General features: G+C 33.9%; 9 protein-coding genes across 10 annotated transcripts in view; 5 read left to right on the forward strand and 4 right to left on the reverse strand.

Annotated features, from left to right (window-relative positions):
- Positions 1–6,282: 6,282 nt before the first annotated feature.
- On the reverse strand, positions 6,283–7,927 carry LOC130956589 (uncharacterized). Its single transcript, XM_057883630.1, has 3 exons — positions 7,139–7,927; positions 6,448–6,603; positions 6,283–6,369 (listed from the first exon to the last, which is right to left on the reverse strand). Exons 1-3 carry the CDS (start codon positions 7,925–7,927, stop codon positions 6,283–6,285), a joined length of 1,032 nt encoding a protein of 343 aa, XP_057739613.1.
- An 8,558-nt stretch (positions 7,928–16,485) lies between these two features.
- LOC130955334 (uncharacterized) lies at positions 16,486–18,549 on the forward strand. Its single transcript, XM_057882174.1, has one exon. The coding sequence runs from the start codon at positions 16,587–16,589 to the stop codon at positions 18,327–18,329; it is 1,743 nt and encodes a 580-aa protein (XP_057738157.1). The 5' UTR covers positions 16,486–16,586; the 3' UTR covers positions 18,330–18,549.
- A 648-nt stretch (positions 18,550–19,197) lies between these two features.
- Positions 19,198–21,738, reverse strand: LOC130955335 (vesicle-associated protein 4-2-like). Its single transcript, XM_057882175.1, has 7 exons — positions 21,132–21,738; positions 20,540–20,610; positions 20,234–20,315; positions 20,018–20,130; positions 19,843–19,920; positions 19,599–19,718; positions 19,198–19,523 (listed from the first exon to the last, which is right to left on the reverse strand). Exons 1-7 carry the CDS (start codon positions 21,274–21,276, stop codon positions 19,458–19,460), a joined length of 675 nt encoding a protein of 224 aa, XP_057738158.1. The 5' UTR covers positions 21,277–21,738; the 3' UTR covers positions 19,198–19,457.
- A 529-nt stretch (positions 21,739–22,267) lies between these two features.
- On the reverse strand, positions 22,268–23,176 carry LOC130955336 (uncharacterized). The gene is made up of 2 exons (XM_057882176.1): positions 22,756–23,176; positions 22,268–22,664 (listed from the first exon to the last, which is right to left on the reverse strand). Exons 1-2 carry the CDS (start codon positions 23,020–23,022, stop codon positions 22,497–22,499), a joined length of 435 nt encoding a protein of 144 aa, XP_057738159.1. The 5' UTR covers positions 23,023–23,176; the 3' UTR covers positions 22,268–22,496.
- Positions 23,177–24,743: 1,567 nt separating this feature from the next.
- Positions 24,744–27,509, forward strand: LOC130956149 (putative PAP-specific phosphatase, mitochondrial). The gene is given in 8 exon segments (XM_057883189.1): positions 24,744–24,891; positions 24,964–25,065; positions 25,135–25,237; positions 25,491–25,704; positions 25,907–26,371; positions 26,481–26,559; positions 26,641–26,691; positions 26,877–27,509. Coding segments are annotated over 8 exon segments (1,260 nt in total). The 5' UTR covers positions 24,744–24,798; the 3' UTR covers positions 27,030–27,509.
- Positions 27,510–33,559: 6,050 nt separating this feature from the next.
- LOC130954696 (transcription factor MYB102-like) lies at positions 33,560–35,083 on the forward strand. The gene is made up of 3 exons (XM_057881454.1): positions 33,560–33,739; positions 33,885–34,014; positions 34,103–35,083. The coding sequence occupies exons 1-3, from the start codon at positions 33,607–33,609 to the stop codon at positions 34,869–34,871; spliced, it is 1,032 nt and encodes a 343-aa protein (XP_057737437.1). The 5' UTR covers positions 33,560–33,606; the 3' UTR covers positions 34,872–35,083.
- An 8,580-nt stretch (positions 35,084–43,663) lies between these two features.
- LOC130958018 (protein MOTHER of FT and TFL1-like) lies at positions 43,664–45,617 on the forward strand. The gene is made up of 4 exons (XM_057884893.1): positions 43,664–43,901; positions 44,078–44,139; positions 44,780–44,820; positions 45,145–45,617. The coding sequence occupies exons 1-4, from the start codon at positions 43,698–43,700 to the stop codon at positions 45,372–45,374; spliced, it is 537 nt and encodes a 178-aa protein (XP_057740876.1). The 5' UTR covers positions 43,664–43,697; the 3' UTR covers positions 45,375–45,617.
- Positions 45,618–46,960: 1,343 nt separating this feature from the next.
- Positions 46,961–51,179, forward strand: LOC130955682 (uncharacterized). The gene is made up of 5 exons (XM_057882604.1): positions 46,961–47,213; positions 47,784–49,125; positions 49,891–50,157; positions 50,465–50,620; positions 50,807–51,179. The coding sequence occupies exons 2-5, from the start codon at positions 47,791–47,793 to the stop codon at positions 50,924–50,926; spliced, it is 1,878 nt and encodes a 625-aa protein (XP_057738587.1). The 5' UTR covers positions 46,961–47,213; positions 47,784–47,790; the 3' UTR covers positions 50,927–51,179.
- Positions 51,180–51,786: 607 nt separating this feature from the next.
- Positions 51,787–54,028, reverse strand: part of LOC130958001 (lysine-specific demethylase JMJ28) — a 6,082-nt gene continuing 3,840 nt past the window's right edge. Inside the window, exons 8-13 of one of the 2 annotated variants that reach the window (XM_057884874.1) lie at positions 52,999–53,529; positions 52,845–52,917; positions 52,680–52,765; positions 52,472–52,591; positions 52,258–52,365; positions 51,787–52,038 (exon numbers count right to left, since the gene is read on the reverse strand). In XM_057884874.1, coding sequence (XP_057740857.1) covers positions 52,294–52,365; positions 52,472–52,591; positions 52,680–52,765; positions 52,845–52,917; positions 52,999–53,529 — 882 coding nt within the window. In that variant the 3' untranslated portion in view covers positions 51,787–52,038; positions 52,258–52,293. Of the gene's footprint in view, positions 52,366–52,471; positions 52,592–52,679; positions 52,766–52,844; positions 52,918–52,998; positions 53,530–54,028 lie in introns of both variants that reach the window. The other variant, XM_057884873.1, reaches the window with a different exon arrangement.

Below are 54,028 nucleotides of genomic sequence, written 5' to 3' on the forward strand. Positions count from 1 at the left end.
TCCGTCTTCTTTGCGCCACGGGTTTGGCTAGGGGTCTACTGCCAGATGGTGAGACATTAGATCGGGACTTATTCCCGGCATGTCGGCTGGTGTGAATGCGAATAGGTCTCTGTTTTGTTTCAAAAGTTGAGAGAGTTCTTCTTTGAGGTCGTGTGGGAGGTTTCTGTTGATGAACGTGTATTCATCTTTGGTTGGCCCTATTTGTAGTTTTTCCATGTCCCCTTCTGGTTCCGGTCTAGGTTGGCCGTCAAGCCGTGCGTCTAGGTCGGCAAGGAATATTCCGGCCGCGTCCCGGGATTTTTTCCTTAGAGCTAAGCTATTGTTGTCGCATTCGGCTGCAACTTCTCGGTCTCCGTGAATGGTTCCGATGGTGCTGTCATCGGCTTTGAATTTCATGAGGAGGTATTTGGTGAAGATGACTGCCGAGAAGTCGTTAATTGTTTTTCTCCCGAGAATGACGTTATAGGCTGTGGAGTCTTTTAGGACGACGAATTCGGATAGGATCGTCTTTCTCTGATTGCTTGTTCCTATGGTGATGGGGAGGGTGACCGAGCCGTCTGGTTTGAGAAAGTTATCTCCGAGGCCCGTGACGCGGTGGCGATGCGTTTGGAGGTTGTCGTTGCGGAGCCCGAGTTTGTCGAAGGCTCCTCGGAAGAGGATATTGGAGTCGGCACCCGTGTCCACGAGTATTCTTCTTACTAGTCCTGTTCCGATTCGGGCTGATATGACGAAGGGGGCATCTCCTGCCGAGGTGCCGTGCTGGCAGTCCTCGGGTAAGAAGGTTATCGTGCTGTCGGCAATGGTTACTGGGTCGTGGTTTTTGACGGCCATTATCTTGAGGTCTTTTTTCATTGTTAGTTTTGATTTATTTGGTACGTCTTTGCCCGTGATGACGTTCACTATGATGGTCGGATCTTCTTCGGTGTTTTCCCTGGGTGGTTTTTGGGTTCTTGGGTTGCGTCCTTCTCTTTCTGGTGATTTGTCTCTGTCGGCGCGCCTTGGTTCTCTGATGATTTTGACGAACTCGGGGAGTTTGCCGTCTCGTATAGCTTGCTCAAGAGCGTCTTTGAGATCGTAACAATCTTGTGTTTTGTGGCCGTATCCGCGGTGATAGTCGCAGTAGAGGGTTTTGTTTCCTCCTGTCCTTTCCTTGAGTGGTCGGGCTCTGGGGATGATGCCTCGGTCTGCTATTTGGTGGTATACCTCAGTAATTGATGTTGTTAGGGGAGTGTAGTTGGAAAATTTTCCTATTCTTGGTGGTCTGTGGGTCGGTTTAAGGTGGTCTCGTTGGTTCTCTTTGGGTGGTGCGTTATGACGGGGAGTCGGGTTGCCGTGTTGGGTGGCGGCGTGCTGCCGTTTGTTGGCGGCGACGACCTGGCTGACTTCCTCGTCGTTGATGTAATCTTTGGCGACGTTCTGGATTTCGTGCATGGTCCACACTGGTTTGGTGGTGAGATGTTTGCGAAATTCTTCATTCATGATTCCGTTAGTTAGGCAGAGGCTGGCAACGGAGTTCGTGAGTCCGTCGACCGTTAGGCATTCGTCGTTGAAGCGGTCGAGGTATTTTCTTGTGGATTCTTCTTGCCTTTGTGTGACCCCTAACAGGCTGATAGGGTGTTTGGCTTTGGTGATTCGGGTTGTGAACTGGGCCATGAATTTTCTTGTGATGTCGTGGAAGCTAGTTATGGATCCGTTTGGGAGGGCGTTGAACCATTTGATCGCTGGCCCGGCCAGGGTTACTGGGAAGGCTCTGCATCGGACTGCGTCGGATGCTCCTTCTAAGTTCATTCTGGCCTCAAAGGCCGTTAGGTGCTCTTGAGGGTCTTTGGTTCCGTCGTACTTCATGTCGGTGGGTTTGTCGAAACCTTTGGGGAGTTTTGCTCTTAAGATTCCTTCCGTGAAGGGCGTAGCTCCCATTATAGTATGGTCGCTTCTCGTGCGTTTGGTGCTTCGGTATCTCCGGTCTTCGTCTGAATCATGCTGACGGTTTACATCCCGAGAATCGCTGCGATGGTGTTTCTTGTCGTATCGTCGTTCGGGCGACTTCTCGCGTCGGCGGTTGCGTGAGGTGCTGCGACCATCTCTCCTATTGTGCTGCCGGATTGGCGACCTTCCGTGGTGGGATCTTGACCTGGAAGTTGCCTGGCTTCCATGCTCGTTATTGTGTTTTTCCCGGTCGCTTAGCTTGCCTTCAAGTTCTTGGACTCGGAGACAGAGATCCTGGATGATTTGTGCCGCTTTGTCCCTGGCTTTCTCGGGATGTTGTGGGTCCGTCGTGACGTCCTCGTTTGCGTGGTGGATGGTGCTTGCTATTTTTGCTTGGTTTGTGGCTTCATGGTGTTCTGAGATTGGACGACGCGGTTGGGAGTCGTCCTGGCTTGATGGGTTATCCTCCAGGATGCCCTCCATCCGGTCCGATTGTTGCAGGTCCCCACAGACGGCGTCAATGTACAGAATGCTTCTGATACGGGTTGAGAGGAGGATCGGGAACCTGCGGGTCGGATCGGATGTAGGACGGCCCTGATGGAGCGGGGGGGTACCTGCAAAGACACTCCGACGCTCAAGTCAGAATAGATCTAAGAGGTATAAGGTGTGTGGAATGAATGAATACCTGGAGGGACCTGGGTCCTCTATTTATAGGTGATGGTGATAATCTTATCTTATCTTATTTGCTTAAGATAAGGGAGATGTTTGAATTCGAAAGTTAGTTAGAGGATCTAGAGGGCCGATTCGGTGCCTTGTAGAAAGTCGGGATGGGTTGACCCGGTAAGCCGGGTTCGGGTTTTGGTCATGGGTCCGGGGTCCGTGGGCCGGATCCGTAACAATATTTATTCAAATAAAAATATAGAATTTTTAATGAATCTTTATCACACCATGTATATAGTAGTAGATTCATAATATAATTCATAAACGAGCAATAGTCAGACACAAGTGGAAAAATAATTAATTTTTATAATGCTTAAAAAGATAATTGTTATCTTTTTGTGTGGTGTGTGTCATGTATGTGTGTGAGAGAAAAATTAGTAGCAAATGAATTATATTTGAGGTAATTTTGATTTTTCACAATTTGATAGGTTAATGACTAATTCGTCATAGATTAGAGTTTTATTTAAAAATTTATGACTGATTAATAATTTCATGCATATACAAGGAGATTCAAAAGTTTAAATCTGGCATTTATTTAAATGGAATAATGAACTAATCACTAAACCAACACCAACCTAACTTAGTCTATTTTAAGTAATTGAGTACTGTCTTGTTTTATTTGGGCCCAACTTAGCTTGCTTATGAGATAAATGAAAGATCATATATCTTGTTGCAAAAATTTAGAAGCCCAAATCCAAGCCAAAACCCAAATATAATGATTTGGAATTTGCATGCTTGAGTGTAGAAGATGAGAAAGCAACAACTGTCGATGACTTTTGGCGCTTGTTTCTTCGTTGCAGTGTGAGTATGAGAGTAAGAGACTTGGAATGTAACCCTTGTACTTTTGGTTTTTGGCACTTATTTCTAAAAAGATTTCAACCCTTATACCTTCGAATTTTTTTTTATTTATAGAAATTTTCACCAAATCAAATTGAAATGTAACCCTCCATGTACATTAATTCGTGAGTAACCGTTTCCGCTTCCTTTGCTTGATATGGGTAACGTCTAGAAGCCACTTTTGATGACTAAATCCCCATAGTGGTCCCCCAAATTCAGCCCGTGCACCAATTTAGCCCCTGAAATTTCAATTGCACTGTTTATGTCCCCCAGATTGCGATTTCGGCACCATAATGTTCCTTCGAAGAATTTTCGGCGTGACTCAGCGACGGCATTGCTTATGTGGCACAGCCACTGCCACGTTGGACACCGTAGTGTACAGATGATGTGGATTGTGTGGTTAAATTTCCCAATGTAGTCCCTTTCTTCATGTTTAAACCCTAAAATTTCGTTGGCCTCCCCTCAATGTGGTTCTCTCGATCAACGTCTTCTTCTGCCTCTCTTCTGCACACCAGTAGCTGTCCCCCATGAGAGGAAGTGGGAGCCATGTTGCAGGAAGTTCCAACCGGTCATCGTCGACGGAGAACTGGAGAAGAAGCACGACGCGAAGCAGGCAGGGACGGGTTCCGGACTGGTGCGGCTGTGGTTGTCGCCCGATGCTAAGGTGGTATGGGACGGAGTCGCATCCTAACAAGCCCTTCTTTGGTTGCCCCAACTATAATGTGAGTAAAGTTTAATAATTTGTAGCTGATTGAAAATTTTTTTTTTTGGTTGATTATTTTGGTTGGTTGCAGACAAGTGGAAAAACATGGTGTGGGTTATTCGTCTGGGCTGATTCTGTGCAAGAGGAGTTGTCTGAAGAAGCTGTTGCAGGAGATGATGATGGTGACAGGAAGATGAACTTTGCATGGCGGATGGGCAAGATGGAGGCAGACATTAGGAATCTGAAATTCATAACTCATGTTCTTGGATTTGGGTTCTTAGTAATTGTTGTTTTTGTAGGATTGGTGCTATTAAAGGATTGAGAACATGTCAATGTAATGTAGTTCCCAAATTAATGAATGAAACTGTTATGTGGTAACATAACAAGGTTTGTGTAAATCATCTTATTTTGATATAATATAATATCCTGTTGGATGAAGTAAAAGAACTTGTAAATAAGAAACAGCAAGATTGATCCAAACCATGGACAGTATTAATTGATCGATACCAAAATATGGCAAACCATTCATAGTTTTAACACATTACAACCATAAGTAATTGAACAAGTAGCATGACATACTTGATTAGTAATCAAGAAAATGAACCATTGTTTAGAGTGAGCGCAGTCACTGTATCTTTTAACAAAAAACAAACACTTGACAAGCAAAATGTCCTAATATCCTAATATGAAAGTTCACTTCTTTCGGGGGTGCTTAAATCCAGGAGTCGGCACAAACTTCAGAAAATTTGTGAATCGTGAAGCAGTCGCAGAACTCGCACCCTTCATTGGGTCCAGTGCTGTAGAAGGGGTTGTTGGAGGTGACCTTCTTCTAGTAGGCAGTTTGGCAGGTCTTGTGGCTGGTTCCCCGGTTACTTCAGTGAACTACACAAATTTCAAACCAGAAATAAATACCAAACATTGTCACTCACTAAACCTTTTTCGGAGTTTTTACTCCATGAATTACAAAGGCTTATTATAGAATTAAAATTGTACCTTTTGAGAGTCTTCTGGTTCAGAACAAATTGGCTGTGACAGATCAATTTTTGAACCTTGACCAATAGGAGCAGAACTGATGGTAATATTAGCATTAGCCGTAGCTGTAGCAGTAGTAGTTGCAGTTGCAGTAGCAGTTGCAGTGGCATTGGCAGATGCAGAGGCAGTTGCAGTGTCAGTTGTGGTGGCCTGGGCAGTTGCAGTTGCTTGTGCACTAGCATTTTTAGGGTCTTTAGCAGCCTCTGCTGCCTTTGCAGCAGCCGCAGCATCAGCTGCAGCTTGAGCAGCATCAGCTGCTCTTTTCTTTTCACATCCTCTCTTGGTGTGACCTTTTTGCAAGCAGTACTTACATGTGAAAGGCCGAAGTTGTCTTTTCAAGGCTGTTACTGGCTTAGATTTCTTGCTAGAACTTGTGCCTTCATAGGAGTCCTTCCTCCTCTTTGTTTGAAGATTCCCTGGCTTCCTCTTGATTGGTGGTGCCAATGGCTTGTTAAACTGACTTTGTTCCCAAAAGGCTTGGCCAGGTATAGGATTGATGTGGTACTTGTATGTTTCTTTTTGTAAGACTCCATGGTTATCAACTTATGGCAGAAATCCTTTGTGTGCTTGTTGACTCTGGCCAGTGCTGCACAAGCATGAATGCATGGAATCCCTACAAGTCCAGTTTACTTCCAGCTTAGGTTAAATCAAAAAATTATTTATAACACTAGTGTAAAATTAAATGAGCAAAGGTAAGTGGGTGGGAGAAAATAACCTGTTAACATCCAGAACTGGCAGGTATATAATCTTTTCCCCAGGTCTACCACATGGTTTGTTGGACGCCCATGGACCTCAAACTTCTCATATCCAGTATCTCCAGACCATATAGCATGCCAATGTCTGGACTCTTTCCTCACCTTTTCTAACCTACTTTTGATTACGGGTGGTAACAGCCCCAGGTGATTGTCCAATTTAACCTTGTTCTTAGCCATAGTCCTCATGACAAATATTCTCACCTCTTCTAGAAGAGTAAGTATAGGCTTGCCCCTTGCTTCTTTGATCTTTGAGTTGAAAACCTCACATGCGTTGTTGTAAATCGAGTCCAATTTCGGGTTATGCCTGAACTATGACCTCGTCCATGCCTCCCTTGGCCACTTGTCAAGATACTTCCATGCGTCCTCGTTCAGCCGCTTTATCCTATCCATGTATTCCTGAAATTCAACAGTTAATAGTTGGGAAAGAAGTTCATGTAAGCTAACTCCAGTTTCAAAAAAAGTGGCTTTATGTACCTTAAACTCTTGAAATGTTGTAGCTCTAGTACACTCCCATAACAGTCCCCTAAGTTCCAGGTTCTTCCACTGCTTATTGAAATTTCGCCACAAGTGCCAGACACAGAATCGGTGTCCCACATTAGGCATCACGGCTTTCATAGCAGGCAGTAATCCCTGAAGATATCAAGCATTATGTTACCATAATAGTCCCTAACTTTGAAAAACGATTACCATACTAGTCCCTAACTTTGCATAACGATAACCATAATAGTCCCTAACTTTGCAAATCCTTCACCATAATAGTCCCTAACTTTGAAAATCGATCACCATAATAGTACCTAACAGCACACCATAGAGGTATAGTATGTAATCAAACAATTAGATCAGAGCAGTATTGACAGTATAGCAGCAGACCCTAACAGCACACCACAGAGGTATAATATACTGCACTTTATGCACTAAACAATTATATCAAACAATTATACCAAACAATAGTATAAAACAAAGGTATCATCACAATTATATCAAGCAATTATATCAAACAATAGTATACCACAAAGGTATCATCACAATTGTATCAAACAATTATATCTTAGGTATCATCACAATATGGCAGTATACTGCACTATATGCACTACATCAAGCTAACACAGTTTTACACATTTAAACTTATGTGAGAGTAAGGATTAAGGTTTCAGTAAGAAATTACCTTTTGCATATCAGAGATGAAGTTCCACCCATGGGTCTTGTAGTCTCCAAGATCCTCATGTAGCAACTCTAGAAACCACTTCCAATTCTCAAAGTTCTCCACTTCCACAACTGCCCAGGCAATAACATAGACATGATGATTAGCATCTTGTCCAACAGCCGATAGAATTTTCCCCCCGAAAATAGTTTTTAGAAAAGCCCCATCAAGTCCAATTAACGGACGACAGCCAGCCTTGAAACCTGACTTGCAGCCACTCAAGCAGACATACATCCTCTCAAATATGACCTCACCACTAGGCTGTGGCTTTGTGCAAATCTGAACAGTTGATCCCGGGTTTGTTTTCAATAGTGTTTCACCATAGTCCCTAAGCATAGCATATTGCTCCTTGGCATCCCCATAGACTATATTTCTAGCATCACACAGTGCCCGTGATATAGAGTTCCTATTGAGCGACAAGTCATATTTTGTCTTGAAATATGTTGTAGCCTCACAGTTCCTGAAATTGGGATATTTCCTTAGTTTTTTTACCAACTTACCTGCAACCCAATTTCTATTTGCTGCCCTGTTTTTATCCTCTCGTGGACAAGTGTGGTTATTGAAGAAAGTCTTAACTTGCCAGCAACTGTCTTCGTGGTCCCTTGATGCGTAGATAACCCACTTGCAATCCTTCACCTTACATACTGCCCTCACCCTTTTACCATCGTTCTTCCTAAACCTCATCCGTCTCCCTTCTTGGATAGTGAACTCCCTCACTGCCTCCTTGAACTCCCACTTAGTATTGAACTTCATCCCGACTTCTAAATGTAGTTCCCCGAACCTAGCACCCTGTCTAAACACCGGAAATACCTCCTCTGAACTTTCTTCTCAAACTAGCTCATTCTCTGAATTAGGTGGTGTTTTCATCTCCAAAGAGTGCCACGAATTGCCACCATCCGATTCTGACCCCGGATCAAAAGCGTCATGGTTATCCCCCTTTAGACCTCCCCCCACAAATCCGATGTCCACATCTTCATCAGAAACGTCTTCCACAAATCCATCATCATCAACACAGACCTTGGCCTTCCCTTTTTCCTTTCCACTCTCAGCCTGGACCTTCTTCCTTGCATTGGGTTTCTTGACTTTATTCTTCTATGAAGGAACAGTATATCCAATGCCCGATTCATCTGAGCTATCATCCGGCTCTTGTGGCTTATAGGCCTCGTCCTCAGCACTCTCGTAGCTGTCATGAGAGTCTGAATCAGAGGATAAAAGAACATGATCACTAGCATTTTTCTTTGCTTTTGAAATACCTTTCCCTACAGACCTTAGACAATATCTCCTAGTCCTAGTTACATTATTCTGTCTGGCCATTGGTTTGGGTTTAGGAACTGTCTTAGGCTTAGACTTTGACTTAGCCTTAGGCTGGGACTCCATGTTAGAATTCACATTGCTCTTCTTTAGTAACGCCTCTTTAGCTTGGGGCTTGTATGTTACCATGCTTAAACTCATAGGAGGGTCCTTCTCGGTGGTAGGTTTGACAGGGGAGTCTTTCACCATCCTGGCATTTGACTTGGCTTGCTCTCCAAGATCCCTCACCTGGTCATCAACATGCACAACAACATCCTCTCCTTGTACTATTTCAGGTTCTGAAATGCCATGTTCAATGTAAACATCCACTACCCCATTGTTCTTTCCACCATGAGAACACAGCTCTCTCAACTCATTATCAGATTCTAAACGCCTCAAACATACTTCCAGGCTCATCCCAGGGACCTGCCACCAAACCTCCTTCATGGTCTCATAGCCTAGCTCTTTGAAGTAATTTCCCAGGTAAAATACATTCAACCTGTCCACATCCAGATCACCTAAACAATGCTTATTGTCAGGTGTGTATGTCCATCTCCCATCCTTACCCCTCTCAAAATTTACCCCATGATGAAACATTATGTCTAACAATTCGGCGTTCATCTGCAACATAACAGAGGAAATGCTTAAAATTTACCACGCATGCAACACAAAAACAACAAATAACTTAGATATTACACACCACCAGAGATTTCCCCTGTTCTTTTCACAAGAAACAAAACATGCATTACTGGTTTGAAGAAGGAAAACACTAAAACCCTAACAAGCAGTGGATTCTAACACAAACTACATGCATCATGTTCAAGTAACTTTAACAATCGGCCATATCAGGAATAAAACATGATCCAGAAAATTAAAAAAAATAATATAAAATTTGTACCTTGAAGCTAGCTTAAACGGTTCTTTAGTCGTTGCTTCAATGGTGAACCACGAACCTTCCCCCAAGTTCAGTACAGCAATGTTAAGAAGCCAGGCAGCAGTGCTCTTGCCCGTCACTGCTGATTATGGAGGAGGAGACCAAGCGTTGAGAGAGGTGGGAAAATATGGAGGAGAAGACATAACGAATGCCAAACCCCACATCCAAGTTACTACTACACTCACTGTGATCAAAACGGCGACGTGTTGGCTTTCAATCGTTTTGCCCCATGAAACGACGTCGTTCCGAATGTCCAACGTGGCAGTGGCTCTGCCACATAAGCAACGCCGTCGCTGACTCACGCCGGAAATTCTCCGAAGGACCATTATGGTGACGAAATCGCAATCTGGGGACATAAACAGTGCAATTGGAATCTCAGGGGCTAAATTGGTGCACGGACTGAATTTGGGAGACCACTATGGGGATTTAGTCCACTTTTGATACTTGAATTTTTCGATTAGTCAAATCAAACACCTTGTTGACTCTTTTTTCCGATGTCGGCCTTTTTTTGAAAACACGTGCTTTCTAGCCCTCGAATACACCCTTTTTTCAAAATAAATTATTTTCGGCTAACAAGATGTTACCATTAGATATTTTAGAAATAGCCTTCTAGAGCAAACCAATAAGAAAGCTACTGGAGTTAGTGCTACATATCTGCTAATGCAGATATGCAGGATATGAACAACACAGAAGTATCTGAGATAGGAGGTGGAAAGAAGGCAAAAAAAGGAAAAAAGGTTAGCCCTACAGCTTTTTGGGATTCAATGTTGTAAGTAATAGGACTATAATGGGTGAGATTCAGACAGTAAAAGATTAGGAGATTAATGGAGGAGGACTCCTAATTTTATACTAGATGTAAATACATTTTGTTCGAACTTTGTAATTTCATTTTTCGAGTTAGGATTCTCTTTCTTTTCTTTCTTTTCTTTCTTTCTAACACAAATGGTTGCAGCATTTATTTAATCTACTTTAACCAATTTTGCCACTTTGTAGAAATTGGTTTGACTTTTGATCATGTCTTAGATGATATACTATTTAAGTATTTCTGTTCACTTTAATTCAATTAATTTCGCTTCCTTAACTTTTATAAGATATGTTGGCATGTTGCTCGCCAAATTAGGTAGCGCTGACTTGTGACCTAAGTGGGGGCATGAAGGTGATGGAAACAGTCCTACGGTTGGGTTGGGCTTGACCTCCTACTCCCAATGGTGAGCCTTCCTACTTGAACCATCATATTTTTTCCATTTATTTTAAAATTGTTAGTGTTTTTTCAATTATTTTAAAATTTTCCTCTTCGCCAAGTTCGAGTTACTAGCAGCGACAATCGTTGGCGCCTCCTCGGTTTCCCTTGCCGTCGTCGTTCCACTCGCCAAAGGTTAGTGACTGTTACTTAGATTATTTTTTTTATTAATATTAGATGTAGAATTATTTGTTATAATTTTTTTATAATAATAAAACGAATTTTACCAAAAAAAATGTATTTTAAATGAATGTATAACTTCAAGTTGAGCTGGTGTTAATATAGGGAAAAAGCGATACCCATATATATCAAATAAAATATGTTTTGAGATTTACGAAAAAAATCTTATACCCTAAAATTGCGATGTTGATGGTTTGATGAATCAAAATAGATTAAGAGAAGAAGAAAAATAAGTTATTCTCATTGTTGAAGAGAATGAAAAATTCCCTTAAAAATATCTGTTGAGTTATTACCCTTTATATAATGGGAGTCATTTTTTAAGATGTTTTTAAGTAATTAAAATTCAATACATATAATTGATTAAACTATGTTATTTTTTTAAATATTTTTATCAGAGTGTTTCCTTTATATAATATGTACTCTTTATGTACTCTACTAAAAAATTTATAACAAATAAACTTACATCTATTATTAATAAAAAAAATCTAAATAACAGTAACAGTCAGATTCTTTATTTTAATTTTTTGATTTTAGTTTACTTTATTCACCTCTAGAATCTTTTTTATTGAGTTCAAAACCACAAATGACCGAAAAATGTACATACGGAGTTATGACTTGAATGAAACTTTCTATGTGGTATTTTCTAATACTGTTCTATCACATGTGAGATTCATCATATTAGAAAAAGCAGTGGTAGTGGTAGCTCGATTGGGTGCAGAATGTAACAGGAAATGTTCTCTTAATGCCAGATGATGATTATGTGCTGTGAGTTGATGCTATATTCGAGCATCAACTACACTTCTAACATCTTAACCCTCACCCCACTGATCAATGATGATGGTATTCTCCCATTTCAGATTAATCCTGTGAGTATCCTTTTGTTTCAGTTCAATAATGATAATTCTTAAAAAAATATCATGTTTTTAAGTTATAATGTTGATGGTTTGATGAATCAGAAAAAATTAAAAAATAAAAAAAATAAGTTATTCTCATTGTTGAAGAGAATGAAAAATTTCTTTAAAGATATTTGAGTTATTATACTTTATATATGATGTACTCTTTATGTACTCTCTCAAAAAAAATTATAACAAATAAGTTTATATCTATTAATAAAAAAAATAATTTAAATAACAGTCACAATCAGAATTATATTGTAACATACTTCTTTTCTACTAAAATTGGAAAAGATTAGGTTTATATTGTAATTCTATTTTGGTATATTATTTGAATTTAATTTAATTTAAAACCCACTTATGATTAATTGTCATGATTACTTAAAACCTCTACTAAACAAAGTCCACTCACAAGTAGAAAAAGCCATAATAAGCATCTCTAAAACTTGATGAAGAGTGGTTTTAATTATTTGAACATCATGTCGTAGTAGATCAGGATCAACAAAATTTAAGAGAAAATAAAATAGAGATATGGATTTAAAATACAGGGAATTAAATGTTTGAAAAATATTTTTCTGAAGCTGAATTATACCTTGTAAGGTACATAGATTCTTTTAGCATGATGTAGTAAGCAACTTAAGTGCTTGGACCAAAAAGCCCCGGCCCACTTAGGTTCTACATGTTAGAAATACATAAATTGTTACCATTTAGATTAAGTTTAACATTTTATAGCCTTTTAGACTTTTAGTTGATTTATTTAGCTTTAGAATTATGTTTAGATTTATGTTTATTATTTTGTTATTTAAATTAAGAGGAGTGTTAAAGGTCAGCAACTTTTGTGACTTGTAGCCATCAAATAGCTATCAATTATGATTTTAATGGTGTGAGATTTCATTCAATAACTTACTTTTCTTTGCTGGTTACATGTTTGTCAGAATTTAATAAAGTTGTTACCCCTCTAGACTTTTTCTTAAATTAATATATCATAGCTTAATCTTATATTGATATATCGAAAATGTTTACTAACAAAAAATAATTAGTAAAAAAAAATTAGAACTTATCTTATTTAACATTTATTAAGTTCTTTCTTTTTTTTTTTGTCTTTCTAGCATTATCATATTGATATATATTAATCATATATAAATTTATAACGATAATACTATAGAGATAGAAAAACAATTATTTTATTTAATATTCATTAATCATTATAACAATTAATAGATGTGAAATAACATAAATTTCTGTTGTGAAATAAAAGATATATAAAATAAAGATGTATTAATATGACTCTAGCATTAAAATAATTAGCTCAATAATGATGTGTATATATATAATAATATTATATGTTGTAATGTGTATATATATATAAAGATAGAAAAGAGTATAAAAAGTAAAGAAAGAGAGAATTGCATAAATATATATATAAAGATAGAAAGAAGTATTAAAAGTAAAAAGAGAGAAAATTGTATTTGTTTATAGTAAGAGAAAGAAAGAAAATATTATTATATTACTGTGTGTATTCCCTTACCTCAGATCATATTTTTATAGACAAAAAAAAGTTTACTTTTCAAACTACATTTATTTTCTTCATCCTAAGAACTTGTTCTCTTTAACGTAAAAAAAATGGGTTGCCCATTAAATGGACATCCATTCTTATCCTTTCCTAGTCACAACAATTTCGACTTTTTTTTAATAATTCTTCTTTGTTACTAAACATTTTTTAATTCTTAATTGCATTTCTTCTCGTCATGTGATCTCTGCTCTGAATCCACCATAACAGATTATTCAATGATGAGTTGCCACAATCAAAACCCTTCAAGCTTTTAATTAATCTTCTTCAATGCAATATCATTCTCATAAATTCATTCAAGTACATAGACAAACCCCTTCCACCCATCTCTAGCACCATATCTATACTGTATTCATTCCGCAGGCTCCTTAAGACCTTAACAAAGCCAACATTGGAGAACAAGCACTAGGTGCTTTTTTTGTTATTCAAAATATATATGTACCATTGATAATAGTAACTAAAACGAGCATTTTTAGAAGAGTATAAGTGCTAATTAATCAGAAACTTAAACTTTTTTTTTGTAAAATTTAAACTCTAACTATATGCTTAAATAATTCTTGATATTTTAGTTCAGAATTTAAGTAGGAACTAATTTTTTCAACTAAAATCAGTTAATTTTTAAAATTAAAAAATAAATTTGCAATAAAAAATTAACCATTATTATTAATTAAAAGTTAGTTTTTTACATATACATTTCCTTGAGTGAGCGCCATAACTTGTTGAAAAGTCGATGCATAGTGTTATATATGTTAAGGGTGGTGGGGGAATGGGGATGAGGTTGGTCAATAGGGTGATAGATGCTGCTTTTTTTGGGCAGCTTTATTAGCCTTTTGCTTTGAGCATATTGCTCTCTCTATCTATCTGGATTGTATCCTTTTGGAGCTTTCTCTTCTACTTCGTGAACCACAATTTGTCTCTTAAAAAACATGCACACTTTTTGAAGATATATGCATCATTTTATTGAGAGATTTTGTAGCAAACTTAATCATACTTGTTAGAATAATATATAGTGAATAAAAGGGGTTGTTTGTAGCGTATTCAAAGCAGAGAAAATCGAGATTTTACGTGAAATCAAAAAAGCAAATTAAATAAGTAGGTAAAATCTTAATAAGATTTAAATCATAAAATCGTTAGATCTAGTATAAATTTTGTAAAATCGATTGACTTATTTAAAATCGTAATATTAGAAGATTTTAAGAATGAGAAAGTTTAGGAAGTCAACAATTTTTGTATTTTGTGGCCAGCACTTAACTATCAAAAGAAAAATGAGTGATCTTCAACCGTTGGTTGTAATCTCACATCATTAAAAACACTATTGATGGTCAATTGATAGTTACAAAACACAAAAATTATTAACCCCTAGCACTCCTCTTTTAAAAATTAAATCGAGATTTTAGCTACTACGAATGTATTGTATTGTATACGTTAGTTTACATTTACAACTCAATCAATAAATTAAAAAAAAGGGTAAGGAAAAGATTGCAACTTTTTTTTTTGTGAATAGAAAAGGTGAGTGGTGGCTGAAGGCGAATAGAAAGATAATTCACATGGGTGGGGTTTGTGTCATTCTTGCCTGAATTGAAAGCTGCATGCTGCATGCCCTTTTCTTAGCTTCTTTCTATTCTATGCAAGGTTGCATTGGTGTGGTCCATTTATCTATCTACTACTCTCTGATCATCAAGGTACGTATATTACTACTCATTCACACAGTTCTGTCTCTCTTTTTTGTTCTTACTTCGCTTTCATAGCTAAATACCACTCTCATGATCATATCCTTTATTTATTGTAACCTCTAATTCATCTCATTTCACCAGTTTTGCTTCCTTGCATTAAAAGCACAGCAAAATAACTACTTCAACGAATTAATGCAACAAGGTACTTTTAACATGCATACATATTTATTACTTGTACTATTATTACTCTGCATCCTTATTCATTATTTAATTATCATCACCCAAATATTGTAAATTAAAAGAAAAACACCAAATCATTTGCTTACTTCCATGCAAGATGAACTAAGGCTAAATGCTTTTTATTACCATTTGATAAAACTGTGAAAGAATAGAAAAAGAATAGAAAAGATGAAAAAAATTTATTGATTGTTGATTGATTGAATTGTATTGTATTATGAAGGTAAAACTAAATATATATAGAACATTGGCCTAAGAAAGATAAAAGCAAATAAAGATAAGATAAAAACAACTAAAGATAAGATAAGATAAAATAATAAATACTAAAATTATAACTGAACTGAATTTGTGGGACACGAGATTTCTTTATTATTATCATGGATTAAGGTAGAAGAGTAGTTTAATACCATTGTTTTAGAAAAATCAACAATCATAGACTCAAACAGAGCTAGCTCATTGGACAAGACAAGAATGCAACATTTTCTTTGTCATTATATTCCAAAATTAAAAATGCAGGGGAAAAAAATCCTGTTGAGTTGGATCCAGTCAACTGATTTAATTTCAGATTTGACATAGTATGTAACTATGTATGGAACTTAGTAAATGGCAGCATATATATGCTGCTCATATACGGCAAAAATGTATGTATGTAAATGTAACTATGCAGCATATATATTACTCTTACTTTTCCTTGGTATTCTTTTTACTTGTAATGAATCAACGTTGTCACCACATTATTAGGACGGGTAGATTAATTTAACCTAAACACATACTTAAAAAGTTGCTGAAGCTAACTAGAGTGAGAGTAAGGTTAACTAGGTAGCTGACAGCTTGGTGTAATGTAATGGGATTAACCGCAAAGTATGACCCTGCTATTTAATATTTTAAACAAAAAGCAACCCTTAACAAATCTATTTTTCCTCTGAAATAAGTCAATAACTGTTAACTGCCATCAGTATCACATTAAAAAATTTCCATAAAGTCACATTTTGCAACAATACATGCATTGCTTGCCAGTTGCTTATTTTGCTGACTTGTCCTTTTTGTTACAAGATTCATAATTCACTTCCCCTAAATTAAGTTGTGTTTAAAATAATCAATCAAAATTAGTGACTAATAACTCACCATAAAAAAAACATCCTCTAAATGGGGACTGTGTCTTCAGTGAGTTGCCCTATTCATATGACAATGACCAAACTGTCCTCACCAGGCGAAGCAGGAATTCAATGCGAGTGAGGGTAAATAAGTAAATGGAGAGAGTAGAATCCAACTGCAATGTAAGGATAAGTATAGATCTGCTCTCACAAACTACGTTCTCTCTCAGATTCCACAACCACCGTCGTTTCGCCGGAAAATGGCTTTGTTGCACCAGAACCACTGACAACTCCAGCTATTATGGGCTACGATGAACAACTCAAACCGTGCCGGAATAACTTGCCGGAATCCTCCAATCCCCGGCGAGTCGTCAACCTTATTTCATCCCTAATCTCCCTCTCCCTCTCGATTAGGGTCTTCGCCGGAAAATGGCAACTGATTCGCAACAAGCTTGAGGAGCTGTACTCCGGTCTAGTCGGAGCCGACGACGACCCTTCACTCTCCGGCGTTCTCCCTGCGATCCTCTCCACCGCGGAGGAGTGTTCCGACCTAGCTCGCCGCTGCACCGATCTGACATACAGCGGGAAGCTTCTTATGCAGAGCGACTTAGAGGTGGTTTTCGCGAAGCTCCATTGCCATGTGAAGAAGCTGTCTGAGATGTACACGAAGGGTGTTCTCACACACAGCTACGCTCTGGTGGTCTCGAAGCCTGGACTTGGAGCTTCCAAAGAGGACATGAGGTTCTTCGTGAGGGACCTACTCACCAGAATGAAGGTTGGCGATGTTGGTATGAAGAAGCAGGCATTGATCAACCTCCACGAAGTTGCTTCCGAAGACGACAAGTACGTGAAGGTGATTGTTGAAGTCGGTGACGTTGTTCATTTTCTGGTTGATTTTCTAGGGTCCTCTGAGTTGGAGATTCAACAAGAGTCTGCAAAGGTAGTTTCTTTGATTGCGGGGTTTGATTCTTATAAAGGAGTTCTTGTTGGCGCTGGTGTTGTTGCGCCTTTGGTTAAGGTTTTGGAGTGTTCAAGTGAGACTGGCAAAGTTGCTGCTGCCTTGTGTCTGCAGAGTTTGACTGAGAATTCCGATAATGCTTGGTCGGTTTCCGCTCACGGCGGCGTCACGGCGTTGTTGAAGATTTGTGGCGGTGTAGATTGCAGAGCAGAATTGGTTTGTCCTGCTTGTGGAGTTCTGAGGAATCTGGTTGGTGTTGAAGAGATTAAGAGGTTCATGGTTGATGAAGGTGCGGTTTCAAGCTTCATTAAGCTTATGAGGTCAAGGGACGAAGCGATTCAGGTGAGTTCCATTGAGTTTCTTCAGAGTATTGCATCCGGAGATGAGTCATTGGTTAAGCAGATTGTTGTTAGAGAAGGCGGGGTTCGTGTTTTGCTGCGACTTTTGGATCCTAAATGGCCTTGTTCTTCCAAAACAAGAGAGGTAGTGATGAGGGCTATTGAGAATTTGTTCTTCTCTTGGTCTAGTTGTGTCACTATTTTGATGAGCTATGGTTTTGTGGATCAATTGATGTACTATATTCGAAACGGCGACGTTTCTGTTCAAGAATTGGCTCTCAAAGTTGCGTTTAGATTGTGTGGAACATGTGAAGATGCTAAGAAAGCTCTAGGTGATGCTGGATTCATGGCAGAGCTTGTTAAGTTTCTAAATGTGAAATCATTCGAGGTTCGAGAAATGGCGGCCGAGGCACTCTCCGGGATGGTTATGGTTGCCAAGAACAGGAAGAGGTTTGTGCAAGATGATGAAAGCATTGCTCTTCTTCTGCAGTTGTTGGATCCAGAGGAGGGGAATTCAGGTAACAACAAGTTCTTGATCTCTGTATTGATGTCATTGACGCATTGCAACAGTGGGAGGAAGAAGATTGTGAGTTCTGGGTATGCTAAGAACATAGAGAGGCTTGCATCAGAATCTCAAGTTTCTTCTGCTGAAGCAAAGAGACTTGTCAGGAAGCTATCCACCAATACATTCCGCACCATGCTCAGTGGAATCTGGCACCACCACCACCACCACCACCACCACTCTTGAATGTAATTCTTTTGAATCTTTAACTGATTATTTTTTACATCATGTCATTCTAAGCTGTGCTAATTTTCTGTTTCCACTTTTTTTCAAATTTTATTTGCCTGGCACATGACAAGAGTAGTACAGGCTCTCTGTTGAGATTGTAACAAGAATTAGTGAAGAAAAAAGAAGTTATATTGTTAATTATATGATGATATAAAAGAATGTAATTACTATTTACTAATGGCAGTTATACATACAGATTAGTTGTGTTTTGGAAGTGTTCCAAATATATTATTTGGTTGTTTGTGTATGCATACGTGTGTGATCACATGGAGAAGACATGAATGCTTCAGGGGCATGTGAGATGTGTCAATCTTACTTTTTCTCTGTCCAACATCTAATCCAACGTTATATACAAAGAAGATAGCGATGGATGAGTTTTCCTTGTCTATATTGCTTTGTCTCTTAGCTAGGTTTGCCTAATCTTTTACAATATCAAATTTCTTTTTTGTCAATTCAATCAATAAATGTACAATACGACCAAGCAAGCATGCTTGTTGCCCGGCAAACTTCAGATAAGACAAGAAAATTGAACCAAAACAATTCAATATTGATTAAATGGTTTAAGTAATAGAAGTTGTATTTGGATTAAGATATGTTTTTTATCTAGTAATAAGCGCTTGATCTAACAATCTGTGTGATAATGTTTGGTTGTTATGGGGCATGTATGGAACCAATGAATGGGAAACATGTGATGGAGTAAAGTAGGTTGGGAATGGGAGCTGAGTTGTTAAAGGAACGAGGAGGAAGGCACAGTGAATTCGTGTCGTGCAATTTCCAACCTCTCATCTCAAATGGATGATTTCATTCATTGTGTTCATTGAAGCCATGAAGGAAGCACTTTCTTGTGCTATACTATACTATTACTAACCATATATGCTAGCTCCAAGGGTCTTGAATTTGATGGAAAAAATAAATACATGGAAATATAGTATATATTTATTTATTAAAAAAATTCCTAACAACCAATGAATGGAGAATTGTGCATTGTGGGGTAGGTCTCAACGAACTTGAATAGTAGTTTAGTAATTTGTAGATGCATTAAAATGCAACCAAGTTCAGTGTGCATGTTGAGGCTAATGTTCAATTCTAACATTCGCTATACAGAGTCCCCTGCTGCTCCTGCTTTGCTAGGTACCTTTCCCTTCTCTCTTTCTACAAACCCAATCAGAATGAATATGAATAAATACATATATAGCTCAATTGAAACTTGAAAGTAAGCATACTCACCCATTCATCTATGACAAGCCCTTCACTCATAATCCTAGGACCAGCATCTTCCGGAGGCTTCCTACGCGCCTCCATAGCAGCGTCGGCCTCAGCTAGCTGCCGATTCAGTTTCGCCAGAGCCTTCTCAATGACATAATTACAACCTCAATTAGTAGACTGAGATAATAACAGTGTGTCTCAATTACATTAAGCAAGATATGCTTAAATGAACAAGTGCAGTGTAAGAGTAATAATCAGCACTTACAGAACTAGGACGCTCTGGATCCAGAAAAACAACCTGCAAAATCTGCTCTACGATCACTTTGTCTATCTGTTCATCGAACTGTGTATAGAGAGAATCAAAACCATTGATTCAGAGTCAGAACAACACTCAGGAATTCGCAAAAATATAAGCTCATAAACAAGATTAATTAACTAACCAGCTCAGGGATGTAGTCCATTGGTCCTTTGACCTTCAAGCTCATGATTTTAAATTTGAGTGCAGGTTTTTGTGGTTTTTCATTGTTTTCTGGAGGCTCTACAAACTTGAACACTAGCAAACCAATAACAAATTGGTGTTTATGACAATGTCAAGTTCTGCACAAAAAGTGCAAAGAAATATAGATAAATGAAGACAGAAATTCATTGATTATTACCGGTTGCAATTAGACTCTCGCCTGGCGAAAGAATAGCCCCAGGTGGACGCATGAAACAACTTTTGGGTGCAGTAGTTTGAAACTAAATAAGAAGAACAAATAAATATTGTTAAAATATAGTACATGTTTGAGGGTATAGAACACAAAAATCATTAATTCATATAGTAATAAATGGATTACAACATTTTGTAGAGCTGTGACAATTTTAAGACTTTCTGAAAGTTCGTTGTAACTCAAAATTGCAAATCAGGAATACAAGATTTAAAAACCAGGTGCATAGATAAACAGACACATGTTTCATTATACCTTGAAAGCTACATGGGATTTGCTGGTGTTTTTAATTTTGATGGCACTTCTAACCTGCTTTCCCGGCGCATCTACACATAATACGAAAATTAGAAAGATGAACAGCATAACATAAATCATATGAAGCACTAGAATAGAGTTAAATCTGTGCATGAATAGGAGAATAGCGAACACAAACAGGAAATCATGCACAAGGTTAAAAGTTTATACACACAGAAATTCAAAGAGAATCCAAGAAATAAGCAATTGTAGGATGACTCATCACCAACACTAAGAAACCAATATATCTTTTTACAATTTTTTCACAATTCAAAGCAACCCCATTTTATCTCAGATTTATTATGGCTATCATTCAAAATTAACTACTCATCACATGGGAATAGAAACTACCAATTGGAATTGAAAAGGGGAGGTTGTGTAGGAAAATTGAGTAAATAAAATAACCCTCTATTTCTTTCAAAGGATATGAAAACAGGGGAATTGAATTAACCCATAAAAATGGAAGAAATCCTTTCATGAAAAGTGCTTATCAAGCATGTACATGCAGCGGGTAAAGTCAGAATTATGTGATCAGTGATGGTATGATGCATACAATGTAAGAAGAGCTTGTTGGAAGGATCAAGCTTGAGACGACGAGGGGTTGGGAGAAGCAACTTGGCAAGTGAGGAAAGTGAACTGAACTTGGTGAAGAAGTTGCAGGTGCTGCTGCCTTGTACAGATTCTTGAGGTGTGGCCATGATGATATACTGAACCCAACACAGTCACAACACACATACATAAAATTAAAGCAGAGGAATGCTATATGGAAGCAAGAAAGCAAGGAAGAGAATATAATAAGAATATGGTGGTAAACGTCGTCGTTGACCGTTGACCCTTCTCTGTCTCTCTCTCTATATCTCAAGTGTGAACTAGTTAAGAGAGAAAGAGGGGGTTAATGGGTTATGCTTATGGGTCCCATTTCTCATTTTCCATTTCTTAGAACCACTTAGCTTGCTGAAGGAGGGAGAAGAAGATTGCCATGCATGCATCAAAAGTGGTAATTTAGAACGAGATTTCATCTATCTATAAAAAGAGAGAAAATTAATAGACTCTAGTTATTAGCGAGGTTGGTAACGTGATTGGGACGATGGACATCATCCTATACTTTGTGTGGGAAACCGCGTTTTTACTCCTCAGTCCAACAACAAGAATCAGAATGGCACAAGGTGCTATCTAACTTGGTCCTGAATTTTATAGTGTCTATAACTTGTCTAATCTTTACTTAATTTATTTCTTTATATTTTTCAAATTAAATATTAGTTTTTAATCGTTTTTAATAAGTTAGACAAATACTTGTCAATTTTTAACTTGACTTGTTGGCAGCTTCGGTAATTTCACGGTTGCAGCCATGATCACTTTAGTGTAGTAACCATTAGCACAACTTTTTGGGTCTTCTTATGAAATACTGAAAGGAACAATTATTATAAGAAGAATTTTTTAAACGTTCATGTTTCAATAATTTTAGTTGTTGATTTTAATTATAAAAAAATATATATAATATATATTAATTGAGATTAATTGTTAAAATTAAAATTTGAAAAACTTTCATGTCTTTTGGTACATGAGTCAAAATTCTTATCTATGAAGTTAGAATTTAAAAGATTCCTGAGTGACGAAGGAATAATGGTGAACCAATATATTCCTATAAGAAAATTATACGAATCATTTCCATATGAGTTAAGCAATGATACTGCTACCAGCAACACTTGAAAGACAAAGGAGAAGCATTCCATACCAGAAAACGTGTAATCGCGAATCCGAAAATATTGAGTAACAAAGAAGCGACACTCTTGGCACATTTTACCAGGCCACTAGAATCCAATGCCAAAAAAGAGTGACACCAGTTCCACACACTCTCTCTCTCTTTAACATAATAATAATTATTATCCCTTAAAAAAGCAAAAGAAAATGAAGGGGGTTACAACATGAACTCGGAATCATCCCACTGAAGAACCGCAGAGGCAACGTTCTGCTCCCTTTTGAGTTTGTCTTTAAGGAACCAATCACACACTTTCCCAGCATTCAGCTCTTCAATTGTACACCCTTCTTGCTCTGATATCACTCTCAATAAATTTAGAGACGATATCTATCACCATATAACAACATGAAACAATAAGAGTCAAATTTAGTATATATTGATAGGTGAAATTGTGCAAGGTGAGATAGCTAATAGGTACCGTTAAACGGCATAGAAAACGCTCATGTGAGCTCAAACCAGACATCTCCACCAAACCAGCTTCTTCGAGTGTCAAGAAGGTTCTCTTGTCGGGGTTCTTGTCTCCTTGTTGTCCGCCACTACTGCTGCATTTAACTTGTCTTGTATTTGGTCTTGGTGATGATACCTTCCTTGGCCTTGCTTTGTAACTCCTAATAAGCTTTGAAGGGTTTAAGAGACATGTTGATTGAATTTGAACACAGGCTTTATAGGGATATAGTGAAATCATTAGCTTTACTTCTTGAGAACAGAGACACAGTGGTATTCACCTTCTTCAGATTGTGGTTGTTGCATGAGTCGTTAGGGACTTATCTTTTTCGAGGATTATCCATTTTTCTTAATTTTAGTGGAGGAGAGAGATGCAAATATTTCGCATTGGGCCATTCTTTTTGGTCCAATAATAGTGGGCCTAATGTTCAAACACTTGAAGAAAATAAAAAAGTCTACCTTGTATTGTGTGTTTGAAACAGAAAATAAAACAACATACAATGGAACCACTGAGTTGTTCTAGTAGTTAGTTCACTAGTTCGCTAAAATAAGTATTGGGATTCGAATTCCGCCTTGTACATGCAGTAATGGCCAACGACAAACCCTTAAATGGAACTCAGTATCACGACGGATTAGTCCTTGACCTGTGGGGCTGAAAAATACCGTACAAAATAAAAAAAATACAACGGGTCGAATATAATAACGAGGAGTGCAAACCGGCAACAAAATTTATGATGTTTAATCATCAATTAACTATTATTAATATTTTTAATAGTGTAAAATAATATTTAATAATATAAAATTAATTATTTTTTTAATAATTAAATACTAACTAAATTTTAATAAAAATATTTATTTCTAATTTTTTTCATTAATAATATGTCTAATTTTTTATCCATATAAGATTTACAAGCTTGCATAGAGAGAAAATAGAAATTAAAAATAGGTACAGATCTAATTGGGACCCCAGCAGCTCAAGTACATGACGGTACGTAGAGACTCTTCAGCCTGTTTGATCTTGTGGGAGTCGGAAGATTTGATAGCAGATGAGTTAAAAGATGAAGATGAGAATCTTCTGGCTTGCTTTGAGGAAGGAGAGCATGCAGAGTCCTTGAGAGACTTTAAGGTTGAGTAGTCACACTTGCTTCTTTGATCCTTCATTCCTTGAACCACTCTTACCCCTCCCTGGTACATCACCCTACACATGTACCTCAAGCTCATAATAATCTTAACACACACAATGACCTTCGAAAATTCAAGATTGGATTATTGCCTTATTGGCTAAGGTTAGGTCGGGATATATAAGAAAACAGAAAGCGGGTCAAGCAACCGGATGACAAGGTGGAAAGTGGAAACAACCGGCTCAAACAGTCAAGATGTGGCCACCCATTTTGCCCAGTTTCCTAAGAACCATGGGCCCTATTGGCCTATTCTATGGGTACCGGACACGTGTCGGTTTCAGCCATTATATGAGATTATCACACAAATCTTACCACGTAGGATGCTGGAACTTTAACGTGGCTAGTCTTAATCAAAATGTACTTATCTTCAAATTTACCAACTAGGCAACTTTTGTGTACATTCTGTGGAAGATATTTTGGAAGCGCCGTGGATTGTGGACCCACAGATTCACTTTCGTTTCCATTATCGCCTACATGAATAGATGATAGATATATCATCAAAAAAAAAAAAAAAGAATAGATGATAGGTACATATAGTTTTTTTTTTTATTATGACTATTTCTTCCGAAAATTCTCCTTTTAATCGTTTGGTGAGTCCATCAAAAATCGAATATATTAATATTTATTTTTTTTTGGTAAATATTAATATTTATTTAACTACTGAGTTGTGACCTCATCCATCCCCGTAATTTTTTTATTATCATTGAATTGAGTGCCTAACCCAATTATAAAAAATACTAAAGCCCAACCCAATAAAAATAGATGGGCCAAGTGGGCCCAATAGTGGCCGCCGTTTCCTCGTCAGAGAAGAGTGAGTGAGCAATAGTAATCGGGTAATGGATATGGTGCCGGTGGTGGTGCGTTCCGCCTCTCACGTCTCCGCCTACCGATACTTGGACCACCGCCGCGGTACCTCCCCACGCTTCCAAGTAAGGTCTCTTCCATATTCCACTCTTCTTCCCTGTATCTTTCACTCATTTCATTCGATTACATTGCATTAGGTTAGGGCCAAGCTCCCATTTGAGCAACAAGATGCCAAGTATTACCAACACCTGGAGGCTGCTGTCCACGTTGTTCAGAGGGCTTGCCGTCTCTGCCTCCATGTATACATCACTTATATTCTTTTCTTTTCCTTCAGGCATTCCAAATATCATGTGTCATGCACTTTGCAGGTGAAATCATCTCTCTTTTCAACTGACGCCAATGTTCATCAAAAGAATGACCAGACTCCCGTCACCGTCGCAGATTTCGGAGTTCAGGCTCTCATCAGTTTCGGTATTAACATTATTCCATTTCCATGTCTATCTCGTCTCTATAATTGTGGAGAGGAACACACTGAAAAACTTTGAAGATGCGATGCGATTCATTAATAGATTCTTGTATAGTGAGATAGGCGAATTAGTCACTCTATATCAGTTATATTTATATAACCAACCTGGTATTTCTGAGCAGCACTTGCATTTGAAATCATTTATCAGAAATTAATCAGAAAACCTTGGTGATATATCTTGTGTTATTACAAACATAGAGTTAAACAAGCTGTTTCCTTCAATACCTCTGGTGGCTGAGGAGGACTCTGCCTACTTGCGATCAAGAAACTTAGCAGGTTCTGTGCTTGATGCAATCACTGCTATAGATAGTCCCACTTCCAAACCATTGACACAAGATGATGTGCTGGAAGCAATTGATAGAGGTGGCAAAGATGCTTTTTTATTTGGATCAGAACCGGCTACGTATTGGGTGTGTATGTCTAACCAATTCAATCAAATACTATGAGATGGTTGTTCACATTGCATATCTATACATCAGTAAATGATGATGAGTTCCCAGTTTTCTGTATGGATTCCTAGGGTCTATATATACTAAGTTTTAATGTTGGAAATTCATAGAGTTACATCTTACAGAAGATAAGGTATACTTGCGTTGAATTTATTTTCTTTGTAGTATGTCATAGGTTTATCTAACTTTGCCACTATCTTCATCATAGTCTGAGGGAATTCCAAATAAAAAAAAAAAAACACTAAACATACAGGTTGGTTTGGCTCTTGTGGTTGAGGGAGAGATTGTAGCTGGTGTTATGGGCTGCCCCAACTGGCAGGAAGATTTTTCCAAGAAATTCCCAGCTGAACTTGAGGAGGTTGCAGACATGCTTTCTGCATCAGGAACTATAATGATTGCTCACATAGGCTGTGGAACGTGGACAAAAAGGTTGAATAGTATGCCGAAATTACCTAGTGTTTGGACCAGATGTTTTGTGGATGGGTCTAACTTAGTACAGAAGGCACACTTCTGTATTCCAGATAGCCAAACTTGGGAATCTTTGCCACTATCGTCATCATTTAATGCAACAAACAATGTCGATGATGTGGGGGACAACCAAGTTCTTCTTTTGGCAGCATGCTGTGGAAGGTCCAATATATGATCTATATTTGTTTCCAACTTTAATAAATTCTAGCAAAACTTAGAGCATTCTAGCTAAGTGCTGCGAGAGTTGACATTATTGTGAACCAATGCACAGTTTATGCAAGTATTTGATGGTGGCCTCAGGTAGGGCATCTGTTTTCATTCTCCGAGCAAAAGAGAAGACCATTATAAAGGTAGCCTATCAATTTTTAATCTATCATTTGGTTCTTAATTTATTCAGTGAAGTTTTATTTATTCTTCTTGGTCCTGTGTAGGCTTGGGACCATGCAGTTGGCATGATATGCGTTCATGAAGCTGGTGGAAAGGTATCGTTTCCTATGTTGTTTGAGTGTTATGATTTTAACGCAATTGGGTAGCAAGATGGATGATGTGCACAACGGATGGAAACTCTTACTTGTACTACTTTATTCCATCTTGGGTTTTTGAATTGCTTAATATATAATTGTACTTATGTCTAGTATATTACAGTTTAGTTTCTATGCTTTGTTAGATAACTGACTGGAGCGGGAGTGAAATAGATCTTGCGGCAGATCAAGCTGGTCGGCGGGTTATATTTCCCTTCGGGGGAGTCCTTGTCACCAACGGCTGTTTACATCATCAGATTCTGGAAATTATCTCTCACTCTACAACTTCATCACTTTGATGTTGTGGATTGATCATTTATTCATTTTTAACTATTTTAATTTGTCTATAATTCCGTCCGATCAATCTCTCCTCACCAAATGAGGAGGTTGATAAAGTGAAAAAATAAAAACTACAAATTCAATGGTGCTAAACTCTCATTTTCTCACTCTATTAATCTTCCCATTGTAAAGAATCTTTTCCCACAACCCCCCTCCCTCTCTCTCAAGTGTGTACACAATTGCCATTTCAATTAATTACCCAACATATTCGTAAGTGTAATCACATAAATGAATTGAACCCCTATTTTATCATCATGTAACTGGTTACAAAACAATTTTTGGTAGGTGCTTACTTTGATGCACATTGGAAATATACTGATATAGAGGAGAGAGTAAAAATCATGTTTTTTAGATCTTTTTTTTCATTTTTCTTTTTCTTTGTACCTACTCTGTATTTCATGTATTTTTTCACTGTGTGCGAGTGTGAACCATTTTTGTATACTACATTATTTACTTTACCAAAAATAATGTGAATTCATGGTGCATATATTATTCCTGCATGCTGCATTTTTTGATATGCCACTTTTTTTTATTGAGAAATATATTTATTATTTTTGTAAAATTGTAATAATTTACTGGGCTTGGAGTTGAGGTTCTAATCTATCACTCTATCAGTACAGGACCAAAAAGATCAACAGTAAACATGTAGAGGCATGCGAGACTCAGACCAAAAATAACAAATAAATAACATTCCAAAAAGGAGGAAACTAAGCAAATTCTAAAGCACCCATAGGCAATGGAAATCCTAGGCAATGACATAAAACAACAATGACAAAAAAATCTATAAATCAGGTCTAATAGATAATTAAAGATTATATATATATCACACCTCTGAAAATATATCAGCTCGAACTTCTAATGACAAATATGACAATGCCTCCCTTAAATGAAACTAGGTAGACAAAAGAGGTGGGGATTAGTTGGCTCTTTATGTGCACATCCAATCCAATTAATAAATGATAAATATGTATCATACTTTTTTGGTTCAACCAAGTACTGATGTCTATTAAAATTGCACCAATACAAGATGGACACGATTAGATTTCGTCTCCGGATTAATATGATTACCACTTAAGAAATCACCCTATTTCTTCTTGCATGGACTTACTTGTCCCCTATATGCGTAATTTAATTATTCATAATTCATATTCACATATAAACATGTGGTCCATTTCTTCCCTATTTCATTATTTTTATATATAGGATAAGAAGACTCTTATAAACCCTGATTTATGCAGGAAACTGAGGAGAGTTCTCGAGCTCCATTATTTTTATTTCACAAGCAGCAAATCAGCTTTGCTCATCTTTGTTAAATTATATATATATATGTTTGTATTATCATCAATCCATTTTTGGACCAGACTCAGTTCTTACCAATGGAATTAACAGAAGATGATGATGGAATTAAAAAAAAGTACGTGTTAACATAGTAGTGCTACCTACCTCTCTAGTGGCGTAAGCTTCGGATCTCGTATCTGTAAATAATGCTAAAAAATGTTAAGGAAAGTGTCCTCTAAACAAATTAAATAACATTAACTACTGTTCTTACTACTTATTATCAAAGTTTGTTGGAACTAAAAAAACCTATATACGGGAGAAATAAATAATTATTATTCTTTCGAGTATTGCTACAAAACGTTCTTTATTTGGGGGACAAAATCTAGCCAATAATCCAGGCACTAGGCTATAAAATAATTTGTTACCTGACACATGACACAGAAGAGGCTCTGTTTAGTTGATGTATATGATGAGACATAGATACAAAGACATAGAAATTAACAATATGGACATAAAATATTTGTATTTATGTATTGTGTTTGGTAAAAATAGGAATAAGATATGCATATTTAAAAAATATTGAATTATCTTTCATTCAACCATAAATTTTGTTACCATCACTGTATATCCACTACCTCAAATACTACATATCATCACCATTAAATTTTTATTTCTTTTAATATTTTTTATTTTTTCTAATATCATTTAAATTATCATTCAAATATTAAAATATATAATTTTTCTTGATAAAAAATAGAAAACTAAAATTCAGAATTAATCAAAGATTAATCAAAATTTAAATAAATAAAAATATTAAATGTACAATTTTTTTTCTTGAAGAAAATAGCAGGATAAATTTGATTGTAGAATCTAAAAGAAGAAAAGAAAAAAGAAATGTTTGAGAAGATAAGACGACAAATTTTAAAAATTTAATAAGGGTAAAAGAGTAAAAAATCAATGTCTCACAAGTTATGTCTCAGTGTCTCACCAAATTGAAGGTACACAAATTTAGTGTCTCCGTATCTATTCGTGTCTTTAAAAAATTTGTGTCTCATACTCTCATCAAACCAAATAGCAGACATGAATCACCGTATTCATGTTTCATTGAGACATGAACATCAACTAAATACTATCCTAGGAAACATTATTTAGCGTGTGATATTTTTTTAATTAATTAGTTTTAATTGTAGATGAGATAAAGTCTGGTTTCAATTATCTAAAAAAAAAACAAGAAAAGAAAAGAAGGTTAAGAGTTAATACATTTTTAGTTTAACTTTAACATCAATAATGGTTGTATTATTATTTAATTTGTGTGCCCAGAGGAGGAAAACTAGCAAGCATGCCAAGAGAATACTAGAGTTAGGTTAAAATAAATTAATGGTGGCTATCTTCCAGGAGAAACAATGTAAATATATGAATTAGGGAAACAAATCCAGTATAGTCCCGAGACATGATTAAATTAATGTTTGACTTTATACCTTTGTGTATATTAGGAAAGGTTGGTTTAGAACCTTTAAGACATTATTTCCACATTAACCAATAGTAAGTTAACAGCTTATCTTTTTGTTTTCAATGAATGGATACAAAAGTAGTGATAAAAACAAAAGCATCAGCATCATCCAATTGGAATGCATTTGACCATTATATAATGAACTAACCAATACTACCAAGGAATCAAGAGAATAGTTTTGCATTATTTTTAATTAAAAATTTGTCTTTTTTTTCTTATGAAGTAATTCAGGTAAATATAGGTCATAGAAGCCAGCTTCACCGTAGTAGGCACTAGGCAATGAGTCATACCCTTTCAAATTAAAAAGAAAAAATAAAAAATGAAAATACAATATCCTTTTCTATATAGGGAGATCAGATATAAATTATAATCGTCATGTTTGGTTCCGTGGCAGTTTGTGAAACGTATGATGAACGATGAGATAAACTTTGATAACTCAATGACGTTCTCTTTACTTTTAGATGGAGTGGAGGAGTGATCAAACATTATAAAACGACATATGTATGTTTCTGGAATTTTCCAAGTAATCTTCTCATTAATGATCTTCCACTGAGCTTACTTTCCAGTTAGTAGAATTCCAAAACTCTTTCATCATTCTTGCTAGCTAGCAATTGAAATTCATTAAGGATTTAGTTAATATGATTCCTAAAGATATATATTAATAAATTTATTTATTGAAAAAAATTATAAATTTAAATTTTAAATTGGGAGTCAATAAAAACATTTAAAACGTATTTTTTTAAGATATTTTTTAGTAATTAAAATTTTGTATATATAATCGATTAGACCGTGTTATTTTTGTCCAAATTAAGCCAAATAAATTAATTTGATCGAAAAGATGATGAATCAAATCTTGAACCGGTCTAAATTTATTTTTTTTATAAAAAATGACTATTATATCTTTATTATAAAAAATAATTAAATACTCCTATTATATATATATATATATATATATATATATATATATATATATATATATATATATATTGAATACTCTAAATCTTAACCCTATGACGGCAAGAAGTAAATGAGTAGAATTTAAGATTCTCAAAATTAATATATATAATAGGAGTATTTTAGTTATTTTTTATAATAAGGGTATTGTAGTCATTTTTATAAAAAAATATTAATTTATATCAGTTTAAGATTTGATTTACCATTTTTTCGGTCAAATTAATTTATCTGACCTAATTTTGATAAAAATAACACAATTTAATTGATTATATATGTTAAATTTTAATTATTAAAAAATATCTTTAAATAAAGACATTCTAGACGTCTTTATTTGAGTGACTCTCTTTTGAATTACTTATTTGTTATATATTTATATTGACGTGAAAAATAAAAAAAAAATATATTAATAGTAATTTTAATATATATCTTTAAATTAGATATTAATTAAACCCTTTAGTTATTCTTACTTCTTGAATTGAATTGAATTGACCTAATAGTTCTTCTAGCTTCTAATTATCTCCGTTATTCACTTAGAAAAATGGGAGGGAAACTGTCAATTAGAAAAATAGACCTCATAATTCAAGAAATGGAAAATTTTCCCTAATGACAATATATTAGAGATAAAAGTCTCCCCACCATCCATCATGTCAATATGTTCGGGAATTGGATAACTCTCTCTCTCTCTCTCCAAGTTGTAGAACCTTAGAACATAATATAATTATATATTATATATAATATAGACTATTTCTTGCTTCGAGCATAAATCAAAATACACCAACGACGTATAGGGGAATAATGCATTTCTAAAGTTAAGTTTTATATATATATATATATATATATATATATATATATATATATTCCCAATTTTAAAAATCTAAAAAATCGTCTCCTAATCCGTGAACCACAATTTCAAAAAAATGATGAAAGGTACAGGAGTTAGAAAGCATCCAGTAAAATTAAGATGTCGGTCTCAACGTGGACTAAAAATTAAATCATCTCTACAATGGGGGGTTCTTACGATTTGGAACCTTAATTTAATTATTGAATCCCTTCTCTCGTGCTCAATTTTCTATGAATCAATAATAATCTCACATATTTCTTCTGCTTTCGTTTTCTAGCTATATACACTGCTTTCATTAATCAACAATATACGTTGAGAGTGAGTATTACATTGTTGACTTGTAAATTGTTTGTATAGCTGCCAATAATAATAGTACCTCTGTATTACGAGACAAAGTTTTCCTTGCTTAGTCACCAATTACTTGTTACCATGTGTTAGATGCTCTAAGGTACTATATACACCTTAAGTCTCACAAAGGTTAGCATGTGATTTAACTAGCTACCATATATATATAGTCGCTTCTTAATATAAATCCCGCTAGAGAGTTAATAGAATATTTGTACAATATGTATAATAGATTATTTATTTGGCTCAATATGAGTTAAAAAATGAACATTTAGAATAAAATACTACTAATTTTTCAAACACAATATATTCATAATATCCAGAATAAGCATCTGAGTACCAAAAATAATAAACATCTAATATTTTACTAAATCAAACATTTCTATATTCTTATTATACACTTTATACAAATACTCCGTTGACTTCTTGGCTCTCTATATTTCCCTTTTAATATATGTCACACGCTTGTAAGTTTCAGGGAATACATATATATAGGATCAAACTATGCTAAAAAATATCCGTAATGTTGGAGAGTATTAAATCATTTTTTTAATTATTATTTAATATTTAAATAAATAAAAATTTAAATATATATTATTTTGTAAACATTAAAAAATAAAAATAATTTTTTTATTTAAAAATATCTAGAAAGTTAATTAAAGAGATGAGTCATGACTCTTGTCTCCTAATTATTTTTTTTTGAAAAAAAAAAACTCTTGTATCAAATAAATAAATATCACACTAATATATATATATATATATATATATATATATATATATATATATATAATATTCCCATCATACATAATAAATGTGCGTATAAATTTTCATGCTTCGACAATACACCGAACTCTATTATTGGTTCGGTGTATTAAATGCTCATCCCAATCTTCTTTGCATTTATTATACACATATTTCATACCTTCATGGCTGCATATATCACTGAAGTACTTAGCTTGATCATGAGATAATAATAGAAGAGATGCCAGACTAAATTTTCGTTTTTAGGAAATTATAATATTATTGAATAAACGTATCTATATAAAGTGCACTTCAGATCTGAGCTAGCTAGCAAGCCATGCAAGATAAAATGAAAAGTTTGAGGCAAAAGCAAGAAATTAATAAAGAAAAGGGAAGAGGCCCATGCAATAATAATGCATATATATATAAAAGAAGAAAATGATTATCAACGCCGTGGAGTCCCTGTAACACATCGATATTAATACATAGAGGGGGCACGTGGCATTTCCATGTCGATTACAGCTTGTATGAATCCATAAAGGTGTATAGAGTTCACACTCCCCGGAAAATGATAATTAAAATAACACATACATACATACGTACAAATTAGTTAATGCAAAATTTAATATCAAAACATAGATACGTAATAATCCAACAATCCCAGTGATATGATCCAAAGATTTTAATTTAATTATAAGAGACACGTAGCCATTTGGGATAACGGAGGCCGGCACCGAATCCCTTTGACTTGGTTTTGTTTCTTCCTAGCCTTTGTTCCTATTTATACACAACCCAACTATATACTATACGTTCCATTATTACGGACCCTATTATCCTGTAATAATTTCTTTTATCTATAATTCTCATCATGGGAAGAGCACCTTGTTGTGACAAAAATGGTCTCAAGAAAGGGCCATGGACTCCCGAAGAGGATCAAAAACTTATTGATTATATTCAAAAACATGGATATGGAAACTGGAGGACTCTCCCAAAGAATGCTGGTATGTACTATATATATATATATATATATATATATATATATATATATATATATATATATATATATATATATATATATGTATGTATAATTCTCCTCTTTAATTTAATTATTTTCTTACACAACTAATAATAACATTTTATTTATAGGGTTGCAAAGATGTGGAAAGAGTTGCCGTCTACGGTGGACAAACTATCTCCGGCCGGATATAAAGCGTGGTCGGTTCTCATTTGAAGAGGAAGAGACAATCATTCAACTACATAGTATTCTTGGCAACAAGTAATAATAATTAACGATTTTTAGCTATATATCAACTTCACGTGAAGTTAACTTTTTAACTCAGTGATAATAATGATTATTATTGTAGGTGGTCTGCGATTGCTTCTCGGCTACCAGGAAGAACGGATAATGAAATAAAGAATTATTGGAACACTCACATAAGGAAGAGGCTTCTGAGAATGGGAATTGATCCTGTCACACACAGTCCAAGACTTGATCTCTTGGATCTCACTTCCATTCTAAGTTCTTCTCTCTATGGAGATAATAATTCTTCACCAATCAACATCCAAAGGCTCCTTACCATGCACCCTATGGTGAACCCTCAGCTTCTCAAGTTAGCTTCTTCTATCATCTCTTCTCAACAACATGATGAAAGCCTTGACTTCACTTCTTATCATAATAATCATTATGATAATCCTCAAATTCAGAACCAGAACCAGAACCAGAACCAAACAGAACAAGAACAACACTTTGTTCAAACTCATCAAGAGTCGGTGAATTGTGTCTCATTGCCACCTTTCATTGAACCAAACAATAATAACAATGTGAACGCATACCCGTTCAATGGAATTGCTTTAAGTTCCTTAACAGAAGAAGATTATATCGTCCCTCAATTATCGAGCTATGATTACTATAGTTCTGATAATAATAATCTTCTAGTGGGTCCTTCATCATTGTCAGAAGCTTCAACAACCTTCCATTCAAGCCCCACAACGTTGAATTCGAACATCAATGGCAGCAGCAGCACCGAGGATGAGAGTAGTAGTGACAACATGTTGAGATTTCAAATCCCAGATGTTTTGGATGTCACTCAGTTTTGTGATAATAATGTTGTTTCAGATTATTATTATTATTAGTGAATTTTCATCGACCGAAAAGCAAGGTTGATTATCTAGCTAGGAATTGAAGGTAGACAAACCAGGGATCGGATCCTTTGTTTGGTGTTGATATATTTATTACTTGTAACATTTTCTAAACTTCTATTTTATTAATATCATTTATCATTATTGGTGATATTGTATTTAAATTTTCTTAATTGTATGCTTTGTTTATTGTTCGTGTTTGGATATAGTGATGATGATGTTTATGTCCTAATCGCTTTTCTATTTTTTTTAATCAAAATGTTTCTATTATTGCTGTGTCGGTTTGTATGTCTGTTTGTGCTTTTCTTAGATTTGTAACCCGATTTAGCGGGGTTTACTTAAACAAACCACTAAACCAGTGTAATTAATATATATACTAATTATACATTAAAATTAATTATAGAATGACCAGTATAAAATATAAAATATATATTAAATTAATTTTAATAAGTAATTTTAGTATATAAATAATATTTTTATATATTATATTATCCACCACTCCAATGCATGCTTGACTTGTGTTTCCTCAGATAATAATTAAAAAATAGCAAAACTTCAAAATATTTAAAATTAAAGATTATTGTACTCATGCTAATATTTAAATGAATTTAGCTAATGACAAGTGTTTTCAATATGAAAACAAAAATTAAAGAAGTTAAGTTTTTAAATTTTAAGGTATTCATTATTTTAAACAAAACTCCAAAAAATTATACACTAAATTTTTTTAATTAATTCCATGGAAAAATAATATTTGCTAATAGTGAAAAAAACTCTGTTCAGATTTTTTTATTATCAATACCGATCATCAGCTACTGCATGTTTCACAGCATGTAGACTATTTAATTTTTAGTTTATTTAACTCTTGGATGCATAGCAGCTAATTGACTGTTTAATAATTTAATTTATATTTATTCCTCTTGATTGCTTCATACATGATTAGCAGGAATTAAAAGTGCATAACTTTTTAGTTGCCCTTTCTTGAATTAGCAATATATCATCAAAAATAGAAAGGTAAAAGCAGACGGAAAAATTAAAAAAAAAAAAACTCTAGCATGGGGAATAATAATAATAATAATAATAATAATAATAATAATAATAATAATAATAATAATAATAATAATATATAAATATATGGAGATCTAGTAGAAGCTAAGAGAAGATAAATTAATAGTATTTGGAAACACAATGATTGAATTTGAAGGCGGAGGCGGGAGAGGTGGCGAGAGAGAGGGGAAGATCCCGGCGAGGTAAGCGGCGGTGGGATGCCGGAAGACGTGGAATGGACACGTGTTGGGGACAGGTGTGAAGGGTAAGTGTCAAATCACGCAGACTTATAATAATGAGAGTAATAATATGATTTGCATGGAGATTATGAGTAATTGGAAACTGGAATGGAACAACTTTGACCATAATAGTTTGGAAGGACACGTGTCAAACTCTCACTCACTGACACCGCCACACTTTGCTTTTCATTTAAAATCTAGGCGAGGTTCCTGTGCTCTCTGGTCGACTTGTATTTCATTTATTTAGCGTCACCATTAATAAATGCTTAGGAATACTAATATTAATTGGATCAGCATTTGAGACAAGCCCACTCTCAATAATGCATGCCCAAATGGATACTGTTCATGCAAAATAATCCAAATTTTAAATCACAAGCTAAGTGTTGTTAAAATGTTAAATTTAAAATATTATTGGGAAAAAGGAATATATTTTATGAAAAATATTATTCTTTGATGTCCTAAGCGTGTCTTGTTGTCTTTTTGATAAAAAAATTTGAAATAGTAACCGATTTTAACGATCAATAATTAATTAATTTTTTTATAACAAATAAAAAAAATTAGTTTCTGAATCAATTGTTAAAAAAAATTTAGCGATCGATTCAACAACTAAAAAATAAATCGCTATTTAGAAATCGATTTTAATAGTAAATTTTATTAGCGATTTATTTAAATTAAATTTAATTTAGTAGCATTAATTAAAAATCGACTTTTAAAAATTTAGTGATTGATTTCTCTTAAAAGTTTTTATATTTTTAAAATAAAAAAATCGATTATTATTTCAATAATTTTTAAAATAATATATTATTCAATATTTAAATTCTTATCATCACTTAATTTGTATATTAAAACTCTTAAAAAAAACATCAACTACGGACTATAGTGGGGTATAGATAGGATTAGTAATAGGTAGGGTAGGATAGGATTTATATTCTATTCTAACCCTACGTGCAAATTGAAAATTTTTTTAAAGTTCTACTCTGCTCTGTTCTACTCTGTCTGCATGTTGAGAATCTCTCAACCCTAACTCTATTCGCACTTAAAGTTCTAAATTCTATCCTACCTGATCTTACTTGCAGAAACAAAAAAAATTTAAATAAATATAAAATCCAACCATTCTAAATTTTATACGTATTAATAAAATAAAAAAAAATTAAATTTAAATTAAAATTAAAAACAATAAAATATTAAATAAATCTAATAAAAAGATTACAAATAATATGATCATTAACTAATTTAGTAATTATTTTAAATTTTTATAAGAAGAAGATTATGAATACAAAATTCACTTTCTTCACTACATATATAACATATAATATATTAAAAATACAGATAAAATATGATAGGATATATCCTAAATTTATATCATATTTTAGTCACAGACAAATTTATATCCTATCTTATTTTATCTACAGCGAATAAAATAAATAATCTTATTCGAATAAGTTAGTCCAGATTGAATATTCGCAGATAGAATATATATTGCTAACGGATGATAAGAGTGTCCTATGTCTCCTATCCTATTTCGGGCTTGTGGTTGTGGATCATTAATCATTGATTTGCGTGCAGTACAATAATATGTTTCATCATGATTGAGTTGAAAAAAAGTATGGTGTTGCTTTTCCCCGGAAACGTGAGTTTGTAGTACTACTATTTTCAATTTTCAACTTTCAACAATTACCTATTAATTTATTTTTTCAAGGGAAAACAAAAAATGTTAGTAAATAGCACTATCCAATAATATACATTATATATGTATTAAAGAAGCTATATATCGTAATCAGAAAGTGGAGAAAAATGCATTAATTATTACAACATGTATGAAATTTATTTATGGTAGAATTGAGTCCAGAAATAACAAAACAAAGCAGCCTTCATCATTTCCTACGAACTATATATAGGAAGGAATGCATTTTTAATGTGCCCTTGTTCAATAACGCATGTATTGCTTATTCAATATTATGTTATTAGCATAAAATACATGTTAAAATATAAATATATATTAAAAATAAATTAAATTATATATATTTATATATAAATATATTAATAATTAATTTTAGTAATTAATTTTAATATATAAATAATATTTTTATATTAATAATCGATTTTAGGTTGGTATAAAATGAATTTGGATGATTTTGCATGTGCTTCTCATGGACTAATTATTAATGACAGTGTATTAAAACAAAATAGGAGCCAACACATTGAGAAGCAAACAATGATGGAACCCCACTTCCCTTTTTGCATTGTGTTTGGACTTGTTGTCCAATGTGCACACGTCTCCGAATACATACATACATACATACATACATGGCACATGTTTTATGCAACATGCACCAATTAAATCCCTTGGTCATGCCGACTATGATCATCATCACTACTTTCTTAGCTAATTTCTACTAAAATATTTTTAATATGAATATCCTTAACAGGTGTTCTTTGCAACATCCTTAGGTTGCTGGACCACCAAATTAACAGCTAATATTATGGAAATATTTTGTAGATGCTCCGTGATTCACACATCACATACAGTTTTTCTATTTATCCGATAATTATACTTCTCCTCTAATTATCATCCCTTCGTTTAATTTGGTCAACTCGATATTTTCAGCCACATACATTAATGTCATTCGTAAGACCTGCAACGATATGATATGTCACCTTCTTTAATTAGCTGCTTCTATTGCCTTTCTCCTAACTCCCACCATTCCAAGCTATCAAGTAATTAATCACTAATCACAATAGATCCAAGAAATTTTGGTCTATTTTAAAGCATGCGCAATTTCTACTCTACTAATTAAAAACATGTATAGTTACTTTCAGTTTTGTATACAATTTTTAAAAGGTCTTTCGGCAATTATATTAGAGAAAGTGTTGAGAACTAATATTACATGTCCATTATTTAATATAAAAAATATTTAAAATTTAAAAAATAAGAATATTAAAAATTCAATTAAAAAATATCGAAATTCAAATTCGACAATAAATTTTAGATAGTAATTTATTATAGTATCGGTTGAAATTGACTGTGATAGTGTTGGTTTTTTTAGCATTACTCATTATATTATTATGAAAATTATAAAAAAAGATTTACTTTCTACTACTTAGATTAAATGTATTAATTAATCAGCATAAATATTAAATGTATTAAAATCTTTTAATTTTATCTCCTTATAAATTAAAGAATGTCTTTATAACCGTAATAATTCTCAAAACTCATTTTCAAAACATATTACGATCGAATAAATAACTACTACGTACTCATTCTAAAGTATTAATTAGAATATGAAATCTACTTTAATTAACATGCAAATATTTTGCTTCTCATCCGTACAGTTGACACATGTAAGCCATTCGTCACATTTACGTCAACAAAAAGCTCATTGACTAATTTGCTCAAACATGATCAAAGGTGTTAATTTGTCATTATAATATTGGATGATATTGGAGAGATCGATATGGTACGTGTCCGGAAAACAACGACATACATATGCATAATCTCTCTCTATATGTATATACAATAGGTATAAGCGGATCGAATCAGATTGGATATATATAGGTGAAAATTCGATGGAGTTGCATAATTTTTATTGGATCAGATTGGATATGATATCCGTATTTTTTAGTGTTAGATTGAATATCGAATATCAGATATATCCGCATAATTGAACATTCTCTTTTTAATCATATTTCTAATAAAAAATTCAATAAAAATATTTCTTTAATTTCATACTTTTAAACTTATTTATTTTTAAAATATTTTTAATCAAATTTTTTTTAAATAACAGAAATAAAATAATATAATATATAAATAATAATTATTAACTAAAACATACAAACAAATATAATATATATCAAACATATATATATATTTAATTATTATTGTGCAGATATGCGAATCCGCGAAATAAATATACGGATGTAGAACAAATATCCACAATCCAATCCGATCAATATACGAATCAGATCGTATCTACAATTTTCGAATCAGATATAAATATTTACCACAAATTTATAAATACGATCCAATTTATGAACATCCTTAATATACACATGCAGTATGTATTATATTAAGAGTGGTGCTAAATATATATTATTATTTTTAATTAATATTTAATTTATAACAATTTATATTTATAAAAAAAATTTACACAAAAAATATATAATTTAAAATTTACATGCATAAATTAATAAAATTTAACAATTTAATGTTTAAATAAATTAAATAATAACAAAAAAATATTAAAAATGATTGTCCACAAAGTAAGTTTCTCTTATATTATTGATACTCTTTGACTCGCATAAATAAGTTATTAGACCCTCGCTTTCTGTCTCGACCGCCCAAAGAAAAAGGTGCTTTCAATTCAAAAACTTCAAATGTTTTGAATAAGTAAACTCATAAAGTGGCTTCATGTCTTCGCTTGAGTTTCTCATTTTCCTTCATCCATCTATCTCTAGTTTATGTCAATTGTCAATTTTATCTGTCTTTTTATACGAGTAGCAGAATGTGGAGAAATATAGCCATGGTGGGGCGCTTTTCTAGTCCCATTATTACGGCTATATATTGACTAGTATTTAATTTGTTCTATTAATTAGAGTTTCCATCTATATATATATAGAAATATTACTAATAATATTGTGTATTGCAAAAAAAAAAAAAAAAAATTCTTCTGAATTCCAGATATGGTTAGATTTATAATGAACAATCTTCATTTCTAAATTTACTTACTACATTTGTATTAAAATCAAATTCCTCTGCCCTGATTTTTTGTCTTTTGATAGTGGGAATGAATGGAAGTAATATAAGTTGGAGAATTTGACAATTTGTCCTTGGAATTAATCGATCGGAAGGTAGTATTTTTTTTAAAAATATTTTATTTTAATGTCAATGTGTAATTGAGAAAATGGAACAAAATAAAAAGTTCCATGCAACTGGCATGTTGTATTTTTCTATTGATTTTGAGGACCTGCATAAAGTTTAAGTTATTTAATTAATAAAGATGTATGTGCTTCACTTTATCCGTCCAAGTTTCCAACTATATGCTTTATATATGCTTACACATTTTCTTTTATTCAATTTTATGCCTAAATAAACATTCAACATATATACGACAAGACTTTTTCTTTTCGGTCCAAATATATATAACTCTTGCATGTCATATTGGTATTTTAAATAGCCCAAATAATTATATGTTGAAAACTATTTGAAACATTTAAAACGTCAGAGTTGAATTGTCAACTGCTTACATATAGATGAATAATTCACAACGTGCGACATGTTGATATTCACTACTAGTAACATACATTCACACCACTAGGGGAAAAATCAATTGAATTTGGATGAAATTCTCTAAACATTTATTTTCATAAAAAAACTTTGGTTCCTTTTTTTAAGGATTCAATTATTAATTAGGAGAGCTCAAACGTTTGTTAATTACTGATGAGTATAAAAATTAGTCGATCAGCTAGAATCAAGGCATGTACTGTAGGTCATTATTCCATGTATGCTAAGAGAAGATAGATAAAATGCTTGAAGATTTTGATGATTTTTTTTTTTCTGTTCATTGAGATCAAGGATTGAGAGGAAGTATAGAGAGTCAATCGAGTATCTGTATAATGTGTACAATTGGGGTTTAGGGATGTTCGATTCAGTAGGATATAAGATGCTTATTATTCCTGGTATTCGGATGGTTATTCTGGATAGTATGGGTGTATTGTGTTTGAGAAATTAGTAGTATTTTATCTTGGATGTTTATTTTTTAACTCATATTAAGCCAAATATTTCATTGGCTCCCTAACGGGATTCAAGGATTAATCTGTTTGCTGCTTTATTTAAGAATTTGTCACTAGCTAATGAGTTACTGCATATATAAGTTAGGAATCAAATACCTGACATTTGCTTAAATGTGTTAATGAGCTAATCACTAGATCAAACCAAATTAGTTTGTTCAACGAAATTTGATGATTCAAGTTCAGTTTTTCAACCCATCATGGCACCACAAAAAGCACTGATGAAATTGAAGCAGAAATCAGGGTCTCGTATATATGAATGATATTAAGCCCAATAGTAATGCTTTGGGCTTATCCTATTTAGTGATTTGGACCTTCTGTTGGGCCTTTTCCTTGACTGAATCCCAATGCGGTTGACTAAAAAAAAACAAGAAACTTGTTAGATTCATCTATAGCACTCTTCAATCCAAAATGGACTCTCTTAATTTTATTTTTTTTAATTGTTTGCTAAAGTATGGTATTTTTTTTAAGTGAGATAAAAAGAAAAATATGAAAAATATATTAAATGATAAAAAAAATACATTTTATCAAATAATTAAAAAAAATTTAAAAGGATTCACTCCCTTCTTCAATCCTCATTCATGTTGCATACAAGGTATCAATTTAGTAGTGAAATTCTGGATTTATAATAGGTACATTCGAGTTTGAAACTTAATTGAGGCTAATTATGAATAAAAACTTTTAATATTGTGTATATGAGTGTGTAATGTACGTGAGTATTATAATGTTATAATATTTAAAATTGAAGATTGTTCAACCCAATGTCACAAAAAAAAAAAAAAATCATGTTTGAGTTAATTTTAAACTTTTATTATTGTTGGTTTTATGTAAATCAATGATCAAATACAAACTATTATAGTAGAAATCATTTTATTCAGAATTTTTTTAGTTATTTTTTAAATTTTATTTAAAAATTTATTATTATTTAATAATTATTATATGTATAATATAGAATTAAAATTTTTGACAATTAATTAAATAAATGAGTAAACTAACTATTTAACTAATCTAAATTAATTTCCATCAAATTCAAAGTTTATTGTCAGTTTATCACTAATAAAATGCTAAAGTGATTGTCACTAATGTTCTTTCATAGGAAAAACAAAATGAAGTGATGTACTAATTCATCTCTAAAATAATTTGTTTTAAATCAATTTCCCTCCCCTAGTGCGTGCACCACCATCCTCATTGCTATGTGATTTTTTTGTTGACATCAGTCGATTTTTTATTTATTACATAATTAATAGTTAATTGGTTTAGAGAAAAGCATTAAAAACAGGTTATGCAATTGCAAATGCAAACAAACACTTGCCTTGGTTGGAAACTTTCCATTTTGGGAAAACGAAAAAAATTCTTGTCCTTTTTATGAAATGACTGCATTACCCCCAACTAAGTACTAAATAAACAACTCTTTTGTTTCCCAAAAAAATGAGATAGGAAAGGGTATATAGGTAAATAGAATTGTGGCGGCACATGTGTGTGAATGCTAAGGGTCAACATATTAGTGTAGAGGCATAATGAACCGTCAAACAAACAAAGAAGCAACACGTGTTGTATGCTCACCATCCTAGTGGAAAGACCTAATGCCACTCTACACAACCTTGCATACACGTGTCACACGCAGCTACCAAAAGCTTCAATACAATCAAAATCAAATAAACTTACTATAAATAATAATTGTATCTTATCCTAGGTCTAAAAATTTGAGAACATACTCGCTCTTCATTATTAGAAACACACTTCACTTATTATGGGTAGGTCAACTGGGGCACTGTCCGTCGGCAAGGTCATTGGAGAAGTTGTCGACCCCTTCATTCCGACCGCTGAAATCACAGTTATCTACGGCTCCAAACAGGTTGCTAACGGTTGTGAAATCAAACCTTCTCTAGCAGCGGATAAACCCCATATTCGAATTCTAGGTCCCTCTAATAATGCAGCCCATCTCTACACTCTGGTATATATATGCCTTCATTATTAATATATTAATATTAATTCAGCAATAAATAAATAGTTCATCAAATTACATTATGTAAGAAAAATGGTAGAACTTTATTTTAAGGTTAGTTATTATTTATTTCTTATAATAATGTTGCACTGTGTGGTTTGTGTTTATAATATGTTTTGGTATAGGTAATGGTGGATCCTGATGCTCCAAGTCCTAGCGAACCATCATACAGAGAATGGCTCCACTGGTATTCAATTACACTTAGTCTATTCTTTTATTCCAATAATTGCATATTGTTAAAAATTATGTTAGCGAAATCTAGCTAGGGTTAAAATGGTAGTATTACTATTTTGCAACCATTGTTCTTCTAAGACATCTTTGTTAAAAATTTATAGCACCAAAGAGTTCGAAGAATAAAATAATGATAAGGTGGATGTTGTTTTGGATTATCGTTGTATTAATACAAACGCCATGCTTCTATTTATTAAATATTTGTATAGATCAGTAAATATCTTGCGAAGAAAATCTCATCCTAAACTATTTAACCTATGATGTTGATTGTTTGATGAATTAAAAAAGAATAAGAGAGGGAGAAAAATAAGTTATTCTCATAGTTGAAGAGAATAAAAAATTTATTTAAAAATATTTGTTGAATTATTATACTTTATATATTATGTACTCTTTATGTACTCTCACTAAAAAATTATAACAAATAACAAATAAATCTATATCTATTAAAAATACTATGTACTCTTTATTATTACTTACTAAAAAATAATCTAACATCTTACATTATAATCAAGAAATTGTAAGTATAAATATAGATATATTGTATAAATGATGACATATAATTTACAATTCATATTGATTAAGATTGAAATTGACAGGATGGTTGTGGATATCCCTAATGGTTCTGATGTCACTCAAGGTTAGTAAATAATAAGCAAGCTCTTTATGATAGTTGAAAACATTCTAGCTCCATGCCTGTATGGTATTTTTATTGATTAAAATATTAAATAGATAACTTGTGTCACATAATAAGCATTTAATTTTGATATATTATAAAGTAATATATCAATAAAAATAATTATTTTTTATATTGATTGAATAAATAATTATTTAAAAAAAATATAATTATACAATTATATAAAATATTTTATATTATCAATATCAATGAATCAAAATTAAATTTTACCTAATAATGTATAAACGTGATTGACATATATGGGGTTTTGAAACTATGTTACTGTAGGGAAGGAGTTGGTGACGTACACAGGACCATGTCCACCGGTGGGAATTCACCGCTACGTGTTTGCGGCATTTAATCAAAGTATTGAAGGTCCAATAACTCAAATTGAGCCTCCAAATGGGCGGCCCAATTTCAATACTCGCCAATTTGCTTCCCAACACTATCTTGGGCCTCCGGTTGCCGCTATATACTTCAATTCTCAAAAGGAACCTAAGACTAGGAAACGTCAATGACATTCAAACTTTGTCATTTCCTATGACCAAAAAGAAAAAAACTTTGTCATTTCCTGTGGCTGAGGCTTGTACCATTTGCCTCCTAATGTGTCTGTGTGTTGTGCTTGGACCTTGGTTTGTGTTTCTACTTTCTTCTGTAGTTTTGTATGGTTTTGTTACCTATGTTATCAATGCTGCTGTCTTTTTAGCTAGGATTCTTAATGTTTGATCTTTAAAGTTTGATTAATTAATTGTATGCAAAAGTGTGACACTAAAATTTCTGGGATAAACGCTTGTTAAGTTAAATATATTTGTAAAATTGTATAAATTGAATCCTCAACTACCGTGTTAAATCAATGATTGTTGTGCGGATTATATTTTTAAATGATGTTTTAACGATGAGTGTGTAAACCGAACAAATAATGAGAGGTTCATAGACATCGATGTGGTTGAATTTTATGCATGTAAACGTGACACGTTACCTGAAGTAGCAACACATATGTTGCTATCATTGGAGAACAGCATGCAAGCAAACCAGCAACTAAAGATGATGATGAGACCAAGTCTTATTATTTGTGTATTGTGGACCAAGAAATTCGTAAACATAAGATGAACTTAATTATTAAGATTTAAAGCTATAAACTTAAAACTTGCATAGTTGTATGCTTCTAACAGTACAGTTTGGTCGATATTCTTTACATTATTGAACATCGTAGTAAATAATTTCTAAATTATAATTCAATTATTTTCTAGTAATCTCTGTATTTAGCCAGATTCAAGTGGATTTAATTTGGTCTAATCTTAATTGTTTAATTTTATAGTACTGTATTATGAGTTATAAACATAAATTAGATTTAGTCTCGCTTTCTAATAAATCAAAACACAACAAATATATCTCCCTATTTTTTTCAGAAAATACTCCGAATAAATCACAGCAGTATCAATCATCACTATGATGATATATTACAAAACTCATCTCGGTTTTATCTTATTTCTTTTATTGCAATAGTTTAATTCCAATTTCCAAGTCAAAGCAAACCAGCTTCAGACGACCGGCCGCTTTATATAGATCAGTAAGTTTTCTTTTATTTCACAAAACTTTTGTGTGTGTGTGTGTTTTTTTTTGTATAATTGATTTTTTATCTAATTAAAAAATTATAACGATGTCTTGTAAACAGAACTAATTTTCTAGAATTTAAAATTTAAATTGGTAATTTTCATTAGGATTTTACCTGTTACTCAATTTACAGTTAGTTATTGAAAGTATGTTTCATATATTATTATTAGTATTATTCAATAAAAAATTATTACATAATAAGAAGACATAATTAATTTTCATTCTACCATTTGAAAAGCATTACAAATAAATAATAATTTCTTATTTGAAAATAGAATTTAGTTTTGATTTCACTTATAATAAACTTGTGAAAATAATTAATTTTTAAAATTATTATATATAAATAATCTTCTAAAAAATTGTATGAAAATATGAAATAATTTACGTACATTAAAATTAATCTATTAAAAGTATTGAATTTAAACTTTTATCAGTGATGTTAGCACCCTAAAAATAATACTAAAGTATAAATAGTTTTTTGTTTGATTATTTAAATATGGAAAATATAGTGATTTTTTTCTTTTCCATTTTGGTAGGAATTGGAATTGGAGTGCTCTAGGGTTTCCTGTATTAGTGATGGGCGCCAATCGTTGAACGTCGCCAACATCACGTTCACATATTCATTCACGTCAAAAGTTTGTTCCTTTTTTGGTTTTCTTCTCTAATTACTATAATCATAATCACTGTTCGTCAACGATATCCTCCAAAGGATTATACCCATAGCATGTTCTCTTCTTTCCCAGGTTCTCTCCCTCTTTTAATTTCTAATATATTTTTTTTAAGTTTATTTATTTATTTATTTGGATTTCGTTTTCGCGGTAGATGTTTGATTTGGCTTATTAGTGAGGAAACTTGTGTTTATTTGATTAGCGGAATGATTTTGATTGTGTTTCTTTCTCCCTATGAATGAATCTTTGATTGGTCAGATCAGAATGCACCTGATCTGATTCTTAGTGCCAATCCTTCAATTTCCCAAAAGCTATTCAATTTTCAAACGCTGCCATTCTTAGATAGCAACCACGTGGTGGAAATTGCTGGAACCTCCAAAGAAATTGGAACAAATAATTGGGCCCTCTTAGCTTCTGTATGCGCTTTTTTAGGAATTAGAATTTAGAAGTACACATTCATTTGGTGTATTCATCCAAAGTTTAATGCTATTGCTCACTATACCTTCTGTTGAACAAGTGAAGAGCAGTAGCTAATATTACCGAAGTAAAGGTTTTGTTTTTATGTAGAGATAGATGGAAAATGAAAATATTAATGAATTATGTGATTAAATCCTTGTTGTGGTTGACTTAGCTATTGATTTGCAGATATCAGATGCATAAACATATAAGGAAAGCTGCTCGATTGTTTCTTCGAGGTCACAGAAGTGGACACCTGGAAGTGGGTAGACATGGGGTGATTGTCACAGCTGGACACAACATCCACCAATACAGGTCCTACATGCAATATAAGTTTCCTGGTGAAGCACGTCGGTCATTGTTGTGGTATGGGACATATGGGAGCTTTCATAAATGTTATTCTCTTAGGAATACTTCAGTAATCTCAGCAAGAAATGCGACGACACTTAATAATGCTCAAATTGCCTGGAAATCACTGTACAGAAAGTATTGTTCCAGTCGTGACACACTTCCCACCATAAATACGATTGCTCAGGCTGTGAGCCTTGCCTTTTCTCGTTATTATTTTCTTGTCCCTGGCATTTTTGCGCTTACATGTGGAGAGCTTGCATTGGCTCGGGGAAATTGGGTAGATGCAGATCGCTACCAATCACAGAATGCTCTGTATGTTCGTGCACAAGATGGGTACAATTACATGTTTGCTTTTACATACCTTGTAGTTGAAGGAATTGTCCTATTACTTAGAGCTCTATATCTAGCCATATTATTCTCTCCAAGTATCGTGATGGCACCATTTGCAGACTATCTTGGACCAAAATACAGGGAATTGTGGCTCCAGGTCGTTCATCGTACGCTAGAAAAGTCAGGTCCAGCATTCATAAAATGGGGTCAGTGGGCAGCTACACGGCCTGATCTGTTTCCACGAGATCTATGCTCTAAGCTTTCAGAACTTCATTCCAAAGCTCCTGAGCACAGCTATAACTACACAAAGAAAACTATAGAAAAAGCATTTGGCCGAAAAATTTCTGAGATTTTTGAAAACTTTGAAGAATTGCCTGTCGCATCTGGAAGCATTGCCCAAGTGCATCGTGCTAAATTAAAATATCGTTATCCTGGTCAACAAGGAAACCTCATGGATGTAGCTGTAAAGGTTAGACATCCTGGTGTGGGAGAATCAATCAGAAGAGATTTTGCTATCTTAAATTTGGCAGCAAAACTTTCAAACTTCATCCCTGCCCTAAATTGGCTAAGGTTAGATGAGAGTGTGCAACAGTTTGCAGTTTACATGATGTCTCAAGTTGACCTTGCAAGGGAAGCTGCCCATTTGAGCCGTTTTATATACAATTTCCGTCGCTGGAGGGATGTTTCTTTCCCTAAGCCTGTCTATCCGCTGGTGCATCCTGCTGTATTGGTAGAAACGTATGAGAAGGGGGAAAGTGTATCGCATTATGTTGATGATCTTCAAGGACATGAAAGGATTAAGTCTGCTCTTGCTCACATTGGGACTCATGCACTCTTGAAGATGCTTCTGGTAAAAAATATCTCTTTTATTTGGAAACTTTTGTCCTGTTGCATTGTGTTGATTGGTGATAGCATCAGAATCAATGCTTTTATTTTGAGCCTTCTTGATATATGTATTTTTCATATTTTTCATCATAAAAGGGAAAATCATTATTACTCATGGATCATGACTTGAAATAATATAACTAGGGAACAAGAATATTAAGTTATTGGCTCATGTTTAAAAATATCTAGCTTAATCCTAGATATTTCAACATGTATGGAGCACAGGAGCAATTGTTAGGAAATTAAGAAGCTAATATATACATTCAAGTTAGGTCTGGGTTTGATTTGTCCGATTTAATTGGTTAAGCAACTATAAACCTGGTGAAATAAATTGTTATTTCTCTTTTTTTTTTTTTTTTGGTTCATCAAGGTGTATGATAAATAGTAATCTTGGAAATTGTGGCCATTTGGATAGGTTTCTTTGTTAGATGTAGGGTGTGCAGTGATATGAGGAGCTTTTCTTACATAATTAGTCAGTGTTGGTTGTTTAAATTATTTATTTATTTTCCTTTTAGGAGAGCATCCTGATGGTTGTGCTCAACTGTCTCATCTCATCTTTCTATAATCATTTTCCTTGTTCAAATTAGTAGTCTGTTGACTTCTGTCAGTAATCATTTTATGGCCCAATTTTAATGTGAACTTGAAGCATGGTTCCTAGTGTCCTACAATAGTTTTAGCATCGAACATTCTTAAGTTTTAGCTTCCAAGACATTGGGATGTCTCCTTTCAGGTGGACAACTTCATTCATGCAGACATGCATCCTGGAAATATCCTTGTCCGAGTGTCTCAGAGCAATTCTCGGAAACGGCTCTTCAAATCAAAGCCTCATGTAATTTTCCTTGATGTAGGCATGACTGCTGAATTGTCTGGCAGTGATCGGGTTAATTTAGTGGAATTTTTCAAAGCTGTTGCACTCCGAGATGGCCGAACTGCTGCACTATGTGCACTCAGTTTATCAAAACAACAGAACTGCCCAAATCCAAATGCTTTTATTGAGGTATTTTCGTTTTCAAAATAATATTTTTTTCCACTTGCATTAGTTATTGAATCAACCATATGCTAGTTAGACATCAAGTATAAATTTGATATCTAGTGTTAAAATCTATATGCACTACAATATGTTATATAGGGAAAATATCCAGGCTTTCTGGTTGATTGAACCCAAATCATCAAATATGGAACAAGATTCCATTTTGGCCATTTTTGCAGTTACCCATAGACACTGGTTTTTATTTTAGCGGCTTATACACATTTCGTTTTAATGTAATTTTGAACCTTCTTATTCATTGTCTGCTCGTGAACAGGAAGTAGAAGAGGCATTTACATTTTGGGGCACTCCAGAAGGTGATCTGGTTCATCCTGCCGAGTGCATGGAGCAATTACTTGAGAAAGTTCGGCGTCATAGAGTTAATATTGATGGCAATGTATGTACCGTCATGGTGACGACTTTGGTTCTTGAGGTAACTACTTTTCTTCTTTTTACCCAATTGACATTTATGGAAATGCTTCAGCTTGAAGATGCATTTAGATTTTGAGCATTTCCCTACCCCATACTGTGAAGGATAAGCCTTCCTATTCCCTTGTCCATTGCCACATTTCTATTTGCCAATGTGATTCACCTGAAATTAGTAACATTGAATTTGCAGGGTTGGCAGCGAAAGCTTGATCCTGGATACAACGTGATGCAGACGCTGCAGACGTTGCTACTTAGAGCTGATTGGGCAAAGTCTCTTTCTTACACAATTGACGGACTCATGGCTCCTTGAATAGGTTGTGTTTGTTGAGGTTCATTTCTTAGGAAACAATTTTGACAAAGATAAAAACATCACCTGTCCTAGGGTGGTGTCTAACTCGCATCTGCCCAATTTTTTTGTTCTTTCTTTTTCTTGTTACCTTGTAGGGGGGAACAAGATTATCCCCTGTATTCATCTTTTGTTAATTTCCCATAGTTTTACTGTGAGGATCACAGCTTGTAAGAAAGTGAGAAAGTGAAAGTAAACAGATAATAAAACGGTGAAATATTCATCTCTCCTCCTTTACACTTTGTTGCACGGTTGCACCATGGCAAGATGCAGGAACGTGCTTGGGATCGTATAGTTTACTAACCGAATTTAATGAAATTTAACGTTGTATTTTGAACCATTCTGTTCTTGTTACCTTTTCTAACATTGTCTCCTTCCTTATCGTTTATATTGAATTTTTTAACCAAATTAAACATCAATATAACAAAAGAGATTAATCATTTAATCTTTCTATATACTAAGTAAATTAATTCTTTCAGTAAATAAACTAAATATATATTAATCGTTTTGTAAACAAATTACACATAAATACAATAAAGTAGATTAAGTACATGACTTACGCGTAGTGCACAGGACATATATTAGGGGTCTAATAATGTAACTAGAAGTCATTTAGTTAGTATTCGTTGTTTGTGTGATTAAATAAAGTTTTAACTTTTTGGGGTTGTATAACAATAACAAAGTGTAACAATATTTATTTAAATATACAAATATAATAGCTTTCACATTTAAGTGAAATTCGCTATTATGGGCTAGAAAAATAACTAAATTATTCAGCTGAAAAGTAGATGACAGAACAGTCTTATACACTGTATAATGGATTTTTTTATATGAAGAACTTTTTCAAGTTAAAAATAACAACGATTAGTAATAATACAAAAATACCAACAAATTTTTACAATGAATCAACATTTGGCCTGCGTGTAGCGCAGGTTTTACACTAGCGTACTACAAGACTGGGGAATTTTGATAAAAGTAAAACACAACCAATTCCATTTCAGTGCATCTACAAAGTTGTCACCAACAGCTAGAACTTGAGATTGAGATGCAAAAACTGCTGCCATGATTATTACCACCTGGCAACAAAAAACAAATCTAAACAGCAATAAGCATAATTTTATTCCGTGCATCGTTTAAGATAAGCCCTGCTATTGCATGGGTAAGAAATCTAAGCAGCCCTTGAATTCTTTTAATTTTATTTCAGATTCATGAGAAGCATGAATGTCAGAAAATAAGCTGAAACTAATGAATTAAACTCCTAACTAAATCTACACAAGATGACAATTAATCTGTACAAGATGTTGTTGAACTGGTGATTGAGAAGGGAGTGATCAAGTTTTGCTTGTAAAGTCACGTATTTCTTTAATTGCTGTATTCATGCTATAGAGAGCCATCTTCTTCACCTATATGATGAAGACAAAGCAGAAACAAAGGCTAGGTCAATTTGGTGCATACATCTAACAGAAGAAAGCAGTTAATGGTAAATAATCATATCATGATGAAATGTACCTCAAGCTTGTCTACTTTTGCTATATGGTCTTTTGGAAGCAGACGAACCTCATCGATCAATTGGATGCTTTCAGAAACATTCTCAGGGGAAACAAACTCCAATACCACATGAACAGAACACTGCAAGAATCATATAATGTTGTCATACATTCATACTCTTTAATTAGCTAGAGGATAAGAAAATGTTGTATTCAAATGCAAAAAATACCTTAGGATTACGAATTTGGTATGGACATCCAGTAGGAATGATAACAGCTTCTCCAACATGTTGCTCAAATGTCCATGGTTCAATTTCTTGAAAATAGTCACAGGTGAGTCCATTTAGTAATCTAGGATTGCAATCTAAAGATAAAACAGTCAAAGCTATACTTACCAAATTCCTCCTTAAGTCTCATTTTGTGAAAATTGTTGAGATAGAAGCTCTGATCAAGAATTGGATGAACCATCTGCATAAGAGAAACCAAACAAATCATCACCAACTGAAACAAGATCATGATTAAGAGGGGATGGTCTTCTTAGGAACTTACCTCCTCTTGGTATTCATGGCTATAAGAAAATTCATCATGATGCCTTTTGAGGTATTCCAAGAGCTTTGGTACATCTTCTCTCCGAAAGACATCCCACTGAGCACCCGAATCCTCAGTAAACTTGCTTTTATCACCGTTCGGATTTTCAAAGGTTCTTCTAGTATTATCATGGTCTGGAGACATTTCAGTGCTTTTAATTGTCTTGTGGATAGGTGAAGAACTTTGCGCTTTTCCAGCATCAGAAACTAAATCACATTCCCCACTCCCAGAGATATCGATGTCTAAACTGTGATTAGTTTTCGTTCTGGCTTCAGTGGGGATAGAAGATATTCTATTGACTCTCCTGAAAAGGTCCATCCCTTCTCTTACCACACCTTGATGTCCATTTTGTTCTGTGTCCTCAGCATGCTCAGCAGCAATTTTGGAAGACTCCCTTCGACATAGAGCTTTGTGCTTTTTCAATAATCTGCGTATTTTAGTAAGGAGTTCTGCAGACAGAGGGACATCTGTGGTATGTGCCATAATGTTAACCTGTGAGAATTTATATATCAGACATCAGGTGAATGGAATCAATAAATATTATCTGCAGAAAATTCTTTTACTGAGAACCATCAAGCAAAGCTATTTGACATAATGCATTTGCACGTGAGTTCAAAAGTTCAAGAGAGAACATATAAATTGTATTTCAAGGTGTGGGCGACGGACATACATCCATACAAATAATTTTCACTCCGGCCAAAAATAAAAAAATAAAAATTTTACTTCTTCTCCCTTGTGCAAACATTCATGTCATACCATATGTTATGTTGGAGACAAAACCTACTGTATGCATGGTGCATTGATTTGGAAAACAAGCTTGTTTGTATTAGATTTGAGCAATTGATGAAAACAAATACAAATTTCTCAAGGATTTAAAGTATGTACTTCAATTTCACAGAACAATGCATATTTGTTAACCAATTCCTAATAAACACAACATCTGTTAACTAAGGGTTTGGCCATATTTTGGTCACAGCATCTCCATGCAACA

The sequence above is a fragment of the Arachis stenosperma genome, chromosome 10, assembly GCF_014773155.1.
Source record: "Arachis stenosperma cultivar V10309 chromosome 10, arast.V10309.gnm1.PFL2, whole genome shotgun sequence".
NCBI classification, from domain to species: Eukaryota; Viridiplantae; Streptophyta; class Magnoliopsida; order Fabales; family Fabaceae; genus Arachis; species Arachis stenosperma.

Bases quoted from the DNA above. Each gene is read 5' to 3' on its own strand.
- LOC130955334 (XM_057882174.1), top strand. From the start codon at position 16,587: ATGGGCTACGATGAACAACTCAAACCGTGCCGGAATAACTTGCCGGAA.
- LOC130954696 (XM_057881454.1), top strand. From the start codon at position 33,607: ATGGGAAGAGCACCTTGTTGTGACAAAAATGGTCTCAAGAAAGGGCCA. The intron at 33,740-33,884 runs GTATGTACTATA...TTTTATTTATAG, and splicing joins GACTCTCCCAAAGAATGCTG to GGTTGCAAAGATGTGGAAAG. The intron at 34,015-34,102 runs GTAATAATAATT...TTATTATTGTAG, and splicing joins CATAGTATTCTTGGCAACAA to GTGGTCTGCGATTGCTTCTC.
- LOC130955682 (XM_057882604.1), top strand. From the start codon at position 47,791: ATGCATAAACATATAAGGAAAGCTGCTCGATTGTTTCTTCGAGGTCAC. The intron at 49,126-49,890 runs GTAAAAAATATC...GTCTCCTTTCAG, and splicing joins CACTCTTGAAGATGCTTCTG to GTGGACAACTTCATTCATGC. The intron at 50,621-50,806 runs GTAACTACTTTT...TTGAATTTGCAG, and splicing joins TGACGACTTTGGTTCTTGAG to GGTTGGCAGCGAAAGCTTGA.
- LOC130956589 (XM_057883630.1), bottom strand. From the start codon at position 7,927: ATGAAGTTCAATACTAAGTGGGAGTTCAAGGAGGCAGTGAGGGAGTTC. The intron at 6,604-7,138 runs GTAATTTCTTAC...TGATATCTTCAG, and splicing joins TCATCTCTGATATGCAAAAG to GGATTACTGCCTGCTATGAA. The intron at 6,370-6,447 runs GTACATAAAGCC...GTTGAATTTCAG, and splicing joins CAACATTTCAAGAGTTTAAG to GAATACATGGATAGGATAAA.
- LOC130958018 (XM_057884893.1), top strand. From the start codon at position 43,698: ATGGGTAGGTCAACTGGGGCACTGTCCGTCGGCAAGGTCATTGGAGAA. The intron at 44,140-44,779 runs GTATTCAATTAC...TGAAATTGACAG, and splicing joins TACAGAGAATGGCTCCACTG to GATGGTTGTGGATATCCCTA. The intron at 44,821-45,144 runs GTTAGTAAATAA...ATGTTACTGTAG, and splicing joins TGGTTCTGATGTCACTCAAG to GGAAGGAGTTGGTGACGTAC.
- LOC130955336 (XM_057882176.1), bottom strand. From the start codon at position 23,022: ATGATTTCACTATATCCCTATAAAGCCTGTGTTCAAATTCAATCAACA. The intron at 22,665-22,755 runs GTACCTATTAGC...ATATGGTGATAG, and splicing joins GTTTTCTATGCCGTTTAACG to ATATCGTCTCTAAATTTATT.
- LOC130955335 (XM_057882175.1), bottom strand. From the start codon at position 21,276: ATGGCCACACCTCAAGAATCTGTACAAGGCAGCAGCACCTGCAACTTC. The intron at 20,611-21,131 runs GTATGCATCATA...TATTATGTGTAG, and splicing joins CAACAAGCTCTTCTTACATT to ATGCGCCGGGAAAGCAGGTT. The intron at 19,719-19,842 runs GTAAGTGCTGAT...GTCATTGAGAAG, and splicing joins ATCCAGAGCGTCCTAGTTCT to GCTCTGGCGAAACTGAATCG.